Source organism: Phyllobates terribilis, unplaced genomic scaffold (genome assembly GCF_046119375.1).
Source record: "Phyllobates terribilis strain yellow unplaced genomic scaffold, ASM4611937v1 Scaffold_136__1_contigs__length_4911898, whole genome shotgun sequence".
NCBI lineage: Eukaryota > Metazoa > Chordata > Amphibia > Anura > Dendrobatidae > Phyllobates > Phyllobates terribilis.
This window is the reverse complement of record NW_027362896.1, coordinates 3,134,534-3,206,622: the sequence shown is the minus strand read 5'-3', so window position 1 is coordinate 3,206,622 and position 72,089 is coordinate 3,134,534. Positions and strand designations below refer to the sequence as shown.

The window sequence follows — 72,089 nt, the reverse complement described above, 5'->3', positions numbered from 1 at the left end:
TTGAGGACACATACACACACCCCATTAGTGCAGGGACACACAAACCATCACACAGCCACCCCTTTATTGATGGGGCCATAGAGACACAGCCCTTCATTGCTGGGGTCACAGACACACATCCCTTTGGTGCTGAGGTCACACAAACAGACACAGACACACACCTTCAGTGCTGGAGCCACACACACAGCCCTTCAGTGCTGCATTTCATGGGACATGTACACGTGTGCCAAACTCACGTGCACACACCCCTTCAGTGTTGCAGTGATGAGGAAACAAGCACACACCCAATTAGTGCAGGGACACGCAAACCATCACACAGCCTCCCCGTTATTGATGGGGCCATAGACACACACATCTTTACTGCTGGGGTCACAGACACACATCCCTTTGGTGCTGAGGTCACACAAACAGACACAGACACACACCTTCAGTGCTGGGGCCACACACACAGCCCTTCAGTGCTGCATTTCAGGGAACATGTACACTTGTGCCAAACACACGTGCACACACCCCTTCAGTGCTGCAGTGTTGAGGACACAAACACACACCCCATTAGCGCAGGGACACACAAACCATCACACAACCACCCCTTTATTGATGGGGCCATAGAGACACACCCCTTAATTGCTGGGGTCACAGACACACATCCCTTTGGTGCTGAGGTCACACAAACAGACACAGACACACACCTTCAGTGTTGGGGTCACACACACAGCCCTTCAGTGCTGCATTTCAGGGGACATGTACATGTGTGCCAAACACACGTGCACACACCCCTTCTGTGCTGCAGTGTTGCGGAAGCAAGCACACACCCCATTAGTGCAGGGACATGCAAACCATCACTCAGCCACCCCATTATTGATGGGGCCATAGAGACACAACCCCTTCATTGCTGGGGTCACAGACACACATCCCTTTGGTGCTGAGGTCACACAAACAGACACAGACACACACCTTCAGTGCTGGGGCCACACACACAGCCCTTCAGTTCTGCATTTCAGGGGACATGTACACGTGTGCCAAAAACACGTGCACACACCCCTTCAGTTCTGCAGTGTTGAGGACACAAACACACACCACATTAGTGCAGGGACACACAAACCATCACATATCCACCCCTTTATTGATGGGGTCATAGAGACACCCCTTCATTTCTGGGGTCACAGACACACATCCCTTTGGTGCTGAGGTCACACAAACAGACACAAACATACACTTTCAGTGCTGGGGCCACACACACAGCCCTTCAGTGCTGCATTTCTGGAGACATGTACATGTGTGCCAAACACACGTGCACACACCCCTTCAGTGCTGCAGTGTTGAGGACACAAACACACACCCCATTTGTGCAGGGACACACAAACCATCATTCAGCCACCCCTTTATTGATGGGACCATAGAGACACAGACCTTCATTGCTAGGGTCACAGACACACATCCCTTTGGTGCTGAGGTCACACAAACAGACACAGACACACACCTTCAGTCCTGGAGCCACACACACAGCCCTTCAATGCTGCATTTCAGGGGACATGTACACGTGTGCCAAACACACGTGCACACACCCCATCAGTGTTGCAGTGTTGAGGAAACAAGCCCACACCCCATTAGTGCAGGGACACGCAAACCATCAGACAGCTTCCCCGTTATTGATGGGGCCATAGAGACACACATCTTTATTGCTGGGGTCACAGTCACACAAACAGACACAGACACACACCTTCAGTGCTGGGGCCATACACACAGCCCTTCAGTGCTGCATTTCATGGAACATGTGCACGTGTGCCAAACACACGAGCACAAACCCCTTCAGTGCTGCAGTGTTGAAGAAACAAGCACACACCCCAATAGTGCAGGGACACGCAAACCATCATACAGCCTCCCCGTTATTGATGGGGCCATAGAGACACACATCTTTATTGCTGGGGTCACAGACACACATCCCTTTGGTGCTGAGGTCACACAAACAGACACAGACACACACCTTCAGTGCTGGGGCCATACACACAGCCCTTCAGTGCTGCATTTCATGGGACATCTACACGTGTGCCAAACACACGAGCACAAACCCCTTCAGTTCTGCAGTGTTGAAGAAACAAGCACACACCCCATTAGTGCAGGGACACGCAAACCATCACACATCCTCCCCGTTATTGATGGGGCCATAGAGACACACATCTTTATTGCTGGGGTCACAGGCACACATCCCTTTGGTGCTGAGGTCACACAAACAGACACAGACACACACCTTCAGTGCTGGAGCCACACACACAGCCCTTCAGTGGTGCAGTGTTGAGGACACAAACACGCACCCCATTAGTGCAGGGACACACAAACCATCACACATCCACCCCTTTATTGATGGGTTCACAGAGACACCCCTTCATTTCTGGGGTCACAGACACACATCCCTTTGGTGCTGAGGTCACACAAACAGACACAGACACACACTTTCAGTGATGGGGCCACACACACAGCCCTTCAGTGCTGCATTTCTGGAGACATGTACATGTGTGCCAAACACATGTGCACACACCCCTTCAGTGCTGCAGTGTTGAGGAAACAAACACACACCCCATTAGTGCAGGGACACACAAACCATCACACAGCCATCCCTTTATTGGTGGGGTCACAGACACACATCCCTTTATTGGTGGGGTCACAGACACATCCTTTTAGTGCTGGGGTCACAGACACACTTCCCTTTAGATCTGGGGTCACACAAATCTTCAATGCTGTGCCTACACACACAGTCACATGCACGCACACCTACCTTCTTGCTGAATCCCAAAAAGTCTTGTCACTTGATAATTGCCGGACGTATGATAGTTACTCCACAGATCTCAGAACAGCCTTGAGGAAGGTCAGGAAGAAAGAAAACAATGCAGCTAATAATCATCTGGAAATATCATGGGGATGAGGACACAGTCCATACAGCGCACACTGCAGATCTCTTCCTGATCCTACTCTGCTGTTTGTGCTGTGACACAATGCTGTGCAGCCAGTCCTCCTCCCTTTCCGATGTGACCCGATCCCCAGCGTTCAGTGATGAGCTACTTACCTGGACTGGTCCTCTTCAAGCTGTGACACAAGATGGCTCAGGAATAGAACTTTGTACATTCTGTAGCAGTTATGATGTCATGTGAGGTCTATGATGTCATGTTCTCGGTGCTGTCATGTGCTTTGTGATGTCATCATAACGGACACTGCTGTTTTATGTATCAAGTTTACACTTCAGGAAATAAATTACTAAACAAAAAAGTCTCAGACTGCAAATATCCCACAGCCCCATGTTATAATTCATGACAGCTATTTAAATGAACCTTTATTTTAATCCATATAACCTACTGCTATATGAAAAATCCTCGAGACCTGAACTGGAATTTAAATTGTCGTGCATGCAGCATGTAAGAGCATGTTCACACATGGCCACTAACCAGAAAAAAACTAAGACAGAAATACAATACACAAACACCCTGCAGTAAATAAATAAAACGCAATAGTGCATGAAAATAATAAAGCGTACTTAGTTAACATAATTTTGATCGAAATAATGCAAAAGCCATCCCGCCTCGTCACGGCGACCCTTATGGGACAGTCCTAACTCTAATATTTAAAACTTTACCGTTTGTGAAGTGACGTACATGTGGATAAGGGAAGAGAGACTGAACCAAAACAGTGGACACGGAGACATGGGGAGCAAGATGAATAAGCTTTCTAGCTCACAGAAAGCATCTTGCGCCCCATGTCTCTGTGTCCACTTGACAAACGGTAAGGTTTTAAATATTAGAGTTAGGACTGTCCCATAAGGGTCACCGTGACGAGGCGGGATGGCTTTCGCATTATTTTGATCATAATTCTGTTAACTAAGTCCCCTTTGTTATTTTCATGCACTATTGCGGTTTATTTCCTGCAGAGGATTTGTGTATTGTGTTTCTGTCTTTGTCTTCTACTGCTATGTGAGTTACAGGAAAACACTGGACTAAAATCCCTGACTGCGGTGGAATCCCCAATAAAATGTACATTTTATTTCCTTAAATAACATTTTCCTATACACACCTTACCTAATAATCGTGACATTTTGTGGAGCGTGCCAAATATTACCCTCCATTTAAAGTCTGCCAGCTGTGTTTTGTTGAACCTATTCACATTTGGTCGCAGACCAATACCACACTACAAGGCCAGTGCCTAAAACCGTGGTCATCAGACGTGATCCCATATCACTGCCGTAAAAATCCTGAAATTTTTGGGAGCTTTCAAATATTATACTCCATTTAACCCCTTTATAGCATGGGGCGTAATAGTACGCACTAGGCTATCACCCCCAGTTCAGTGAGGGCTCCGGCGCTGAGCCTGCACTGAACCGGGCACATGTCAGCTGATTTATACAGCTGACATGTGCCCCCAACAGCCGCAGGTGGAATCGCAATCCACCCGCGGCTGTTAACATGTTAAATGCCGCTGTCAATCTCTGACAGCGGCATTTAACAGCGCCGCGCCGGAAGCGTGTCACTTACCCCGCCCATCGGTGACCCCGTCACGTAATTGCGGGTCACTGATGGGTGGGCATGACAACCCTGGGTCTGCAGCAGATCCCAGTGATTGTCATGTACTGACGCTATGAGCGCCACCTAGTGGTCGGCGCTCATAGCACAGGAGCATTTCTGCTACATAGAGCTGATCTGCTCATCCCCTGTATGTAGCAGAGGTGATTGGACAGTTGCTGCTTCTAGCCTCCTAATGAGACTATAGAAGCAAGCGAAAAGTGTAAAAAAATAATGTTTTTAAAAATATTAAAAAAAATTAAAAATATATAAAAGTTTAAATCACCCCCCTTTCGTCCCATTCAAAATAAAATTCTAAAAATACCACCCACATACACATATTTGGTATTGCTGTGTTCAGAATCGCCCGATCTATCAATATAAAAGAATAATTAATCCGATCGGTAAACGGCGTAACGAGAAAAAAGTTCTAAATGCCAAAATTACGTTTTTTGGTCGCCGCAACATTGCAATAAAATGCAATAACGGGTGATCAAAACATCGGATCTACCCCAAAATGGTATCAATGAAAACTTCAGCTCGGCGTGCAAAAAATAAACCCGGCCCCAGATCCCGAAAAATGGAGACACTACGGGTCTTGTAAAATGGCGCCATTTTATTTTTTTAATTATGGCACTTTGCAAAGCACTTCATTAGTTTCTTTGGCGTCATATCCATAAAATGATGATATTAAAGTGGCCTCCAGACCCTGCTTTTCCCCAGTGCAGGAGTGTTGCTGGGGTCCTAAGAGATCAGGGACCCCAGCCCCAAAGTACATGTTTCCCCATATAACCTCCCCGCCACTTAAAAGAGGATTTATACATATATAATTACAGTATACCACTGTTACTAATCTAAAATACACTATACAAAGACCAATATTCCCAAAATTACTACTATACAAGGCCAAAATGATCCTGCTACACAATGTCCTCTACCATCACCACCACACAGTGAGACCATATATGAGAGAAAACCCCGCAGGGTAAAAGACCATCAAAGGAGTCCAGGGGGTATAAAATCTATCCTATTTATTCAGCAATAGAAAAATAGGATGATGGGGGAAGGGACACAACACATATGTGATTGTTAGACGTGTAAGCAAAAAAAAGCAAGGCACGCAAGGAAGGGGCCATTCCAGGTATAATGGCCGTCTATAGTATCATCATGGGTATACTAAAATATCCCAAAATAGACACCGCATATATTCCACTGGGGGCAGCAGCCATCATATGCAGGTGCATCTCACTAAATTAGAATATCATCAAAAAGTTAATTTATTTCAGTTCTTCAATACAAAAAGTGAAACTCCTATATTATATAGAGTCATTACACACAGAGTGATCTATTTTAAGTGTTTTTCTGTTAATGTTGACGATTATGGCTTACAGCCAATGAAAACACTAAAGTCATTATCTCAGTAAATTAGAATAATTAACAAAAAACACCTGCAACGGCTTCCTAAGTGTTTAAAAATGTTCCATAGTCTGTTTCAGTAGGCTCCACAATCATGGGGAAGACTGCTGACTTGACAAATGCCAAGAAGGCAGTCATTGACACCATCCACAAGGTCCCAGAGTTCCAATTTTCCTTTGGAAATCAAGGTCCCAGAGTCTGGAGGAAGAGTGGAGAGGCCACAATCCAAGCTGCTTGAGGTCTAGTGTGAAGTTTCCACCATCAGTGATGGTTTGGGGAGCCATGTCATTTGCTGGTGTAGACGTAAAATAACCTGGCACTCAATTGACATAGGAGTTATTATTTTTGAAAGAATTTTAATAATAAATTGCACTACAACAAGCAGACGTTTCGGTCACAAGGACCTTCATCGGTGTACTACAAAAGTGAAGAAAACAAAAATAAGTGTCACATGGACAAGTATAAATACAGAATACATGGTACAATATAATCAAAAAGTCATGTAAACATGATACAGAGTATACAACATGGGAAAAGGATGGGAAAGAGGACTAGGGCGACAAAAGGAAAGGATGGGATGAAATGAGAGGAGGAAACCTACCAAGTATATTATGTTGGGAGGAGTAAGGCTGTGGCCGGGTATGGCACAGAGTACTGTGGAAGAAAAGAAATGTGAGTAGAGGGACAGATGCCACAAGTGCTCATGGAGTAGAGCTAGAGGTGGAAAATACCTGTGGGATGCAGTGTCCAAGTGCAGCCGCATGGGGAGATGCACTTGGACACTGCATCCCACAGGTGGCATCTGTCCCTCTACTCACATTTCTTTTCTTCCACAGTACTCTGTGCCATACCCGGCCACAGCCTTACTCCTCCCAACATAATATACTTGGTAGGTTTCCTCCTCTCATTTCATCCCATCCTTTCCTTTTGTCGCCCTAGTCCTCTTTCCCATCCTTTTCCCATGTTGTATACTCTGTATCATGTTTACATGACTTTTTGAATATATTGTACCATGTATTCTGTATTTATACTTGTCCATGTGACACTTATTTTTGTTTTCTTCACTTTTGTAGTACACCGATGAAGGTCCTTGTGACCGAAACGTCTGCTTGTTGTAGTGCAATTTATTATTAAAATTCTTTCAAAAATAATAACTCCTATGTCAATTGAGTGCCAGGTTATTTTACGTCTACACCAGCAGATGACATGGCTCCCCAAACCATCACTGATGGTGGAAACTTCACACTAGACCTCAAGCAGCTTGGATTGTGGCCTCTCCACTCTTCCTCCAGACTCTGGGACCTTGATTTCCAAAGGAAAATTGGAACTCTGGAACCTTGTGGATGGTGTCAATGACTGCCTTCTTGGCATTTGTCAAGTCAGCAGTCTTCCCCATGATTGTGGAGCCTACTGAAACAGACTATGTGACATTTTTAAACACTTAGGAAGCCGTTGCAGGTGTTTTTTGTTAATTATTCTAATTTACTGAGATAATGACTTTAGGCTATGTGCCCACGATGCAGAAATGAAGCAGAAAATTTCTGCAGCATTTCTGCATCTCCCTGGCAGAAAAAACGCATGCAGATTGTGCATGCGTTTTTCCTGCAGAATACATGCAGAATACATGCGGATTCACATGCGTACCCACATGCGTTAACGCATGTGTTTCCGCATACGGACTGACAAGCACTTTCCAGGCGATAGCATCACTTGGAAAGTGGCTGACAACTAGGTCACACTGTATAAATCCATGCAAACGGCATGGATTTATACAGTGTGACCGTAAAAATAAAAAAAATAAAGCTATACTTACCTCCGATGCCCCGCCGCGTGTGCTGTCGCGCTCCTTCCTGGCTTGCCGGCATCTCGCGAGACAGGCTGCGGTCACATGACCGCGACGGCATCTCAGATCCTGGAAGGAGAAGCGCTGCAGGGGCCGCCGGACAGGTGAATATAAACTTTATTTTATTCTTTTTTTCACAGGTACAATGGTACCCAGGTCTGGATGAGAGTCTTCTCTCCTCCAGAACTGGGTACCATCCGCACATTGAAACGCATATAATCCGCGTGTACAAATGTACAGACACGGATTCTATGCGTCTCAATGCAAGTCAATGGCGGCGCTTCCGCAAAATTAATGAACATGCTGCGGATTTATGAGCGCTGCAGAAATGCTGCGGAAAAATCCGCAGCATGTGCATTGACATTGCGGAATGCCATTGGGGACCATGGGGTGCGGATTACCATGCGTTTCCGCTGCGGAAATTCAGCAGCGGAAACGCATGAAAAACGCATCGTGTACACGCAGCCTTAGTGTTTTCATTGGCTGTAAGCCATATGCGTCAACATTAACAGAAATAGACACTTGAAATAGATCTCTCTGTGTGTAATGACTCTATATAATATATGAGTTTCACTTTTTGTATTGAAGAACTCCAATAAATTAACTTTTTGATGATATTGTAATTTAGTGAGATGCACCTGCATATGATGACTGTTGCCCCCAGTGGAATATATGCGGTGTCTATTTTGGGATATTTTAGTATACCCATGATAATACTATAGACAGCCATTATACCTGGAATGGCCCCTTCCTTGCGTGCCTTGCTTTTTTTTGCTTACATGTCTAACAATCACATATGTGTTGTGTCCCTTCCTCCATCATCCTATTTTTCTATTGCTGAATAAATATGATAGATTTTATACTCCCTGGACTCCTTTGATGGTCTTTTACCCTGCGGGGTTTTCTTTCATATATGGACTCACTGTGTGGTGGTGATGGTAGAGGACATTGTGTAGCAGGATCATTTTGGCCTTGTATAGTAGTAATTTTGGGAATATTGGTCTTTGTATAGTGTATTTTAGATTAGTAACAGTGGTATACTGTAATTATATATGTATAAATCCTCTTTTAAGTGGCAGGGAGGTTATATGGGGAAACATGTACTTTGGGGCTGGGGTCCCTGATCTCTTAGGACCCCAGCAACGCTCCTGCACTGGGGAAAAGCAGGGTCTGGAGGCCACTTTAATATGATCATTTTATTGATATGACGCCAAAGAAACTAATGAAGTGCTTTGCAAAGTGCCATAATTTTCACAATTCTGAAAAAAAATTGTAAGTTTAGTTCCACTATAAGTGATGTTAATTCTGTTATGAGAGCTAACCTTCTGAGACAATGTATCAATGTGGTGTGTGAATTGTCACATTAAGCTTTGCTACATCTATACATAGTGAAGTTCAGGATCAAAATACTGCAGGTCCCATCCCTTCTACAGAACAATCCCATGGAAATAAAGCTGATCATTTTATCAGACGGGATCATTAGAACTTACCTGGTTGGATCCTTTGTTTCTGGTGGTTTCTTTCCCAGGTCGTCATTAAGGCCCTTTACAATAAGCTCCAAAAACTCATCGGACTTTGTGAATCTTTCAAGTGTTTTCTCCATCACAGAAAGGAGGCGCTTATCCTGGCAGAAGAGAATCACAGATATATTGTTCTACATCTTCCAGATGTTTGGATTTATCTACAGACTAATGATTAATCTCGCATGAAGAATGAGAATATTATAACAGATCACAATTTTTAGGTAAAATTATTCAATTTAAAAAAAATATATATAGCAATTACATTATTCTGACAAGACCAAGTTTTTGTTTTTTTCCTCCCCTTTTTCCCAAAAAATATAACTTTGTTTTTTCATTCACATAGACGGAGGGCTTGTGTTTTGTGAGACTATTTGTTGTTTGGAATGACAACATTCAATTTACCACATAAAGTATTGAAAAATGGGGAAAAAATCAAAGTAAGGTTATTATTTTTTTTAATGAACATTTTAAAAAAATGTGGTTTGTGAGACCATTTTCATCTTGCGAAGACCTAATTTTATAAAATGATCCCATTGATGGAGTTGTCGGCTTCTTCTTGTGGAGAGATCAGTAGTTACAAGTTTCTGATTGCATTTTTGGGAGGGAAGTAGAGAGACCCAAAAACCACAACCACAACCCTGGCGCTTTACTGTCCTTTACAGCATTGACCCGATGTGTAATAAATTTATATATAATGAAAGATTGTACTTATGTCAATGCAGCAGAAACAAATATTGTTTTACGCTTTTTCTTTTTTATAGTTGGCCAGAAAACCGCAGAACCTTAAGCAGAAAATGACATGAATGAGAACATCTGCCCGGCTTGTACCGGATCCGGGGGTGTTACGTACAAGGCGAAGTTCCCATAATAAGGATTTGCTTCATTTGGTGCAGAGTTTCTAGTAATTTCTGGTTACTACTGTTACAGGCAGATGCCGTCTGCATAATACAGCCAGCACCGCCTCAACCCCCTCCATGCATGCGGACCCTGGCACAAACACTCCGGCACATCCTATGCTAAGACATTAATAATTCTACAATTATCACACACAACTTATATACGGAAACCTCCCAACCGTCCCCGATCCAATGGGACTGTCCAGCTGTCGCTGGAGGTCGGGGCTATGTCCTGACGAGCTGTGTTCTGTCAGGACAGTCCGTGTAGTACAGGAACGTCTCATGCCGTGCTGCTGTGATCGCTCCTGGAGAGGGGCAGCATCCGCTCCGTACACGCCCGGCTCCGCTCCGTACACCTCGTACACACGCGGCTCCGCTCCGTACGCCTCGTACACGCGCGGCTCCGCTCTGTGCGCCTCGTACACGCGCGTCTCCGCTCCGTGCGCCTCGTACACGCCCGGCTCCGCTCCGCACGCCTCGTACACGCCCGGCTCCGCTCCGCACGCCTCGTATACGCCCGGCTCCGCTCCGCACGCCTCGTACACGCCCGGCTCCGCTCCGCACGCCTCGTACACGCCCGGCTCCGCTCCGCACGCCTCGTACACGCCCGGCTCCGCTCCGTATGCCTCGTACACGCCTGGCTCTGCTCCGTACGCCTCGTACACGCCCGGCTCTGTTCCGTACACCTCGTACACACGCGACTCTGCTCCGTACACCTCGTACACACGCGGCTCCGCTCCGTACGCCTCGTACACACGCGGCTCCGCTTCGTACGCCTCGTACACACGCGGCTCCGCTCCGTACGCCTCGTAAACACGCGGCTCCGCATGCCTCGTACACACAGCTCCGCTCCGTACACCTCGTACACGCGCGGCTCTGCCCCGTACGCCTCGTACACGCGCGGCTCTGCCCCGTACGCCTCGTACACGCGCGGCTCTGCCCCGTACGCCTCGTACACGCGCGGCTCTGCCCCGTACGCCTCGTACACGCGCGGCTCTGCCCCGTACGCCTCGTACACGCGCGGCTCTGCCCCGTACGCCTCGTACACGCGCGGCTCCGCTCCGTACGCCTCGTACACGCGCGGCTCCGCTCCGTACGCCTCGTACACGCGCGGCTCCGCTCCGTACGCCTCGTACACGCGCGGCTCCGCTCTGTGCGCCTCGTACACGCGCGTCTCCGCTCCGTGCGCCTCGTACACGCCCGGCTCCGCTCCGCACGCCTCGTACACGCCCGGCTCCGCTCCGCACGCCTCGTATACGCCCGGCTCCGCTCCGCACGCCTCGTACACGCCCGGCTCCGCTCCGCACGCCTCGTACACGCCCGGCTCCGCTCCGCACGCCTCGTACACGCCCGGCTCCGCTCCGTATGCCTCGTACACGCCTGGCTCTGCTCCGTACGCCTCGTACACGCCCGGCTCTGTTCCGTACACCTCGTACACACGCGACTCTGCTCCGTACACCTCGTACACACGCGGCTCCGCTCCGTACGCCTCGTACACACGCGGCTCCGCTTCGTACGCCTCGTACACACGCGGCTCCGCTCCGTACGCCTCGTAAACACGCGGCTCCGCATGCCTCGTACACACAGCTCCGCTCCGTACACCTCGTACACGCGCGGCTCTGCCCCGTACGCCTCGTACACGCGCGGCTCTGCCCCGTACGCCTCGTACACGCGCGGCTCTGCCCCGTACGCCTCGTACACGCGCGGCTCTGCCCCGTACGCCTCGTACACGCGCGGCTCTGCCCCGTACGCCTCGTACACGCGCGGCTCTGCCCCGTACGCCTCGTACACGCGCGGCTCCGCTCCGTACGCCTCGTACACGCGCGGCTCCGCTCCGTACGCCTCGTACACGCGCGGCTCCGCTCCGTACGCCTCGTACACGCGCGGCTCCGCTCCGTGCGCCTCGTACACGCGCGGCTCCGCTCCGTGCGCCTCGTACACGCGCGGCTCCGCTCCGTGCGCCTCGTACACGCGCGGCTCCGCTCCGTGCGCCTCGTACACGCGCGGCTCCGCTCCGTACGCCTCGTACACGCGCGGCTCCGCTCCGTACGCCTCGTACACGCGCGGCTCCGCTCCGTACGCCTCGTACACGCGCGGCTCCGCTCCGTACGCCTCGTACACGCGCGGCTCCGCTCCGTGCGCCTCGTACACGCGCGGCTCCGCTCCGTACGCCTCGTACACGCGCGGCTCCGCTCCGTACGCCTCGTACACGCGCGGCTCCGCTCCGTACGCCTCGTACACACGCGGCTCCGCTCCGTACGCCTCGTACACACGCGGCTCCGCTCCGTACGCCTCGTACACACACGGCTCCGCTCCGTACGCTTCGTACACACACGGCTCTGCTCCGTACACCTCGTACACACACGGCTCTGCTCCGTACACCTCGTACACACACGGCTCTGCTCCGTACACCTCGTACACACACGGCTCCGCTCGGTACACCTCGTACACACACGGCTCTGCTCCGTACACATGCGGCTCTGCTCCGTACACTTCGTACACACACGGCTCTGCGCCGTACACCTCGTACACACACGGCTCCACTCCGTACACCTCGTACACACACGACTCTGCTCCGTACACCTCGTACACACGCGGCTCTTCGCCGTACACCTCGTACACACACGGCTCCGCTCCGTACACCTCGTACACACACGGCTCTGCTCCGTACGCCTCGTACACTCGCGGCTCTGCTCCGTACGCCTCGTACACTCGCGGCTCTGCTCCGTACGCCTCGTACACTCGCGGCTCTGCTCCGTACGCCTCGTACACTCGCGGCTCTGCTCCGTACGCCTCGTACACTCGCGGCTCTGCTCCGTACGCCTCGTACACACGCGGCTTCGCTCCGTACACCTCGTACACACGCGGCTCCTCTCCGTACACCTCGTACACACACGGCTTCGCTCCGTACACCTCGTACACACGCGGCTCCGCTCCGTACACCTCGTACACACGCGGCTCCGCTCCGTACACCTCGTACACGCGACTCCGCTCCGTACACCTCGTACAAACACGACTCCGCTCCGTACACCTCGTACACACGCGGCTGTGCTCCGTACACCTCATACACACACGGCTCCGCTCCTTACACCTCGTACACACGCGGCTCTGCTCCGTACACCTCGTACACACGCGGCTCTGCTCCGTACACCTCGTACACACGCGGCTGTGCTCCGTACACCTCATACACACACGGCTCCGCTCCTTACACCTCGTACACGCGCGGCTCTGCTCCGTACACCTCGTACACACGCGGCTCTGCTCCGTACACCTCGTACACACGCGGCTCTGCTCCGTACACCTCGTACACACGCGGCTCTGCTCCGTACACCTCGTACACACGCGGCTCAGCTCCGTACACCTCGTACACACGCGGCTCTGCTCCGTACACCTCGTACACACGCGGCTCTGCTCCGTACACCTCGTACACGCGGCTCTGCTCCGTACACCTCGTACACACGCGGCTCTGCTACATCCACACTGTAAATCCCTCCTGATCCCTCACATAAACTTCAGCTCATCCAGCACCATGACAACCAGCACAGCAGAGTCCTGCATCCACTGAGGCCCTTGATCATGTGACCCCTGACTCCTCCCCTCCTGTGACCTCATCACAGCTCCTGTGCGCACAGAGCAGCCATATATGTGGTGGCGGCTCTGCAGGTGGAGGTATGTGGAGACCCCATTACTGGGCGCAGGGGGCATTAACCCCTTCAGCACGGAGACTCTTTTGGGGTCTTGTGTTGCCCCTTTATAAGAATCATAAGGTTTTTGTTCTGTTTCCTATAATAGATACATACGACCCAACTATGGAGACAGGAAGGGAGGAAACGTATTGTTCTCATAGTACAGGACCCCTTTACTGCCCCACAGTGTAATGCCCCCATTATGCCCCTTATGCAGGATGTATGATGCCCCCCACAGTGTAATGCCCCCATTATGCCCCTTATGCAGTATGTATGATGCCCCACACAGTGTAATGCCCCCATTATGCCCCTTATGCAGGATGTATGATGCCCCCCACAGTGTAATGCCCCCATTATGCCCCTTATGCAGTATGTATGATGCCCCACACAGTGTAATGCCCCCATTATGCCCCTTATGCAGGATGTATGATGCCCCCCCACACAGTGTAATGCCCCCATTATGCCCCTTATGCAGGATGTATGATGCCCCCACAGTGTAATGCCTCCATTATGCCCCTTATGCAGGATGTATGATGCCCCCACACAGTGTAATGCCCCCATTATGCCCCTTATGCAGTATGTATGATGCCCCCACACAGTGTAATGCCCCCATTATGCCCCTTATGCAGGATGTGTAATGCCCCCATTATACCCCTTATGCAGGATGTTTGATGCCCCCACACAGTGTAATGCCCCCATTATACCCCTTATGCAGGATGTATGATGCCCCCACACAGTGTAATGCCCCCATTATGCCCCTTATGCAGGATGTATGATGCCCCCACACAGTGTAATGCCCCCATTATGCCTCTTATGCAGGATGTATGATGCCCCCACACAGTGTAATGCCCCCATTATGCCCCTTATGCAGGATGTATGATGCCCCCACAGTGTAGTGCCCCCATTATGCTCCTTATACAGGATGTATGATGCCTCCACACAGTGTAATGCCCCCATTATGCCCCTTATGCAGGATGTATGATGCCCCCACACAGTGTAATGCCCCCATTATGCCCCTTATGCAGGATGTATGATGCCCCCACACAGTGTAATACCCCCATTATGCCCCTTATGCAGGATGTATGATGCCCCCACACAGTGTAATACCCCCATTATGCCCCTTATGCAGGATGTATGATGCCCCCACACAGTGTAATGCCCCCATTATGCCCCTTATGCAGGATGTTTGATGCCCCCACAGTGTAATGCCCCCATTATGCCCCTTATGTAGTATGTATGATGCCCCCACACAGTGTAATGCCCCCATTATGCACCTTATGCAGTATGTATGATGCCGCCACACAGTGTAATGCCCCCATTATGCCCCTTATGCAGGATGTATGATGCCCCCACACAGTGTAATACCCCCATTATGCCCCTTATGCAGGATGTATGATGCCCCCACACAGTGTAATGCCCCCATTATGCCCCTTATGTAGTATGTATGATGCCCCCACACAGTGTAATGCCCCTATTATGCCCCTGATGCAGGATGTATGATGCCCACACAGTGTAATGCCCCTATTATGCCCCTTATGCAGTATGTATGATGCCCCCACACAGTGTAATGCCCCCATTATGCCCCATATGCAGGATGTATGATGCCCCCATTATGGCTCTTATGTAGTATGTATGATGCCCCCACACAGTGTAATGCCCCTTATGCAGTATGTATGATGCCCCCACAGTGTAATACCTCCATTATGCCCCTTATGCAGGATGTATGATGCCCCCACACAGTGTAATGCCCCCATTATGCCCCTTATGCAGTATGTATGATGCCCTCACACAGTGTAATGCCCCCATTAAGGCTCTTATGCAGTATGCATGATGCCCCCACACAGTGTAATGCCATTATGCCGTATGTATGATGCCCCCACACAGTGTAATGCCCCCATTATGCCCCTTATGCAGGATGTATGATGCCCCCACACAGTGTAATGTCCCCATTATGCCCCTTATGCATTATGTATGATGCCCCCACACAGTGTAATGCCCCAATTATGCCCCTGTAATCAGGTGACAGGATACAACACACAGGTAAACACAAACCCTTTAATCGTATATTACTTTACTGACAGGAATTATGGTCCGGACACATATAGGCCATTATGCTCTGCGGCGTGGAACACATAACTACGGTCATGCGCGGTCACAGGTACGAGTGGTGCGGCAGCAATCACTTTATCTGGTGTTTCAGTGTAAAGTGCGTCACTTCCGGACATGCACACTAGGGGATGGACATTATTGTAGACAGACTCTATTCTGTATATCCTGTGACAATTCACCTCTAGGAATGGGAATGGGTCTCCTAGTCTGGGGTTTTGGATGAAGTGGGATATTTATACATGGACACCTGGCTATTCGGCACACTATGCTGAACATCATGAATTATCATCCCTGTATCAAGCCTCCTGATGAACCTGTTGGGGAAACGCATCGAGGCTGATTATTGAACCGTTCTCTGATGACTATCATACCCTTTCCTTTATATATACCTGGAGACATATCTGATACTATTTAATTTATCAGTGTATTTTTTGATATATATCAGCATTAGCTAGAGCTTCTGAGGTACAGCCACCAGTGAGCGGGGGCACCATTGTTGATCGTGCTAACCTCCGCAGCTAGGCAGTATCCGCTTTGTTTAGGTACAGGATAGGGTACAGTAGTGACTGTATCAATTATTCAGCAGCATCATTGCTTACATCTGTTTATATACATCCACACCAAGTCATTGAGCTTGTAATTTTGCTAGCTTTAAGTATATATATATTGTTAGTCCAGTTTTCAATGCATCTATCTATATAATTGTCTTATCCCGTCTGTCTGTCTGTCCTGGAAATCCCGGGTCGCTGATTGGTCCGGCCCCGGCCAATCAGCGACGCGGCATTTCAGAAAAACATGGCGGCCATTAGCGGCTCATGTGAGGCACGGAGGTCAGCGGCGATGCAGCCGGCTGCTCGCAGCATAAGTCCCCCAACCGAATGCGCCGCTGACCTACATGCGGCTATCGTCGGAAGATTAGCGGCTACAGCCGCTTATCTCCCAAGGACAAGTGTGACGCCCCTCCCCTCCTTTCCTTTCCCCTCCTCTCTCCTCCCCTCTCCTCTCCTCCCGTCCCTCCCCCCGCTCGATCAGGACCCCGGCACCCGGCGTCATACGTACCCCTCCCCGTGCCTGTGCAGCAGCTCCCGTGTCTTCCACTGATGCCCTGTGACGTCTCAGGTCAGAGGGCGCGGTGACGTCTTTACACCGCGCTCTCTCCTGACCGATCACAGCGCACAGCGTGAAGATGCGGCCTACGCTGGAGTCCAGAGAAGCAGTGAGGTGAGTATTGGATTTTTTTTTTTTTTGTATGGGGCCATAGGGGCATTATATGGGGGATAGGTGACATCCTCCATGGGGCATTATATGGGGGGAGATGTAACATCCTACATGGGGCATTATATGGGGGAGAGGTAACATCCTACATGGGGCATTATATGGGGGAGAGGTGACATCCTACATGGGGCATTATATGGGGGGGAGAGGTGACATCCTACATGGGGCATTATATGGGGGAGAGGTGACATCCTGCATGGGGCATTATATGGGGGGAGAGGTAACATCCTGCATGGGGCATTATATGGAGGGAGAGGTAACATCCTACATGGGGCATTATATGGGGGAGAGTTGACATCCTGCATGGGCTATTATATGGGGGAGAGGTGACATCCTACATGGGACATTATATGGGGGGAGAGGTAGCATCCTACATGGGGCATTATATGGGGGAGAGGTAACATCCTACATGGGGCATTATATGGGGGAGAGGTAACATCCTACATGGGGCATTATATGGGGGAGAGGTGACATCCTACATGGGGCATTATATGGGGGAGAGGTGACATCCTACATGGGGCATTATATGGGGGAGAGGTGACATCCTACATGGGGCATTTTATGGGGGGAGAGGTAACATCCTACATGGGGCATTATATGGGGGGGAGGTGTCATCCTTCATGGGCCATTATATGGGGGGAGAGGTGACATCCTACATGGGCCAATATATGGGGGAGAGGTGACATCCTGCATGGGGCATTATATGGGGGAGAGGTGACATCCTGCATGGGGCATTATATGGGGGATAGGTGACATCCTGCGTGGGGCATTATATGGGGTATAGGTGACATCCTACATGGGGCATTATATGGGGGGAGAGGTGACATCCTACATGGGGCATTATATGGAGGGAGAGGTAACATCCTACATGGGGCATTATATGGGGGAGAGGTGACATCCTGCATGGGCCATTATATGGGGGAGAGGTGACATCCTGCATGGGCCATTATATGGGGAAGAGGTGACATCCTACATGGGGCATTATATGGGGGGAGAGGTAACATCCTACATGGGGCATTATATGGGGGAGAGGTGACATCCTGCATGGGGCATTATATGGGGGGAGAGGTGACATCCTACATGGGGCATTATATGGGGGGAGAGGTGACATCCTACATGGGGCATTATATGGGGGGAGAGGTGACATCCTACATGGGGCATTATATGGGGGAGAGGTGACAGCCTACATGGGGCATTATATGGGGGAGAGGTGACATCCTGCATGGGCCATTATATGGGGGGAGAGGCGACATCCTACATGAGGCATTATATGGGGGGAGAGGTGACATCCTAAATGGGGCATTATATGGGGAGAGGTGACATCCTAAATGGGGCATTATATGGGGGGAGAGGTAACATCCTACATGGGGCATTATATGGGGGGAGAGGTGACATCCTGCATGGGTTATTATAAAGGGGGGATGTGACAGCCTGCATGGGGCATTATATGGGGGGAGAGGTGACATCCTGCATGGGCCATTATATGGGGGGAGAGGTGACATCCTACATGGGGCATTATATGGAGGAGAGGTGACATCCTGCATGGGGCATTATATAGGGGGGATGTGACATCCTGCATGGGGTATTATATACGGGGAATGTGACATCCTGCATGGGGTATTATATGCATGGGGTATTATATATGGGTTATGTGACTTCCTGCATGGGGCATTATAAAGGAGGGTCGGGAGACTTATGCTAGAATACCCGATGCTTTAGAATCGGGCCACCATCTAGTATATTTAAAAAGGGTTTAATATTTTATTTTAGGGGGGGTTCCGACAGTATTGCCCCTTACACACACAACATGGTACCATCCACCCCACCGACTACCCCACAGCTAATGAATGAATATTCACTTAGCCCCATTCTTGGTGCAGATAATAATGAACCCAGGACCTATGAGATATTTACCACACAATAGGTAGCAGGGCCTTATCATTCATAACGGAAGCCCATGCGGCCGCTATGGTGCCCATGACTCAGCACCGAGCACACTCTCCTTACCCATCATCACAATTTCAGTGATATCCACGTTCCTATGACTGTGATACCAGTGAATAGAATAGTGAATCTGAGTCGAAAGCTCACTGATCCCCCATTCAGCCTTCACCTGTGAGTCTGAGGCTCCGTGCACTGCAGGCGCAATGGCATCACTACATCACGGCTGTAGTATGGAGCCTCAGTACTTACACTGCACAGACCGGAGCAGCGCATCTCAGGAACGGAGTTGGTTGAGTAATGTGTGTGGTTTTTTTTATATCAGTAATTGTGGGGGAAATCATACTGTCTGGGAGCCCTCATTCTGAGCTATATGGGCACACAGGAGAACAATTTCCTGGTGATGAGTCAGAGAGGGATAAGTAAGTGAGAAATACAGACATTCAGTCCATCTGGTTGTAGACTTGAATTGATATGGTGTTGTGTGTAGGAGGGAGACATCAAATAGTACATTCTGAAGGAAAGCAAAGATATAATGGCAGTGAGAATCTTGATTTCAGGCAGGAAGCATAGTGGAGACAAAGAGCAGGGCGAGGTCCTTAGCTCAGGCCAGGAGGCTTGCTTAGATGGTACAGAACTTTGCCCTGAGTGGCCAGTAGATCTAATTAAAGGAGATTAACACCATTACCTTCAATGACAGGGATAGCCCATCATGGCCGGGTGCTAGTTCTCGCACCAGGATGGGTTATCCCCTCACAGCATGGTCTCAGAAGTATTCTACAAAGGTATAATGTACTGCAATGCTAGTGCATTGCAATACATTATACCTGTGAAAAAAGTGAAAGTACCATATCAGGACTAAGTAAAAAAAATTGTAAAAAAATGTTAAATAATAGTAAAATATATTACATTAATAAACACACATTTTTATGTTAAAAAAAGTAAACATATTTGGTATTGCCGTGTCCAGAATGACCCGTGTCACACTAGTTAACCCCTTCAGTGAATGATGTAAAAGCCTTTTCATCCTACAGCTGGAAAAAAGTGGAATAAAACGCAATCAAAAAGACAGATGTAAATAAAAATGGTATTGCTGAAAACGTCATCTTGTCCCGTAAAAATCAAGCTGCCATACAGCTCCATCAGCCGAAAAATTAAAAAGTTACAGCTCTCAGCATACAGCGGTGTCAAGATAAAAACTTTTATAGAAAAAATAATTATGTAAAAGCGCAAAAACATAAAAAAAATTAAATAAATGAGGTATCGCTATAATTGCACTGACCCGAAGAATAAAGCTGCCTTATCAATTTTACCACACAAGTAACGACAAAAAAAAACAATTCCTGAATTGCTGGTTTTAGTTCATTCTGCCTCCCAAAAAATCAGAATAGAAAGCAATCAAAAAATGTAATTTGCCCGAAAATTGTACCAATAAAAACGTCAACTTGTCCCTCAAAAAACAAGCCCCTACATGACTCTGTCGGCTGAAATATGGAAAAATTATAGCTCTCAAAATATGGCAATGCAAAGACTAGTTTTTGCAAAAAAAATCATTTTTCTAGTGTGTGACAGCAGCCAATCATAAAACCCAATATAAGTCTGGTATCACTGTAATCGCACCGACCAAAGAATAAAGTCGCCTACTTACAGTGCACAAGGAACAGCGTAAAAAATAAATAAAACCAATTATTCACCTGCTGTTGATTTGTTCATTCTGCCTCCCAAAGATCGCAGTAAGGCGCTTACACCGGGGTTTCCGTGTAAATCTCTGAAATAAATGATTAAGACTAGTGTTGAGCGAGTATGTTCTATTAACCCTTTCTCCGAGTATGCTCGGGCCGAGCTCCGAGTATTTACAGCTGCTCGGTGATATGGTTGAATCGCTCCCGTGTGCATGATTTGCAACTGTTTGACAGTTTTAGTACATGTAAGGAATGTCTATTTCTTACACATTCCTCACATGTAATAAAACTGTCAAACAGTTGCAAATCAGGCACACGGGAGCGATTTAACCTTATCACAGAGCAGCTGTAAATACTCGGAGCTCGGCCCGAGCATACTCGGACCAGAACATACTCGCTCAACACTAAGACAGAACCCCCAGTGGAAGATTCCCTGTAATGAGGCAGATGGCGGCACTGTGGACGGCATCTGACCTATGATTCGGTGGTGTCCTTCTTTTTAGCCGTAGATAAAAGCACGGTCAGCCACAGTTTTGTGCACCTCTGACAATGCTGAATAGAAAAAAAATACAGTAATTCCCCAGACGGAGTCCAGAGTAACTCTGCTGCCTCATCTCATTATAGTGAATGGATCTCTCAGGGATTTCATCTGAATCACATCATTCTGATATTTAGATGGAAACCCCAAAGTAAGTGCTCAGCGTAGAGCGCTGGATAAATGTGATCCAAAATGTTATGTAAAATATTCCCAATTAAAGCTTCACATAAAAAGCCCCCACTCAGGTCCGTCATGTGTTAATGGAATTATAGGAAGCTTCCACGTTACTGGTAGTACAAGGGCTCTGGAGAAGCGAAATTGCTTCTCGCCCCTCTCCCCTCACCAAAAGAAATTCAGCAAATTCTGCGCTCCCAAATCCCACCTCCCTTCTGAGCACCACAGTGTGTCTTAACCTCATTTAGCGTCCACAGGGGTATAATTTCCAAAATGGGGTCACTTGAGAGGGGATTCTGCCCTTCTAGCACTTAGGGGCTCTGTATATGGAGTCCGCAAACTATTTTAGGACAATCTGCCCTCCAGCAGGCAAATAGCTCTCTGTCCCTCCCGAGTCTCACTGTGTGGCTAAGCAGTACTGTACAGCCACATATGAGGTATTGCCACGTTCAGCAGAAATTGTGTGACACATTTTGGTGCCATTTTTTTTTACCAATTTCCCCATGCGAAAATGTAAAATCTGGGGCTAAAACAAAATATTTGTGGTAAAAATGTAATTATTTTTTCCTTCACTGCCCAATGGTATAAAATTCTGTGATATACCTGTGGTGTCAATATGATAACTGCACCCTTAGATGAATTAATTGAGAGGTGTAGTTTGTAAAATGGGGTCACTTATGGGGGATTCTGCTGTTTTGGCACCTCAGGGGCTCTGCCAATGTGACATGGCATACTCAAACCATTCCAGCAAAATTTGAACTCCAAAATGGCGCTTCTTCCCTTCTGAGTTTTGCACTGTGCCTCAAAGGTAGTTTTCGACCACGCATTGTATATTGGTGAACTCAGGAGAAATTGCACAACAACTTTTGAAGTCCATTTTTTCATGTTACCCTTGTGATACTAAAAAATTTGGGACTAAAAGATAATTTTTGTAGAAAAAAATAGACATTTCATTTTCACAGCTCTACGTTATAAACTTCTGTGAAGCACCTGGGGGTTCAAGGTGTTCACCACACATCTAAATATTCCTTGAGCGGTCTTGTTTCCAAGATGGTGTCACTTGTGGTATGTTTCCACTGTTTAGGCACCTCTTTTAGAACTTTTGTTTTAACCCCTTAATGAACGCCAATACGCATTAAAACGGCTGTCGTTAAGGGACTTTATCCCCTCATTGCCGTTTTAAAACTGCAATTGGGAATAAAGGAATATTGCCACCCAGCGGTGGCAATTCGCGTGGGTGTCAGCTGTATGTGACAGCTGGCACCCTGCAGTATCGGCCCCGGACGGTTTTGCAACCGATCAGGGCCGATTAAACCCTTAAATACAGCTGTCAATTGCGACAGCAGTATTTAAGTTGTTACAAGGGGGTCACAAGACCCCCTTTGTAACCATGAGACCCCCGTGATGAAAATTGCCGATCACGATGGTTACAATGGTACCCTGAGGTCATGTGATGACCCCAGGGTACGGTGGCCTTTGAGATCCAGCTATAAGCTGACTACACTACATGAGTACTGCAGTATATGAGACCAGTGATAAAAATAAATATCATACATGTCCCAGAGTGAAAAAAGAAAAAAACGCACACGTCACAAAAAGCTGTTTCGCCATTCAAAACACAGCATTTGTGATAAAACAAAAATAAACAAAAAAGTACACATAAAATTGGTATCGCCGCGTCCGGAACGGCCCGCTCTATAAAACTGGCACATTATTTATTCCGTTTGGCAAACACCATAAAAAAAAGCCAAAAACGTTGCTTTTTCATCATACTGACTCACAAAAAAGTGAATTAAAAGCAATCAAAAAGTTATGTAAAAAAAATGGTAAAAGTGAAAGCGCCAAACTGCAAAAAACTAGCCCTAAAATAACTAATTCGGCAAAAAAGTAAAATTTACAGCTCTCAGAATATAGCTGTAACATCCCTGGCGGCATGCTTGCATGGTACACCACCTCCCACCATGCAAGACCGCAATCTTACCCTTCAGTCCAGCCTGCAAACCGTGTTCCAGATCATGCTGTGTGCTTTCCTCTTGACTGTCTGCTTAGGGCAGCGGCCCCCCGGTTACTTCCTGATTCTTATAGCTGCTGTGGGCACACCCCTAATGGGTCTCCAGCCTATTGCTGTCAGTCACTGGATATTTAAACCCCCTCTACCCAGAAGGAGGTGCCTGAGCAACACCTTCACTCAATTTGTCTTTGCATACTGTATTGCCAGGTCCTGTCCCGTCCCCTCTGTTTTCGCTACTCTGGGAGCTGTACTCCCAGACTCGCTCCTGTATCTCTTACAGTAGCAGTTCCTGTCTGAACTGTACTCTAGCCTGTTTGTCCGCCATTCTGGGGGCCGTATACCCAGACTCGCTCCTGTATCTCTTGCAGTAGCAGTTCCTGTCTGAACTGTACCCTAGCCTGTTTGTCCGCCATTCTGGGGGCCGTATACCCAGACTCGCTCCTGTATCTCTTGCAGTAGCAGTTCATGTCTGAACTGTACCTTAGCCTGTTATCTGTTTTTCTCTATGTCCGTACCTTCCCTTTTCCTGCATTGTCTGACCCTGCACCTAACTCCTACTCGTTGTCTCTGTACTTCTGTTTGTGAGTTTTGTGTCCACTCGCTACTTCCTAGCAAGTACCTTGTGTGTATCTGGTTCTGCTTGTCCCTTTTCCCTTCCTCCGTATCTTCCTGTATTTTCCAGTCTGTTCAATGTGAACAGAGCCCTGTCCTCTCTGCCTTGTCCACCGCACTTGCGGTTTCGTGCTGCTCTGACTTGCCCACCACTCCGGCGGTTTTCCTCTGCTCTGACTTGCCCACCGCTCCGGCGGTTTCTCTCTGCTCTGACTTGCCCACCGCTCCGGCGGTTTCTCTCTGCTCTGACTTGCCCACCGCTCTGGCGGTTTCTCTCTGCTCTGACTTGCCCACCGCTCTGGCGGTTTCTCTCTGCTCTGACTTGCCCACCGCTCCGGCGGTTTCTCTCTGCTCTGACTTGCCCACCGCTCCGGCGGTTTCTCTCTGCTCTGACTTGCCCACCGCTCCGGCGGTTTCTCTCTGCTCTGACTTGCCCACCGCTCCGGCGGTTTCTCTCTGCTCTGACTTGCCCACCGCTCCGGCGGTTTCTCTCTGCTCTGACTTGCCCACCGCTCCGGCTGTTTCTCTCTGCTCTGACTTGCCCACCGCTCTGGTGGCTTCTCTCTGCTCTGACTTGCCCACCGCTCTGGTGGCTTCTCTATGCTCTGACTTGCCCACCGCTCTGGCGGCTTCTCTCTGCTCTGACTTGCCCGCCGCTCCGGCGGCTTCTCTCTGCTCTGACCCACCGCTCCGGCGGTCCCTCTCTGCTCTGCCTTGTTCACCGCACCTGCTGTTTCGCTCTGCTCTGCCTAGCTCACCGCTCCGGCGGTTCCTCTCCGCTCTGCCTAGCCCACCGCTTCGGCAGTTCCTCTCTGCTCTACCTGTCTACCGCAACTGCGGCTCTGCTCCAGTCTCCCAGTCTGTACTGGCCTCTATCCAGCCTGGGCTCCAACCTGCTAGTGCCCCCCTGTCTGCACTCAAGCCGTGCTCGCCAGTACCCCCCTGTCTGCATACCAGCTGTGCTTGCCAGTATCTTCCCGTCAGCCCTCCAGCCGTGCCTGCCAGTGCCCACCTGTCTGCATGCCAGCCTAACCTGCCCATTCCTGCATTCCCCGGTGTGGGTCAACAGCTGTGATCGGGGTCTGACCTAGAGTCGCACCTGGTCCCTCTGCTCGGTTCCTCCTTGGTTCACGGAGTCGTTAGTCGCCGTGCGACCTTGGTCGGATCGGGTTGATACTTAATTACGGCTCTCCAGGCACTCCTCGGTTCATGGTACAGTGGGATCACGCATAACATAGCGACAAAAAAAACTAGTATTTTATAAAAAAAAAAAAACATTTTTACTGTGTGATGGCAGCAAAAGCTTAAACAATATACAGTATATATACAGTATATATAAATCTGGTATCGCTGTAATCGCACCGACCCGAAGAATAATCTGGCTTATCACTTTTACCACACGGAAAACGGCGAAAAAATAAAAATAAGGACTATTCTTGTACTGCTGTCTATTTGTTCATTTTGCCTTACAAAAATCGGAATAAAGCTTAACTCACATTTATCCTGCGCTCTCCACTGAGAGCTTACATCTAGGTTTCCGTGTTAATTCCCCAATACCTTATTTCAGACAAAACCCCCGATGGACCCACTTACTTATGAGGCTGATGGAGTCACTTTGGACTGGTCTCTGATCCAAGGTGTCCCATTATTTAGGACGTCTTTTTAGCGCACAAGTGTGGGCAACCCCAGGTCTTTGCACGCCTAAAAAGATGGAGACCACCGGAGCAGATGCCAAACGGAGCCCAAAGTGTCTCCATCTGCGTCGTTATGGTGGGTGGGTCTATTGGGGGTTTCGCCTGTATCGCATTTTTGTGGAATTTACACGGAAACCCTGCGGTAAGTGCTCAGCGTTGAACACAAGAATGTGATCCCAGCCTTATTCTGGAAGCGATCAAAAGATATTATGCGTCCCAAAATGTTACCAATAAAACCCCCTAATTTATCCCCAACAAAACCAGACTCAGGTCCGTCATCTGTCACTGAAACTATATGAGGTTCCCACGTTACTGGTAGAACAAACTGAAAAGCGACATGTCTCTCTTCCCCCTCGAATTAAATCCAGTGAATTCTGCTCTCCCAAATCCAAATGTCCCTCCTTCTGAACCCCACTGTGCCTAAACCACTATAAGCAGCCATATGTTTGGCATTGTTTTAGTGGGAAGAGAGCACTTGACAGTTTACGGGCTGCGTATCGCCAGAAGCACAAGCTGGGAACAATGTATGGGGGCGCTACAATATATGGGGGCACTACACTGTATGTGGGCACAATGTGTGGGCACTAATCTGGCAGTTTTGCAATTCTCCAGAAAAAAAGCCTGGCATGGATGTTACAAAATAGTCACTGCAGCCGTAGATGAATTCATTGAGAGGTGCAATTTCTACAGTGGGGTTACTTTTGGGGTTTTTCTGCTGTTCTAACACCTTCAGAGCTCCAAAAATGTCGCCCATAAACTATTCTAGCAAAATCTGTGCTCCAAAAGCCAAATAGCGCTCCTTCCTTCTCAGCCCTGGCGTGTGGCCTAAAAGTAATTTCTGACGACATATAGGGCATCACCGCGTTCGGAAGAAAGTGTGCAATAAATTATGGGGTTCAGTTTCACCTATTTAACCCTTGTGTACCTGAAAATTTGCAGCAAATACAATAATTATACTTTTACCACTAAAACGTCATATTTCCATGTTTCAGTGTTATAAAATTCTGTGAGGCACCTATGAGTTCAAAATACTCACTACTCCCCTAGATGAATTCCTTAGGCAGTGAAGCTTCAAATATGGGGTCACCTGGGGGGGGTGTTTCTGCTGTTTTCGCATGTCAGGTGCTTTCCAAATGCCACATTCACAATTTATTCCAGACAAATAGTTCTCTTTCCTTTCCTAACCCTGTCATGTGCCCAGACAGAAATTTTTGACCACATATGCAGTATCATCGCGTTCGGGAGAAATTGCCTAACAAATTATGGTGTCCATTTTACCTATTATCCATTGTGAAAATTACAAATTTGGGGCTAAAACAATATTTCCGTGAAAAAAAAATTAAAATTTTCCATATGACGACCTAATGTTCCTTCCCTTCCAAGCCCTGCCGTGTGCCTAGACAGTGGTTTTCCCCCACATATGGGATATCTGCATCCTCAGAAGAAATTGCACCACAAATTTTGTGGTCCATTTTCTATTATTACCCTTGTGAAAATAAAAAAATTTGGGTCTGAAGTTTAATTTATGTGAAAAAAGTTAAATGTTTATTTTTTCCTTCCATGTTGCTTCAGTTCCTGTGAAGCATGTGACATAACTCTGATTTAAGGGCATAAGAATTCAAAGTTTGAAAATTGCTAAATTTTCGCCAAATTTCCATTTTTTTTCGCAAATAAATTTAAGTCATATTGAATAAATTTTACCACTATCGTGAAGTACAATATGTCACTAAAAACAATCTTCGAATTAGTAAGATCCGTTGAAGCGTTCCAGAGATATTGCCTCATAAAGTGACACTGGTCAGAATTGTAAAATTTGGCTTGGTCATTAAGATCAAAATTGGCTCCATCACTAAGGGGTTAAACAACTCTCCTTTGTGCGATCATACAACATACAAGCCTCTGATTGCTCAGATAATGCACTGTACTTCTGTAGTGCCGTGTATTATCACTGCTTGTCATGTAATACTAACGGCCCCATACACATGAGATAAATGTTGGCTGAACGGTCATTTGGCAGACGGTTATCTTTCCCGACTCCCCCATACACACAAATATTCCAGCTTTCCTGTGGTCTGTATGAGAGAGTCACCTCCAGACTACTCTAGCGGAGGAATATCTACAGGAAGAACAAATTGATTTAGCCTCTGAAATTCAGGATGCCAAATCCTTTTCTGCCCTGACTTCATCTGCCAAGAGGCTCCCAAATACTTTATATAGTCAACCAAACCCCCGAAATCAGTGCTTGCATGCAACTTTAGTCTAATGTGCTTATATTTGACCACATACCGGTACATTAAATGGGTACTGCAAATTACAGACATCCAAAAAGACAGAGATGATATAAATCCAATAGAGTAAAACGTAAATGTTTATGAATCGAACTTTACAAAGACAAAAATATATTAAAATTCAAGAGGAGATACAAGAGAGAGTCACTCCTCACCCAGTATAAATTAGAAATGGTACCCCTGAGTATGTCACAATTACAAAAATTAATGTGATATAAAAATAATAAATAATTATAGTGTAGCCACCAAGTGGATAGTATATAACATGTGGTTCTCTTACAACATATTCCTAGTGCAATTAAATAGCTAAAAATTAATCAGACCAACAATGGTACCAGTTCAATAGATCATGCACTACTAGAGTAGTTTAACAAAAAAACAGAATTAAATGTATAAGGAATATGTATATATTAATAAGTAAATGCTTATAATACAGCATATTATTATTATTTATTATTATAGCGCCATTTATTCCATGGCGCTTTACATGTGATAGGGATATTCATAGCAAAAACATTTACATAATCTTAACAAAACGAGTCAGCGACTGGTACAGGAGGAGCGAGGACCCTGCCCGCGAGGGCTCACAGTCTACAAGGGATGGGTGAGGATACAGTAGGTGGGGGTAGAGGAGGTCATGCAGTAATGTGGTGGAGCGGTGGTTACTGCAGTTTGTAGGCTTGTCGGAAGAGATAGGCATATAAATAAATACATAAAGTGCCTTGCGTGCAATAGACTTACCAGCTAAAAAGTTGAAGGGGTTAAAAAAACTACCATATAAATCTATAAGAGCATAGATATATGTATAGGAATAGTACCTAGGATAGTCGCAGCCACTGGGTAGGCGGAAGCCCCGACGCGCGTTTCGCACCTGCTTCTTCCTGGCAGCGTGTGTTTTAGTCCAATGTGTATGGAGGCGTTAAAAAGTAACTTATTGGACGTTGCTTAATAGACTTTCGTACATTCCAGGCCCAGACACCATTATTAGGCATTTAAATATTGTAGTAACTAGGCAGCCCCATACTATTGAGCACTTGGGGAGGAGGGGCATTGAGCCGAACTCTGTCAAACATTCTTAGATGCCATGTTTGCATTTGACAGCAGCAAGTAGTTAAACTGCCTGGGTTCGTGTAGCAGCCGTACCTGTGCCATCCCTGCGGTCTACATCTGTTCTGGTGCTCAAAACAGTTACTTTTTAACATGTTAAACATTTGTTTTAACCACTTTACCCCCGAGGGTGGTTTGCACGTTAATGACCGGCCCAATTTTTACAATTCTGACCACTGTCACTTTATGAGGTAATTACTCTGCAACGCTTCAATGGATCCCCCTGATTCTGAGGTTTTTTTTTCGTGACATATTGTACTTCATGATTGAGTTAAAATTTCTTCGATATCACTTGCGTTTATTTGTGAAAAAAATGGAAATTTGGCGAAAATTTTGCAATTTTCAAAATTTTAATTTTTACGCCCTTAAATCAGAGAGATATGTCACACAAAATTGTTAATAAATAACATTTCCCACATGTCTACTTTACATCAGCACAATTTTGGAACCAAAATTTTTTTTTCATTAGGGAGCTATAGGGGTTAAAAGTTGACCAGCGATTTCTCATTTTTCCAGCAAAATTTACAAAACCATTTTTTTAGGGACCACATCACATTTGAAGTCACTTTGAGAGGCCTTTATAACAGAAAATACCCAAAAGTGACACCATTCTAAAAACTGCACCCCTCAAGGTGCTCAAAACATCATTCAAGAACTTTATTAACCCTTCAGGTGCTTCACAGGAATTTTTGGAATGTGGAAGAAAAAAAATGAACATTTAACTTTTTTCACAAAAATGTTACTTTAGACCCAATTTTTTTTATTTTTGCAGGGGTAATAGGAAAAAATGGACCCCAAAATTTGTCACGCAGATACCCCATACGTGGGGAAAAAACACTGTTTGGGCGCACGGCAGGGTTCGAAAGGGAAGGAGCGCCATTTGACTTTTTGATTGTAAAATTTGCTTGAATAATTAGCGGACGCCATGTTGCGTTTAGAGAGCACCTGATGCGCCTAAACTGTGGAAACCCCCCACAAGTGACACCATTTTGAAAACTAGACCCCTCAGGGAACTTATCTAGATGTGTGGTGAGCACCTTGAACCCCCAGGTGCTTCACAGAAGTTTAGAACATTGAGCCGTAAAAATAAAATTTTCACATTTTTGCAGCAAAAATGTTTTTCAGCCTCCAATTTTGCATTTTCAAGACGGTAACAGAAGAAATTGCAGCATGCAATTTGTTGAGCAATTCTTCCTGAGCACGCCGATACCCCATATGTGGGGGAAAACCACTGTTTGGGCGCACGGCAGGGCTCGGAAGAGAAGGAGCGCCATTTGACTTTTTGAATGTAAAATTTGCTTGAATAATTAGCGGACGCCATGTTGCGTTTGGAGAGCCCCTGATGTGCCTAAACAGTGGAAACCCCCCACAAGTGACACCATTTTGGAAACTAGACCCCTCAGGGAACTTATCTAGATGTGTGGTGAGCACCCTGAACCCCCAATTGCTTTACAGAAGTTTATAACATGGAGCCGTGAAAAAAAAAAAATCACATTTTTTCCACAAAAATGATGTTTTCGCCCCAATTTTTTTATTTTCACCAGTGTAAGAGGAGAAAATGGACCCCAAAAGTTGTTGTGCAATTTCTCCTGAGTACGCCAATACCCCATATGTGGGGAAAATGCAGTGTTTGGGCGCACGGCAGAGTTCAGAAGGGAAGGAGCACTGTGTGACTTTTTGAATGCAAAATTGGCTGGAATTGAGAGTGGACGCCATATCGTGTTTGGAGAGCCCTTGATGTGCCTAAATAGTGGAAAACCCCCACAACTGACCCCATTTTGGAAACTAAACCCCTCAAGGCTTTTATCAAGGGGTATAGTGAACATTTTGAACCCAGAGGTACGACACAGAATTTGATGACATTAGGTCATCAAATTGAATAAGTTGTCATTAGTCTTGAGTGCAAGTGCTCGCTACTTGAGTTTGCATCGAGTACTCAGGTATTCACCATGTATCACGGGTGCTCGAGTGACATGCTCGAGTCCCCTCGCGCATGTTTCCACGGTTATTAGGCACCCCAAAAAAATATGCAGGGATTGCTCGTGCATGGCAGGCAATCCCCGCAAGGTTTTTTTGGCCACGAAACATATGGGGCGGAGACTCGAGCATGTCACTCGAGCACCCGCGATACTCAGTGCATACCCGAGCACCCGATGCAAACTCAAGTAGCAAGCACTTGCGCTCAACACTAGTCGACATATCGTCATCTTCTTTTTTTTTTACTTTTGAAGAAAATCCCAAGCCCAACCATAACCCTAGCCTAACCCCAACCTTAATCACAACCCTAACCCTAGAGTTTATTTTTTACGCCGTTTCTCGTGCGGTATAGGTGATTAGACGACTTTATTCTTCGGGTCGGTGCGATTACAGCGATACCAGAATCATATCGGGTTTTTATTATTGACAGCTGTCACACACTAAAAGACGCATTTTTTTGTAAAATCTAGTTTTTGCATCACCATATTTTGAGAGCTATCATTTTTCCATATTTTGGCCCGACAGAGTCATGTGATGGCTTGTTTTTTGCGGCACAAGTTGACGTTTTTATTGGTGCCATTTTCAGGCACTTGACATTTTTTGATCGCTTTCTATTCCGATTCTTGGGAGGCAGAATAAACAAAAACCAGCAATTCCGGAATTATTTTTATGGGTTTTTTTTTATGCTGTTCCGCATGTGGTAAAATTGATAAGGTAGCTTTATTCTTCGGGTCAGTACGGTTACAGCGATATCACATTTATATAGTTTTTTAATGTTTTGGCGCTTTTGCACAATGAAAGCTATTTTAAAAGAAAAAAACTTTTTTGCATCGCTTTATTCTGAGAGCTAGAACTTTTTTATTTTTCAGGTGATGGAGCTGTATGGCGGCTTGTTTTTTGCGGGACAAGATGACCTTTTCAGCGGTACCATTTTTATTTATATTCGTCTTTTTGATCACGTGTTATTCCATTTTTTGTTTGGCGGTATGATGATAAAGCATTGTTTTTTGCTTTATTTTTTTTATTTTTATTTTTTACCGTGTTCACTAAAGGGGTTAACTAGTGGGACAGTTTTATAGGTCAGGTCGTTCCGGACGCGGCGATACCAAATATGTGTACTTTTATTGATTTTTTTTTTTTATTATCCATAATATTTATTGATGGGTACATTATATTTTTGCATTTTCTTATTGAGGGAGTTAATGTGCCGGGAGCGGTGTGGGACCTTTGGGGTGTGGTGCATGTGACGGGGTATGCGGCAGAGCAAGAAGAGACCACCGGACTAAGAACGATCCAATGGGATTTATTAAGGCAGGCAGCATACCAAATCAAAAATCCATGTTATTCCTAAGGTTCATAATAAGTCCACAATCACCGACGGGCATGAGGTCTTGCCACAGCTAAGAGCCCCCACACTTCTTCCTCCAGAGATCTCCCAACACAACACTGGTCACGCATAAGTCCATTGTCTTGGGCTACCGGGAACAGCCCAAGGGTAGGGGAGCAGAGGTTTCCCCCCTCCTAGTCGATGGTTTAGTCCATGGCATGGCTCCGATGTGTCTATAAAGATGTGTACTGAGAGTTCTCCCCCTGCTTAAGAGACAATGGGGAGTCCTCTAGCGGTGTTGACACAAGCCCAAGTTAAATTATGGTTGAGGAACAAATATCTGGGAAAGAGCATGGGTATTTACATCACATCATGACATTTTATACAGAAATGCAGGACAGGGAAAACGATGTACCATGACAATTCCTTCCCCTGCAATTTTGTTTACGTACGAGGGACCTCTACAGGTCACTTGTTAAGTACACACAGGCAGGGCTGACCGGACTCAGGGCTCCTCCTGCCTGGACAGTCCATCTGCATTTTGGTGTTGGCTGCCTCTTCTATACTGTACTGTAAAGTTATAGGGTTGCAGAGCCAGGCTCCATCGTAGTAAGTGTCCATTGTCCCCAGAGGCTCTGTTCAGCCAAGTGAGGGGATTGTGATCAGTAACCACAGTGAATTCTCGTTCATACAGATACGGCTTTAGTTTCCGGAGGGCCCACACTATAGCCAGACATTCTTTTTCTACAGTTGCATAGGCCACTTCTCGGTCCAGCAGTTTCCTGCTGAGGTAGGCGACGGGGTGCTCGTCCCCCGCTGCATTCACCTGGCTGACTACAGCTCCCAATCCATAAGCAGAGGCGTCCGTCTGCACAATGAATCGGCTCTTGTAGTCCGGAGCAGCCAGAACAGGGTCACAGACCAGGGCGTCCTTCAGCCTGTTAAAAGCCTCCTCACAGGCTGGAGTCCAGATTACCAGCCTGGGCATCATTTTCTTGGTCAGGTCTGTAAGAGGCTTGGCCACAGTGCTAAAATGAGAAACAAATTTTCTGTGGTAGCTAGCAGTGCCCAAAAAAGCCAAAACTTGTTTCTTAGTTTGGGGTACAGGCCAGTCTCTAATAGCCTGGATTTTTGCAGGTTCTGGACGGAGCTTCCCTCCCCCTACTCTATGCCCTAGGTACTGGACTTCACCCATCCCCAATTGACATTTATCAGGTCGAATGGTTAGGCCAACTGCAAGAATCAGGTCAAGAATAACGGCTACTTGATTCAGATATTCCTCCCACGTCTGGCTGAAGACGGCGATATCATCTAAGTAGGCACAAGCAAAGTTCCCACATCCCCGGAGGATCTGATCTACCATTCTCTGGAAGGTTGCCAGGGCATTTTTCATTCCATAAGGCATGCTTAGAAATTCATACAAACCAAAGGGGGTTATAAAAGCGGACCGTCCTCTCCCTTCCTCCGTCAGAGGAATTTGCCAGTATCCCTTACTGAGATCTAAGGTAGTGACATATCGGGATCCAGCCATTCGGTCTAGAAGTTCGTCAATACGGGGCATTGGGTAAGGATCACTGACAGTATGGTCATTAAGTCGTCTGTAGTCCACACAAAATCGAGTACTCCCATCCTTCTTTGGTACTAACACCACAGGAGAGGCCCAAGGGCTATGAGAGGCCTGGATTACTCCCAGCTGTAACATCTCCTCTAGTTCGTGCTGCATGGTGTTTCGAACTGATTCAGGTACCCGGTAAGGAGCCTGTTGTATGGGACGGATACCCTGAGTGTCTACATGATGTTGGGTGATGGTGGTTCGACCTGGTTGAGATGAGAAAGCAGCCTGTCTCTGTTGAAGCACTCCCAGCATCTGGTCTTTCTGTAAGGGGTCCAGGTGATCTCCCAGAGGAACCTGTTCCACAATGGACGGGGCTCTCATGGCTTCCACGAGATCTGGTAGGGAGTCCTCTTCCTCGGGACCGTCTTCTGAAGCTAGCCGACAGCTTGCGATCATTGGAAGGTTCTGGTCGTGGTATTCCTTAATCATATTCACATGGACAGTCTTTTGTCTTAGTCCCTGATCATCTAGAGCAAGAAGGTAATTGGTGTCATTTAGTTTCTTGAGAACCCGGAAGGGACCCTCCCACATGGTCTGCAGTTTATTTTGTGGATGGGGAATAATCATTAAGACCGGTTGTCCTTCTACAAACTCCCAATAGCGTGCTTTACGGTCATACCAGGTCTTCTGTCGGGTTTGAGCCATATGCACATGACTCTGTGCGAAACTAGCAAGTTGAGCCAGGGTTTCTCGCAGCTTTAGGACATAAGGGACAACAGGGGCTCCTGTATCTTCAACTTGCCCCGCCCAGTATTCATTGAGCAGAGTTAAGGGTCCTCGGACCTTTCTTCCATAGAGGAGTTCAAAGGAGGAAAACCCGGTGGACTCCTGAGGAACTTCCCGATAGGCAAACAAGAGATGGGGTAGGTACTTCTCCCAGTCTGAATCTCTGTCCGTGAAGGCCCTCAGCATATTCTTCAGAGTGCCGTTAAATCGTTCGCAAAGTCCATTTGTTTGTGGATGATACGGTGTCGTTCGAATCGCTCGTACTCCACAGGTGCGCCACAGACACTGGACTAGTTCTGACATGAACTGGGAGCCTTGGTCCGACAAGATCTCACTGGGAAATCCTACTCTGGTGAAAATGGTAACCAGGGCCTCGGCCACCTTGGCTGCAGAAATACTGGACAAGGCCACAGCTTCCGGATATCGGGTGGCGTAGTCCACAACAGTGAGAATGTACTGATTTCCTGATCTACTTGGCTTAGCTAGAGGCCCAATGATATCGACAGCTACTCTTTGAAATGGCTCTTCTATGATAGGGAGTGGTTGCAGAGGGGCCTTTGGGTGATCTCCGGGTCGCCCTCTACCCTGACAGATATCGCAAGTTCGGCAGAAATGCGCCACTGCCTGAGAAATCCCTGGCCAATGGAAGGTTTGAGTCAATCGTCTCTCGGTGCGGGTTTTGCCTTGATGGCCAGCAGTAGGGATATCATGAGCAAGGTGTAGTAGGGGAATCCTGTATTTGTGAGGAACAATCATCTGTTTGTTACAAGTCCAGGGCTTATCTGGGGAGGCAGCATTGGTAACCTATACAAAAGTCCATTTTCTCGGATAATCCTTTCCCTGTTCTCCCCTAACTGCCCTGTCTCAGCTCGTGCTCTAAAATTAGCTAGGGTGGGGTCAGTATCGACCTCTTGTCGAAACTGAACTCTATCCCAGGTATCACTCACATTGTCCCCACAAGAAGAATCACTCACCGGCGGTTCTGGTGGCCTCTTTTCCATGGATGAGTTGTATGCGTCCCCATCTGCTGCTCTCTTGGCTTGACTTCTGGTTACTGCACCGACGAAGTGGCAATGCAGATGTCCCACATCATTTCCTAAAAGAACGTCTGCGGGGAGGCCGCTCATCACTCCGACCACGCATTGTTTGGCCCCAAAGCCATAATCCAGGGTCACCCTCGCTCTTGGAATCTATCTCTGGGTGCCTCCAGCCAATTCAATGGCAATTCTTGGTCCCTTTTGAATTGCTTCTGGCTGAAGTACGCTGGGATCGGCTATGGTGAGAAAAGCCCCAGTGTCACGGAAACCGACAACCTTTTGGCCATCCAGCACGACCTCCTGTAGATGTTTGTGCTGACGGTCAGAAGAACAGGTGGCTGGGGCTCGCACCCCATAGACTCCTGGTATGGGAGCCAGGGTATCGGAGTCACTTGGCAAGTCGTCAGGGACTGAATCCAGCTCTTCTCCTGGTGAGGGTGTCTGTAGATAATGAACCAGCAAAGGCGGTCTGTAGCTGTCCTGCCTCCGAACACCTGGACATTGGAATTGCAGATGCCCAGGCTGCCCACATCTATAACATCTGCGCTCTGGGACTCTTCCTCCACGTCGTAGTCCCGAAGGCGGAGCAGGAGTAATGCGAGGCACAGTCACACGAAGGTCACCATGAGTGGATGGTCTATTGGGATGGTGAGTATGGGAGGCCGAAGGACCAGGGGCCGTCATCGTCAGGGTGCTGGTAGTTCTTTTCTCACTGAGTAGTAATTTTTTCCATTGAGGCTTGATGGTGAGAGCCTCATCCGCTAGAGCTGCAGCTTCCTCCACCGTGGCTGGTCTCCTTTCACGCACCCATTCTCGGAACTCAGCGGGACACTTGAAGTAAAACTGCTCTTTCAAGATGACCTGGAGGAAGGCTCCCCAAGTTAAGGCCTCCTCTCCCTCCAGCCAGCGATGACATATTTGTTTGAGTCTGTGGGCATACATCTTGAAGGACACCTCCTCATCACAGGCCAAAGTATGAAACTGGGTCCTATAAGTGTCTGGGGTCACAGCGTAGTGTTCCAGAATAGTCCGTTTAATGTCTGCATACTCACAGTCCCCCTGAGGGTCCATAGCTCTATAGGCTGCGGCAGCTCCACCCTCTAAGAGCCCCACCAGATGTCAGATTCGCTCCCTTTCTGGGACTTCCATTAATCGACACTGAAGCTCAAAGTCCTGGAAGAAGCCCTCAATGTCACCTGCAGCCTCCTGGAACGGCTTAAAATCTTTGCGGGACACTCTGGGGAGTTCCCTCATGGTGGGTGCTGGGGTTACAGTCTGTCTGGCGCTTCTAGCTGCTTCCAAAGCTATCTGCCTCTCCAGCAATGCCATCTCCTTAGCTCCTCGCATGACCTCCATCTTATAGTCTATGGAGACCTCCTCTCCCATCATTGCCATCTCCTCCTCGTACCACACAGCCCACTGACTTTTTTGGGTATTTACCTCTGCCTGTCGCCTTTCCTCCATTGGCCGTGGAGGTGCTTCCTCAGCGTCCTCTTGCAGGCGAACTCCTTCCAAAGCCTCAGTTAGCTGCTCCTTTGAGAGTCCCTTGTAGCTGACCCCCAGTTCACGGGCCTTTGTTTGTAAGCTCACCACAGTTCAGTTCTTGTACTCTGAGGCTCTGGTTCCAGCAGTTGATGGGCCGTTGTCCTCCATTCCTTCTGCTCTGATCCCACCGCTGCCAACCAGTTTGTGACGGGGTATGCGGCAGAGCAAGAAGAGACCACCGGACTAAGAACGATCCAACGGGATTTATTAAGGCAGGCAGCATACCAAATCAAAAATCCATGTTATTCCTAAGGTTCATAATAAGTCCACAATCACCGACGGGCGTGAGGTCTTGCCGCAGCTAAGAGCCCCCACACTTCTTCCTCCAGAGATCACCCAACACAACACTGGTCACGCATAAGTCCATTGTCTTGGGCTACCGGGAACAGCCCAAGGGTAGGGGAGGAGAGGTTTCCCCCCTCCTAGTCAATGGTTTAGTCCATGGCATGGCTCCGATGTGTCTATAAAGATGTGTACTGAGAGTTCTCCCCCTGCTTAAGAGACAATGGGGAGTCCTCTAGCGGTGTTGACACAAGCCCAAGTTAAATTATGGTTGAGGAACAAATATCTGGGAAAGAGCATGGGTATTTACATCACATCATGACATTTTATACAGAAATGCAGGACAGGGAAAACGATGTACCATGACAGTGCAGTCTCAGTCTCGCTCGTATCCAGCCAGGGCAGCCTGGTTCATGAATCGGAAAATAGGAGGAACGATCCATCGTATCAGGGTTTGAACTTGAATAAAACATAGCTTTTATTGAGCCATTAAAAAATGCTGCTACCACCATAATAAGTCTTAGTGCACGCAAGGATCACAGCTGTCTCAACCTGCGCTTTTCGACGTGCAGTCTTAATCATGGTCTGTCTGAACTGTGGACTAGTGAGCATATAAAGGTAGGTTGTAATTAAAGATAATAGTTATCATGTGCTCACTAGTCTCTTTGGTCAGTATAATTAGCATAGACAAAAGTAAAATAAAAACGTTAGTGACACATATTATTACCCTCTAAAATTAATATCATTGACATGTAGAAAAAATAAAAATATTTGTGAAACAAATATAGAATAAATATAAAAACTAGCGATATACCATGTCCAAGGTGTAAAGAAAACTGTCATTAATATTGTAGCATTAGATCCTGCCTGAGATTTAAAAATCTCAAGAATTAAAAATCTGCTGGGATTTTACAGCTCTGGAAATGTATGTGAAAAAGGAGATGATACCAAGGGGATTAAGGCTAAAAAAAAGTGGCCACAGCCCTGTATGATGAGACATTTCAAACAGAGTGGAACTGCATCCTTAGCGATTGTTCATTGAAGTTGATGGGATTACCGCATTTTTCGGACCATAAGACGCACCGGACCATAAGACGCACCTAGGTTTTAGAGGAGGAAAATAATAATAAAAAAATTAAGCTAAAAATGTGTTCATGATGCACTTTTAAGGGGGAGGGGGTCTTCTGCTGACACTGGTATAGGGGTAATGTCCCCCAATTCTAACAATATCCCCCATCCTGGTATATATGCCCCCCCCCTTCCTTTTATATGTGGTCCCCATACCCATCCTTGTATGCCTGGCGTCCCTCCATCCTGGTATGCCTGGCATCCCTCCATCCTGGTATGCCTGGCGTCCCTCCATCCTGGTATGCCTGGCGTCCCTCCATCCTGGTATGCCTGGCGTCCCTCCATCCTGGTATGCCTGGCGTCCCTCCATCCTGGTATGCCTGGCGTCCCTCCATCCTGGTATGCCTGGCGTCCCTCCATCCTGGTATGCCTGGCGTCCCTCCATCCTGGTATGCCTGGCGTCCCTCCATCCTGGTATGCCTGGCGTCCCTCCATCCTGGTATGCCTGGCGTCCCTCCATCCTTATCCTTGTATGCCTGGCGTCCCTCCATCCTTATCCTGGTATGCATGGCACCCCTCATCCCTGTCCTGGTATGCATGGCACCCCTCATCCCTGTCCTCGTATGCATGGCACCCCTCATCCCTGTCCTCGTATGCATGGCACCCCTCATCCCTGTCCTCGTATGCATGGCACCCCTCATCCTTATCCTGGTATGCATGGCACCCCTCATCCTTATCCTGGTATGCATGGCACCCCTCATCCTTATCCTGGTATGCATGGCACCCCTAATCCCTATCCTGGTATGCATGGCACCCCTAATCCCTATCCTGGTATGCATGGCACCCGTAATCCCCGTCCTGGCATGCATGGCACCCCTAATCCCCATCCTGGTATGTATGGCACCCCTAATCCTTATCCTGGTATGTATGGCACCCCTAATCCTTATCCTGGATTGCTTGGCCCCCTCATCCTTATCCTAGTATGCATGTTCCCCCTAATCCGCATCATGCTGCACATAAAAAAATAAATAAACACTCCTACTCACCTCTCTTCTTACCTCCAGCGCTGCGTCCTGTCTGCCCGCACTGATCTCTCCATGTGATCCATGTGAGCCGTGCATGGCGTCAATACCATGCGCGGCTCACAAGGAGAGATCAGCTGACGGAAGTCACTGCTCCCCGTGCGGGGAGCAGTGACTTCACTCTCCTTCATAGCCGGCACACAGCATAGCAGCGCTGCGGCTCCTGCTGCTGCTGGGCTATCGCGTGTGCCCGCTTATTAAAGGGCATGAATATTCACCCACGCCCATGGGCGTGGAGAGAGGTTGAATATTCATGCCCTTTAACAGCGGGCACAGGCGATTCCGGCAGGAGCCGCAGTGCGGCTATGCTGTGTACCGCTATTAAGAAGCATGAACATTCAGTGCTCTCCACCGCTGCATATCAAGCGCAATATTCCATATGGGGAGTTAATTAGGACGAAACAAAATTGTATAGATAATACTGCGTTTGATATGGAAGCCAGTGAAGTTTGTGACAGATTGGCAAAAAGAGGTTATCCTGATTGGAATCTTATAAAATCATACAAAATGGTATCGAGCCTAGAACGTAAGGATCTTCTCAAAAATAAGGGGCGAAAAAAAGATTTGGGATGTGAAACTTCCAGTGTAACATTCTCTACAACTTATAGTCCGCAGTATAACAAAGTGGTGTCCATTATAAAGAAATACATACAATGTTACACCAGGATCCAGGACTTAATAATATTCTTACCAAGGATATTCGGTTTGTGGCTGTGGTACCATCCTGTCCCCCAGTCTTTTCCTGAGTGAAGAGCATAGGAATTCTGAATCTACTACCTGGTTGAACCTTAGTGTTTTTCTCAAATGCGGAGCGAGCCGCTGTAAAGCGTGTTCACACACAGTGAAAAAGGATACGTTTACTGCATAATAATCGTATACACAAAATACATGACTTTATTAATTGCAGCACACCCTGGCTTATATACCTTGTTGAATGCATTACATGTAAGATCCAATACATTGGTTGTACTACCGGCCCTTTAATACTACGGATTAGAGGACACATATCTGATGCGGTTAATCCTTTGGCCACAAATATTTCAGCAGCGTCAACACATTTCCGAACGTTCCATAAATGGGACATTTCAGCACTGAAATTTCAAGGCATAGAAAGAGTGTATAGACCTATCCGGGGGGGGAGACCATGGACGCAAACTGCTAAATAGGGAACCATATTGGATTTTTATGTTAGAAAACCCGAGTACCCTTTGGATTGAATCTCAGGCAGGATCTAATGCTACAATATTAGTGACAGTTTTGTTTACACCTTGGACATGGTATAGCGCTAGTTTTTATATTTATTCTATATTTGAATCACAAATATTTTTATTTTTTCTACATGTCAATGATATTAATTTTAGAGGGTAATAATAATGTGTCACTAACGTTTTTATTTCACTTTTGTCTATGCTAATCATACTGACCTCAGAGACTAGTGAGCACATAACTATTATCTTTAATTACAACCCACCTTTATATGCTCACTAGTCCACAGTTCAGACAGACCATGATTAAGACTGCAAGTCGAAACGCATAGGTCGAGACAGCTGTGATCCTTGTGTGCACTAAGACTTATTATGGTGGTAGCAGCATTTTTTAATGGCTCAATAAAAGATATGTTTTATTCAAGTTTATATCCTGATACGCTGGGTCATTCCTCCTATTTTCTGATTTTAATATCTGCTTTTTATGGAGTTTTTCTTGTATTATAGGAAAGCCTAAAGCCAGAAATAAACCCCATAAAACACTGTACCCCCATAAAACACTGTACATGGAAACTTTGCTATCAAATAACTCCTGTCTTTGTGTTCTTACAAACAAGCTTTTATTAATGCCTCAAACTTCTGGGTGTGAATCAGACCTGAGATCTAACATGATAGAAGAGGACAGTCCGGTGAAGACGGAAAACATATAGACGGCCGGTGGTGATGTAGTCAGTGACGGACTCTGGCCAAATACGTTTCTAGAGCCGTAGTAGAAGATGAAGATTTCGTCTTCATCATGAAGTAGTTATTTCTCATGTCACATGTAATCAATATCTCCTGCAGTATTGCTAATGCCGATTCCAGTGTTGGTAAATGAGATGAGAATTAGCAATAAGGAAGATGAGTCTATGAGAAAGGTATTCACTTGCAAATTCTGAGGAAGAAACTGCTTGTTGTGTGTGGCCTAAAATATCTAGGTTTTATTAGTAGATGTAAAGAAGAAAACTAGATACTGTAAAATAATAAATCTCTTCATATGTTTCCCTTATTATCTCCAGTAATTGTATTATTACACAGGATTTTTATGATGTTACATCAGCTCATCATCTTCTCATTCAGATCTCTACAATATCGGATCCTCTCAGAGAATATCTTCTATATAAGAGAATTTTCCTGATTTACCCATGAAAGATGGATATGGACAGAGACAAGATGGCGGAGAGGATATTACACCACACCCTAGAGATCCTCTTCCGGCTTACTGGAGAGGTGAGCGATTCTGATAACGTCACGTTACATCATTCTTATCTATGGGAATAACAGATGGACAGAACTGGAGAGCTGAGGACTCTGGAAATGTCTGTAGTGAGATTTATTAATGTGTCTCTCCATAACCAGGATTACACAGTAGTGAAGAAGACCTCTAGTGAGCGCTGTCAGGACCCTGTGTCTGAGGGATGGGGAAGACCCCTGAGTCCAATCACAGGACCTCCACCTCACCCCCTGATATATGAGGACATCAATGACCAGAAGATCCTAGATCTCACCTACAAGATGATTGAGCTGCTGACTGGAGAGGTGACACTGCTGGGAATGCTGGGACATTATACAGTAACGCTATGAAGGGATCAGGGGGATGACTGTATCATTGTATGTGTCAGGTTCCTATAAGGTGTCAGGATGTCGCTGTCTATTTCTCCATGGAGGAGTGGGAGTATTTAGAAGGACACAAAGATTTGTACAAGGACGTCATGATGGAGGTTCCCCAGCCCCTCACATCTCCAGGTAATAGACTGGACTAAATACACACCACCTATAATTATCTATATGTAAAGAATAAATTCAGTCCCTGTATGCGTTTCCTCCAGATCTATCCAGTAAGAGGACAACACCAGAGAGATGTCCCCGTCCTCTTCTTCCACAGGACTGTAAACAAGAAGATCCCAATATTCCTCAGGATCATCAGGTAGATGGAGAGAAGGTGTCATGAGATCTCCCCTATGATGTGTAGACGGCTGTGAAGGTCTTGTGTACAGTCTTGTTTTATCAACCAGAATTATATGGTTTATACTTGTATAACGAGAATGGTGAAGATGGCTGGATTAGAGCTGATCGTTGGTGATGAGCGAGTGTATTCGTTACTATTCGCTATACGCATAGATAGTACGGTATTCGGGTTGCTAGTCATATTGCGAGTATTTGTGTACTCTCTTCTCTATATTCGGATGTCCCACCCTGCAGTTTTGGCGCCTCCTTTGCAGCCACTAAACATGCTGGGCTTCATAACTAATCGTAATGCCGCAGACATCTTGGTTGTGGCATTACTGTGATTGGCTGGGCGCCCAGAGTCATAGGATCTATTTAAGCCCTGCTGCTGCCATTTTGTGCACATTGCGTCTGGAGCCTGCATTCTATCAGCATAGGGAGAGATCGCTGAGCTGCTAGGGAGTGTCTAGGCCTCTTGACAAAACAAAAGCCCTTGTAAGGGCTACCTGCAATGTATACTAGTTCTGTGTTTAAAGGAGCCGCTCACTAGCTCCATAATACCATCAAAAAATAGCTCTTTTCAGACCTGAAGACACATAACAAAGTCAGAGTACAAGGAGGGAGAGATTGTGTATTAGGTAGGGAGTGTATTAGGTAGTGTTCTTCCAGTGTCCATATTAAAACAGCTCTTGTCAGAGGCACAGCAATATTTTGCCAGCACACACAGAAGTAGCATTTTGTGCTGCCTTTTTTTTTTTTAGCACCGGTCTATTTTCCCTGCTGTTTTAGGGGTCAGAGCCTACCTTCTGTCCATATTAGTCCACTTAAACTAGTGTTTTGTGCCCTAGACAAAGCAGTAGTCCAAACATTTCCTACTGCCTGCTACAAAGCACGCACCAGGCCATTTTAACCACTATTTTGGCTGTGGCAGCTAGCTTGGCTTGTGCCATCATCATCTGAAAATCTGTCAACTAAACCCAAAATGCCAAAAAAGCCTGTTATGGGACGTGGACGTGGTGTTTTCAGTTCTGCGCGAGAAGGCACTCTGTCTGTGTCAGGTTAGAAGAAGCTTGATGCATCCACTATGTTCCTGGAAAAATTTCCCAGTCTGGAACGTAAACGTGTGTGGAAGCCAGAAGAGCGAGAGCAGATTCTGTCGTGGATAGCAGACAAGGCCTCTACGCATTTGTCAAGCAGTAACAAATCTTCCACGACCACATAGTCTACTGTAGATACACAGAAGACTGGCCCAACCAATCCTGAAGCTGGTTCTCCTTCCTCCAGCCATTATCAGTCACAGGAGACATATGACCCCAAGCTTGGCCACTCCGAGGATCTATTTGGTATGTATCCTTTAGTTGGCTCTGGACTATCACCGTGCAGCATTGAAGAGGGACAAGAGAAGGTGGCGTGCGTTGATGCTCAATATTTGGGGACCTACGGCCAGAAGAAAGCCACATTTTTTGTCTCCAGAGGTGGAGGCTAATGATGAGACACAGTTGCTATCAAGTCAGCCTACAATGTCAACTGGGAAGGAGGATTAGATGGAAGACGAGGTAGTCAATGATGAGTCCACTGATCCGACCTGGACCGTTGGCATGCATAGCCGTGACAGCAACACAGAGGAAGATGCATATGTAGCACCAACACAGTCACCAAGGGGTCGTGATTTGCCCAGAGTGAGAACTGGGTCAACTGTTCCCAAGAGCACCCTCGCTGTGCGCCAAGTCATGGCAAGGGGGCATTCAGCTGCTGTGTGGAATTATTTTTTCTGAAAGTCCTTCAGAGAAAAACATTGCAGTCTGTAGCATCTGCCATACCAAGTTGAGCAGAGGCCAGGGCAAAGGCAACCTACATACTCACCATCCAAGGCTCAAGTTCGATGCTTGAAAACCACCTATTCAGGAGACATAAATACAAAACAAAAATCTAGGGTGAGAAGACATCAGCCCACCACCAGGATATAGCAGTACTACCGGACTAAGGCACCCTGAAGGAAAAGTTCCTCCAGGGATGGGCCGCCCTCCAGGCACCCAGTCTTTCATACTTCAGAAAACGTACCTTCACCAGGTCACCTAAGATGTTCTTCCAAACTTCATCTACACTGAGGATTTTACTCTGCATCAAAACTAAAACTTGTGCGATCCACGTGAAATACCTGACCACTACACTTACTATGAATGAAATGGTTCGGTCTCTTCTCCCAAGGTCTCCGAACGCTCCATAGGCCCTTGCGGCATAGGACAGAGTAGCCAGCCAACCAATGGAAACTCCCACCCTGTTGTGCACCTCTCTGTATTAAAGGGACAATGAAGTATGAAGTGCTTCATGCTTTCCAGCATGTTAGCACAAGCCTCACGGGGGCAGCGCCAAGTCAAGTCCCAGTACTTCTTGAGGATCCTGCTAGAATTTAACAAACTCACCCCAACCTCCAGATCCCGACTTGGGCAGTCCTTGAGGACCAATGGACTCTGAAAATGAGAAAGCAAGACCCTCCTATCGAGGAGTTTCCTTGGGAGGGACCTCACCTACATTCCCAGACTCCACTGGTGGATTATTTTCAGAACAATGGTAACCTAAGCAGGGAGATGCCCATGCGGTGTGCGAAGATCCATCAATCTTCCCCCTGTCTCCCATTCCTGGAAGAAAGACTGAAACCATCCCTTGCAGGATAATACCCGCGGAAGAGCCCTCTCCTTCCAGAGGTTTGCCACGTTAACTTTCAAGAAGGTGTTCACTAGGAACACCACAGAGCTCACCATATCCAACCACCTTAGTCTCTTTGTGCGGTAAGTGACCTCCCGCTTGACTAGGTTCAGTCTATTCCCCCATAACATCTGGAAGAACAGACTGTAGACCCGTGTCCAAAGAGGCTCTGGCAAGACACAGATGCTGCCCAGGTAGATTAGCAAGGGGAGCAGGAAAGCTTTGCACAGGCCAACCCTTTCCCTCAGGCTCAAAGACCAACCCTTCCATTGGTCCACTCTTTGGGCGACACCTTTTGATTCTGCCTTCCCAGTTTTTCATGGGGTAATCACCCTGACCGAATTCGGTGCCCAGAACTTTGGCGTGTCCTTGTTGTTCGGGGAGGGTGTCCGGAAGATCAAACTCCGGATCTTCGCCTCCCAGCCAGAGACTTTCACACTTATCCTGGTTGACCTTGGACCCGGATGCCTCCGAGTAGTGCTCCACTTCTGACTTCACCACTATTGCCTCCTCTTGTGAAGAAACAATGACGGTGACATCGTCCGCGTAGGCCACTGCCCTCAGCATAGCCTCCGGTGCCGCCCTGCCCATCCACACCCCTGCCAATGATCCACAATTGAACCTTCTGAGAAAGGGATCAACTGCGAAGGCGTAAAGCAAAGGGCTAAGAGGACAGCCCTGACGGACACCAGATCCTACCCTTTAAGGTTGTCCAGTCCACCCATTTACCAGAGGGAAAGTCTCAGCCCCTGCATACAAGATCTTAAGCCAGTCCACAAACCCTCCAGGCAGACCATACCTCAAGAGTGGACCAGAGGTACTCATGGTTAACCCTATCAAAGGCTTTTGCCTGATCCAGGGTCAGCAAAAACTCCTTCCAAAGGCCTGACCTGCTTTGCTCCATGGCCTCTTGGACAACAAGAACAGCAGTAAAAGTGCTACGGCCAGGAACGCAACAGTGCTGAGCCTTCGTAAGGAGCCGGGGTGCAAACTTCACCAGCCTGTTGAAAAGTATCTTAGCCAAAATCTTCCTGTTCACATTGAGAAGTGCTATGGGACGCCAATTATCAATGCATGACGGATCCTTAGCCTTCGACAAAATGATCAAAGCTGACCTCCTTAATGATCTCGGCAGAGTGCCCGAAGAGAGACACTCATTAAACACCGGAGTCAAGAGAGGGACTAATTAGTCCCTAAAGGTCCTAAAGAATTCGGGTGTTAAGCCATCCAGACCTGGTGACTTTTTGGGTCTAAGCCCATCGATCGCCAGTCTTGCTTCCTCTTCAACTTTGAGTACTGCACACACCTCGTGAGCAGTGAGCAGGCTATTATCAGCATAACCATCCCGCAGCTGTGTCTCTTGAAACAATCGCTGCTTAATCTCAAAGAGGAAGCTTTGAGTGCCCAGCATGTTGGTATGGAGCCAGATTTCCCATTGGGTGTTACTACCCAGCCAATTCAATATTCTGAGGCAACAATGGGTGATGAGGGGGAAGATGAGGAGGGAGAAGACTTGTTTTTCTGTGCTACCGAGGGGACTTGTAATGCTACAGAGGGGACACCCAACCCAAGCTTCGTATCTGTCCAGGCTGGATGGGCTGGAGAGAACGAGGAGGTGGAGGAGGAGACGAGTCAGCGTGAGGAGAGGATGGGTACTTTTGGGGACACAGAACATTTGCCTTTTTGCAGCTTGACCCACATGGCACAGTTCATGTGTAAGTGTCTGTGGCAAGATCCTCGCGTGATACACATTTTATCCAACAACCTATACTGCTTGGCCACCTTTCTCAATCCACGGTGCAAGGAGAAATTTCCTTCTCTCCTTTTGGAGTCACCAAAGAGTTTTACAATGGAATCGTTCAAGAGGGCCGTTGTAGATCAGTTGCTGAAAATGTCACCCTCACACAATGCTGGTGGCAGAGGTACCAGCTCTTTTCTACACCAAGGGATAATGGGGAGACACATGAACATCAGCTCCAATGGAGGTGGATCAAAATGTGCACAAATTGGGCTATTTTCAGTAAACCAGCACAATAGCAAGGTCTATCTGTGCCTGTAACAATGCCAAGGAGGGATAAGTTGCTGAAGATGGTCAAGGTTTACTTAAGTGACCATACGTGCGTCGTTTCTGACACTTCAGTTCCCTTTAATTATTGGGTGTCTAAACTGAACACTTGGCCCGACCTCTCCTTATATGCCTTGGAGCTGCTGGCCTGCCTGGCTCCTAGTGTGGTGTCTGAGCGTGTTTTCAGTTCCGCTGGGGCAATCATCACTGATAGGCGCATACTCCTCTCCATGGAAAATGCAGAGTGGATTTACTTTTGCCTAGGACGACCTCTCCGAGCGGTCCTAGACACTGAAGTTTCCCGGCTTCACCGGACAGGAACAGATCAGATCCTCCTTGCTACCACAGTAAAAGCAGCTCCCCTCGGCTCGGCGTGATTCTTGGCGAGACTTGACCATCTTGGTCTGATCGATCTGCATGGGTTCGGGCGAGCGTGCCCAGGGAGTTGGTGGTTGGGAGGCAGGTTTCTGGAAAACAGGAGTGAGACGAGGAAATCTTCTCTCCCGGGTAGTCTACTTAGCTCGTTCCAGGAAACTGATGTCAATCCGGGTAGCTTGTGACACCAGGTCATCCAGGGTGGTAGAAATGTCCCGGCCGGCTAGCTCGTCCTTGCTCCGTCCGGAAAGACCCTCCCAAAAGGTGGACACCAGGGCCTTGTTGTTCCAGGCAAGCTCAGATGCGAGAGTACGGAACTGTATGGCATACTGGCCCACGGTGAGACTCCCTTGGCGGAGACGGAGCAATGAGGAGGCAGTAGAAGTCCTTCGTCCAGGCTCATCGAAGACCTTCCGGAAGGCAGTGAGGAAAGCCGGAAGATCGGACACCAGGGGATCCCCTCTCTCCCATAAAGGGTTTAGCCATGCCAATGCTTCCCCGGTGAGGTGAGATATGATGAACGCCATCTTGGCCCGGTCGGAGGGAAACTGATGTGCCAGGAGTTCAAAGTGCAGCGTGCACTGGTTCAGAAAACCCCGACATAAGACGGGGTCACCCCCATAACGAGGAGGTGCAGAGAGCCGGGGTCCAGAGCTGGATGCCATGGCAACAGTAGGCTGAGGCGCCGCCAGAGCGGGTGCCGCTCGGCTTGAGGCGGATGCAGGTGGGACGGACAGCATCTCCAGGCGGGAGTTGACAGACCGCAGGTAGGTCAGGATGGTTTCCTGTTGGGATCTCTGACAAGAAACCTCCTGGTACAGGTCAGCAAGCGAAGGAGCCTGGGGGCCACCGGGTTCCATGGCCCGTGCAAACTGTTACAGATCCGGGTGGTGAAACATCTGTGCTGCTGTGCAAGGAGGGGCATGACTAAGTATCAACTCGGTCCGACCAAGGTCGCACGGCGGCTCAGTCGACTCCGTGAACCAGGAAGGAAGTGAGCAGAGGGACCAGGTGCCACTCTGGGACCGACCTTGTATGAGAGCAGGTGACTCCCACGGGTCAGAAGGCAGGAACTGACCAGTACAGCGGATGAGCTTCGGCTGGCATGCTGACAGGTGGTCCGGGTAGACAAGCAGGCTGATTAGGCAGATAGTCAGGAGAGTGTTCTGGGTAGGCAAGATGGCGGCACAACAGGTAGCTGGCTGGTGCTTCCAGGTAAGCGGGCAGGCAGGCACGGCAGGTAACATGCAGGTGCTTCCAGGTAAGCAGGCTGGCAGGCACGGCAGGTAACAGGCAGGTTCTTCCAGGTAAGCGGGCTGGCAGGCATGGCAGGTAACAGGCAGGTGCTTCCAGGTAAGCGATAAAAATCACTGCACACGTAGAGAGGTATGGTATGCTTTAGGTGAAACTTTATTTAAAGGGTGATGCTTGAGGCGACTAGTGGACGTTTCGGCCCACACTGTGGCCTTGATCACAATGTCGCTGTAAGAAAATATGTACAAAAATATACAATAAGTACAACAAATAGGAAACAACATATATACCTACATATGTACAAAACAATGAATGAAAACATGTCCGTGTTATAATGCTGTTCACAGGGTACAGACAAAGTTCAACCATAATAAATCGCTTGTGGTGGAAAAAGATGGTATATCAACATACATGCTGCATTTTGAGAGCAGGTCATAATAACCACATGACAATGATCAGGGTCAAGAGTAAGAATTTTTTTAGAAGAAAAAGTGCAACTTACCAAGTGGATAGATACATCCGGGTAAAAAAGGAGAAGAATTACCAGTCAAGAAGAAGTGAGGGGCAATTCTTAGATAAGGAAACCTATAAAATATGAATGGGTTATCATTGACATGTTGATGGTGGATGGCAAAACATGGGGGGGGGGGGCCTTACCAATCCGGTAGGAGGTGTCTGGGTATAGACAAGGATGAAGTATGCCCGTCAGTTAGAAAAGTGCTGGATTCATGGTGTCCTGGAGACAAGGGCCACATCTGCTGGGAAATTATAAGTGGCGGACAGAAAAATATGGTCTGGTGCCATGCTGCAGTTGGCTCGGTCCTGTGTGCCACGTGTTTGGGATATATTTTGTGAGATATATCGCAATACACGTGGCACACAGGACCTCCTTCCCTTCCGAACCCTGCCATGCGCCTAAACAGTGTTTTTCCCCCACATATGGGATATCGGCATGCTCAGCAGAAATTGCACAACACATTTTGTGGTCCATTTTCTATTATTACTTTTGTGAAAATAAATTTTACTTCAGACTCAATTTTTTTTTATGTGAAAAAGTTAAATGTTTCTTTTTTCCTTCCACGTTGCTTCAGTTCCTGTGAAGCATGTGACATAACTCTGATTTAAGGGCATAAGAATTCAAAGTTTGAAAATAGCAAAATTTTCACCAAATTTCAATTTTTTTTACAAATAAATGTAAGTCATATCGAATAAATTTTGCCACTCTCGTGAAGTACAATATGTCACTAAAAACAATCTTTGAATTAGTAAGATCCGTTGAAGCGTTCCAAAGATATTGCCTCATAAAGTGACACTGGTCAGAATTGTAAAATTTGGCTTGGTTATTATTGTCAAAATTGGCTCTAAGGGGTTAAACAACTCTCTTTAGTGCGATCATACAACATACAAGCCTCTGCTTGCTCAGATGATGCACTGTACTACTGTAGTGCTGTGTACTATCACTGCTTGTCATGTAATACTAACGGCCCCATACACATGAGATAAGTGTTGGCTGAACCGTCATTTGGCAGACGGCTATCTCTCCAGACTCCCCCATACACACAAATATTCCAGCTTTCCTGTGGTCTGTATGAGAGTCGCCTCCAGACTCCTCTAGCGGAGGATTATCTACAGGAAGAACAAACGGATTAGCCTCTGAAATTTAAAATGCCAGATCCTACTCTGCCCTGACATTATCTCTCGGGAAGCCCCCAAATACATTATATAGTCAACCAAACCTCCGAAATCAGTGCTTTCATTCAACCTCAGTCTAATGTGCTTATATTTGACCACATACAGTCATGGCCAAAAGTATTGAGAATGACACCAAAATTATATTTTCACATGATCTGCTGGCCTCTGGTTTTTATTAGTGTTTGTCTGATGTTTATATCACATACAGAAATATAATTGCAATCATATTATGAGTACCAATAGGTTATATTGACAGTTAGAATGAGTTAATGCAGCAAGTCAATATTTGCAGTGTTGCCCCTTCTTCTTCAAGACCTCTGTAATTCTCCCTGGCATGCTCTCAATCGACTTTTGGACCAAATCCTGACTGATAGCAGTCCATTCTTGGATAATCAATGCTTGCATTTTGCCAGAATTTGTTGGTTTTTGTTTGTCCACCCGTCTCTTGATTGACCACAAGTTCTCAATGGGATTAAGATCTGGGGAGTTTCCAGGCCATGGACCCAAAATCTCTATGTTTTGTTCCATGAGCCATTTAGTTATCACCTTTGCTTTATGACAAGGTGCTCAATCATGCTGGAAAAGGCATTGTTGGGCGCCAAACTGCTCTTGGACGGTTGGGAGAAGTTGCTCTTGGAGGACATTCTGGTACCATTCTTTATTCATGGCTGTGTTTTTAGGCAAGACTGTGAGTGAGCCGATTCCCTTGGCTGAGAAGCAACCCCACACATGAATGGTTTCAGGATGCTTTACAGTTGGCATGAGACAAGACTGGTGGTAGCGCTCACCTCTTCTTCTCCGAATAAGCTGTTTTCCAGATGTCCCAAACAATCGAAAAGGGGATTCATCAGAGAAAATGACTTTGCCCCAGTCCTCAGCAGTCCACTCCCTGTACCTTTTGCAGAATATCCGTCGGTCCCTGATGTTTTTTCTGGAGAGAAGTGGCTTCTTTGCTGCCCTCCTTGAAACCAGCCCTTGCTCAAAGAGTCTGCGCCTCACAGTGAGTGCAGAAGCACTCACACCAGCCTGCTGCCATTCCTGAGCAAGCTTGACAATGCTGGTAGTCCGATCCCGCAGCTGAAACAGTATAAGATACGGTCCTGGCGCTTGCTGGTCTTTCTTGGGCACCCTGGAGCCTTTTTGACAACAATGGAAGCTCTCTCCTTGAAGTTCTTGATGATGCGATAGATTGTTGACTGAGGTGCAATCTTTGTAGCTGCGATACTCTTCTCTGTTAGGCCATTTTTGTGCAGTGCAATGATGGCTGCACGTGTTTCTTTAGAGATAACCATGGTTAACTGAAGAGAAACAATGATACCAAGAACCAGCCTCCTTTTAAAGTGTCCAGTGATGTCATTCTTACTTAATCATGACTGATTGATCGCCAGCCCTGTCCTCATCAACACCCACACCTGTGTTAATGGATCAAACACTAAAACGATGTTAGCTGCTGCTTTTAAGGCAGGACTGCAATGATGTTGAAATGTGTTTTGGGGGTTAAAGTTCATTTTCTGGGCAAATATTGACTTTGCAAGTACAGTAATTGCTGTTAAGCTGATCACTCTTTGACATTCAGGAGTATATGCAAATTGCCATTACAAAAAATGAAGCAGTAAACTTTGGAAAAATTACTATTTGTCTCATTCTCAATACTTTTGGCCATGACTGTAGTGCAAGAAATTCCCAGCTACATTAGGGACTCTAAATTTGTGGTTACTGTATTTGAAATTTTTTTTATAGCAAGAAAATTGGCTTTCATTCGATGTTGTTAAACACACGTGGTCAAAATTGTTGGTACCCCTCTTTTAATGAAAGAAAAACCCACAATGGCCACAGAAACAACTTGAATTTGACAAAAGTAATAATAAATTGAAAATCTATGAAAATGAAGCCTGGATGCCTGGACAGAAATGATGGTACCCCTGAAAATAATGTGACAAAAGAGACATGTTAAATTAAGTTGTGTCCACTAATTAGCATCACTGGTGTCTACAATCTTGTAATTAGTCAGTGTGCCTGTATATAGGGCTACAGATACTCACTGTGCTGTTTGGTGACATGGTGTGCACCACACTCAACATGGACTAGAGGAAGCAAAGGAAAGAGTTGACAAGCAAAGGAAAATTGATGACAAATCAAAGAGACGGATTATACAAATGGTAACTAAAGAGCCCAGGATAACTTTTAAAAAGAGATTAAAGGTGAACTTCAAGCTCAAAGAACATCAGTGTCAGATCGGACCATCCGTCGTTGTTTTATCCAAAGTGGACTTCATGGGAGACGACCAAGGAGAACACCATTGTTGAAAAAAAATCATAAAAAAGCCAGACTGGAATTTGCCAAACTACATGTTGACAAGTCACTAAGCTTCTGGGAGAATGTCCTATGGACAGATGAGACAAAAATGGAAGTTTTTGGCAAGGCACATCAGCTCTATGTTCACAGATGGAAAAATGAAGCATATCAAGAAAAGAACACTGTCTCTACTGTGAAACATGGAGGAGGCTCTGTTATGTTCTGGGGCTGCTTTGCTGCATCTGGCACAGGGTGCCTTGAATCTGTGCAGGGTACAATGAAATCTCAAGACTATGAAAAATATTTAGATTTGAGAGTCCTCAGTGGTTGATACCATCTTTTCAGTTAGCCATTAAAAGGTAACAAATTGCAAGCTTTCGAGACTACTCAGGTCTCTTCATCAGGCATAGTATACCACAAAATCTGAAAAGTCACATATTTATGCACAATAAGACATACAAAAAATGCAATAGGTAAGACAGGTGATGAAAAGCAGAGTTATTATGGAAGAGATAAACAGTTCTGGCTATAAATATTTTAGCAGTTAATAGATAGAGTGTGAAGGTTTTATTGTCCTGTGACTAGGTCCAGTGTTGTGATGGCCTCACTTTCAGATCAGCAATGAATGTGTCGCATGGATTTATGTCATTCTACATCAACTAAGGAATTTGCTCCTCAGACTTGTGAGGTCATCACTACACTGGACCTAGTCACAGGACAATAAAACCTTCACACTCCTTATCTATTAACTGCTAAAATATTTATAGCCTGAACTGTTTATCTCTTCCATAATAACTCTGCTTTTCATCACCTGCCTTACCTATTGCATTTTTTGTATGTCTTATTGTGTATAAATATGTGACTTTTCAGATTTTGTGGTATACTGTGCCTGATGAAGAGACCGGAGTAGTCTCAAAAGCTTGCAATTTGTTACCATCTTTTCAGTTAGCCATTAAAAGGTATCAACCATTGAGGACTCTCAAATCTAAATATTTTGCTATCTACTGGCTAACATGGTACAAGAATATATATTTTCCCTATATCAAGACTATGAAGGGATTCTAGAGAGAAATGTGCTGCCCAGTGTCAGAAAGCTTGTTCTCAGTCGCAGGTCATGGATCTTGCAACAGGATAATGACCCAAAACACACAGCTAACAACACCCAAGAATGGCTAAGAAGAAAACATTGGACTATTCTGAAGTGGCCTTCTATGAGCCCTGACCTAAATCCTATTGAGCATCTTTGGAAAGAGCTGAAACATGCCGTCTGGAAAAGGCAACCTTCACACACGAGACAACTGGAGCAGTTTGCACATGAGGAGTGGCCAAAATACCTGTCGAGAGGTGCAGGAGTCTCAATGACAGGTACAGGAATCATTTGATTGCAGTGATTGCCTCAAAAGGTTGTTCAACAAAATATTAAGTTAAGAAGAACCATCATTTCTGTCAAGGCCTATTTCATGAGTTTAATTTTTTTTTTAATTCTGTGGAAGCAGGGTTGAAAAGAAAATCCTGACTTTAATTTGTTCATTTTCAGAGAGTTTTAATTTATTACTTTTGTCAGATTCAAGGTATTTCTGTGACCATTGTGGGTTTTTCTTTCATTAACCCCTTCATGACCAGTCAATATGGTCATGTGAGTGCTTATTTTTTGGGGGACGAGTTGTACTTTTAAACGTCATTACTAGTTTGACCCTATCGTGTACTGGAAAACGGGGAAAAAAATTCCAAGTGCGGTGAAATTGCAAAAAAATGCAATTCCACTGTTTTGTTTTTTTTTTTTTTTTTTTCTTTCCACGTTCATTGAGTGCTAAAACTGACCTGCCATTATTATTCCCCAGGTCATTATGTGTTCTTAGACACCAAATATGTACAGGTTCTTTTTTATTTAAGTGGTGAAAAAAAATTCCAGAAAAAAATGGCACAATTTTCCTAGACCCTCAGCGTCTCCATTTTTTTGGGATCTGGGGCCGGGCGAGGGCTCATTTTTTGCCTGACGTTTTTATTGATACCATTTTGGGGTAGAACCGATGTTTTGATCACCCGTTATTGCATTTTATTGCAATGTTGCGGCGACCAAAACAACGTAATTCTGGCGTTTGGAATTTTTTTCTTGTTACGCCATTTACCGATCGGATTAATTATTTTTTCGGTAAATTCTGAATGGGCGATACCAAATATGTGTGTGGGGGGGTTTATTTTTTATTATTTTATTTTGAATGAGGTGAAAAGGGGGGTGATTTAAACTTTTATATTTTTAAAAAAATGTAATATTTTTAAAAACATTTTTTTACACTTTTTGCTTGCTTCTATAGTCTCCATAGGAGACTAGAAGCAGCAACTGTCTGATTGTCTCTGCTACATAGAGGCGATGAGCAGATCACCTCTGTGTAGCAGAAATGCTCCTGTGCTATTAGCGCCGACCACTAGGTGGCGCTCATAGCAATCTTTTCATGACAACCACTGGGGTCTGTTGCAGACCCCGGGTTGCCATGCCCACCCATCAGTGACCCGCGATCACATGACGGGGTCACTGATGGGCGGGGTAAGTGACACACTTCTGGTGCGGCCCTGTTAAATGCCGCTGTCAGAGATTGACAGAGGCATTTAACTGGTTAACAGCCGCGGGTGGATTGCGATTCCACCCGAGGCTGTTGCAGGCACATGTCAGCTGTAAGAATCAGCTGACATGTGCCCGGTTCAGTGCGAGCTCAGCGCCGAAGCCTGTGCTGAACCGGGGGTGATGGCCTGGGGCATACTAATATGCCCCAGGCCAGTAAGGGGTTAAACAAGGGGTATTAACAATTTTGACCACGTGTAGCTCTATATTCATCCATACCACACAGTGTAGCATTAACTAGCCTGAGCTATCACTTGGATACCTATAGCACGTATACAGGAGAAATAAAAGATTTCATTATCATGTCAGTTAAATTTCTTCTGGATCATAATTATTTCTGCTTTGACAATCAATTTTTTTTTTTTTTTTACAAAGGAGGGGAGTAAGTATGGGCAGCAAATTTTCACGTCCAATGGGAGGAGCAACACATTTACCATGAGAGCAATATTTCTAGCCCAAAAAATCATCTGGTACGGTCGATTTATCGACGACCTCCTCCTGATGTGGGGAGGCACACAGGAGGAGGCATTGAAATTTGCACAAAATCTCAACAACAATGACTTCAATTTGAGATTCACACTTTGTTTTGAAACCCCATAAAACACTGTACATGGAAATTTTGGTATCAAATAACTCCTGTCTTTGTGGTCTTACAAACAAGCTTTTATAAATGCCTCAAACTTCTAAGTATGAATCAGACCTGAGATCTAACGTGATAGAAGAGGACAGTCCGGTGAAGACGGGAAACATATAGACGGCCGGTGGTGATGAAGTCGGTGACGGACTCTGGCCAAATACGTTTATAGAGCCGTAGTAGAAGATGAAGATTTCGTCTTCATCATAAAGTAGTTATTTCTCGTGTCACGTGTAATCAGTATCTCCTGCAGTATTGCTAATGCCGATTCCAGTGTTGGTAAATGAGATGAGAATTAGCAATAAGGAAGATGAGTCTATGAGAAAGGTATTCACTTACAGATTGTGAGGAAGAAACTGCTTGTTGTCTGTGGCCTAAAATATATAGGCTTTATTAGTAGATGTAAAGAAGAAAACTAGATACTGTAAAACCTAAATCTCCTCAAATGTTTCCCTTATTTTCTCCAGTAATTGTATTATTACACAGGGTTTTTATGACGTTACATCTGCTCAACTTCTCATTCAGGTCTCTACAATATCGGATCCTCTCAGTGAATATCTTCTATATAAGAGAATTTTCCTGAACTACGCATCAAAGATGAATATGGACACAGACAAGATGGCTGAGAAAATATTACACCTCACCCTAGAGATCCTCTTCCGGGTTACTGGAGAGGTGAGAGATTCTGATGACGTCACATTACATCATTCTTATGTATGGAAATAACAGATGGACAGAACTGGAGAGGTGAGGACTCTGGAAATATCCGTAGTGAGATTTATGAATGTGTCTCTCCATAATCAGGATTACACAGTAGTGAAGAAGACCTCTAGTGAGCGCTGTCAGGACCCTTTGTTTGAGGGATGGGAAAGAACCCTGAGCCCAATCACGGAGCTTCCACCTCACCACCTGATACATGAGGACATCAATGACCAGAAGATCCTAGATCTCACCTACAAGATAATTGAGCTGCTGACTGGAGAGGTGACACTGCTAGGAATGAGGAATGCTGGGACATTTTATAGTAAAGCTATGAAGGGATTGGAGGGATAACTCTATCAATGTATGTGTCAGGTTCCTATAAGATGTCAGGATGTCGCTGTCTATTTCTCCATGGAGGAGTGGGAGTGTTTAGGACAAAAAGATGTGTACAAGGACGTCATGATGGAGGTTCCCCAGCCCCTCACATCACCAGGTAATAGACAGGACTGAATACACACAGCCTTTAATTGTCTATATGTAAAGAATGAATTCAGTCCCTATATGTGCTTCCTCTAGATCTATCCAGTAAGAGGACAACACCAGAGAGATGTCCACATCCTCTTCTTTCACAGGACTGTAAACAAGAAGATCCCAATATTCCTCAGGATCATCAGGTAGATGGAGAGAAGGTGTCATGAGATCTCTCCTGTGATGTGTATACGGCTGTGAAGGTCTTGTGTTCGGTCTTGTTTTATCCACCAGAATTATATGGTTTATACTTGTATAATGAGAATGGTGAAGATGGCTGGATTAGAGCTGATCGTTGGTGATGAGCGAGTGTATTCGTTACTATTCGCTATACGCATAGATAGTACGGTATTCGGGTTGCTAGTTATATTGCGAGTATTTGTGTACTCGACTCGATATATTCGAATGTCCCGCCCTGCAGTTTTGGCGCCTCCTTTGCCGCCACTAAACATTCTGGGCTTCATAACCAATCACAGTAATGCTTCAGACATCTTGGTTGTGGCATTACTGTGATTGGCTGACCACCCAGCTTCATAGGGTCTATTTAAGCCCTGTCGTCATTTTGTGCACATTGCATCTGGAGCCTGCATTCTATAAGCATAGGGAGAGATTGCTGAGCTGCTAGGTAGAGTGTTTAGGCCTATTGATAAAACAAAAGCCCTTTTAAGGGCTACCTGCAATGTATACAAGTTCTGTGTTTAAAGGAGCCGCTCACTAGCTCCATAATACCATAAAAGAATAGCACCGGTCTATTTTCCCTGCTGTTTTAGGGGTCAGAGCCTACCTTCTGTCCATATTAGTCCACTTAAAAAAGTGTTTTGTGCCCTACTCAAAGCAGTAGTCCAAACATTTCCTACTGCCTGCAACAAAGCACACACCAGGCCATTTTAACCACTATTTTGGCTGTGACTGCTAGCTTGCCTTGTGCCATCAACATCTGAAAATCTGTCAACAAAACCTAAAATGCCAAAAGACTGTTGTTAAGGGATGTGTCAGTGGTGCGCGAGAAGGCACTCAGTCTGTGTCAGGTCCGAAGCAGCTTGATGCATCCACTATGTTCATGGAAAAATTTCCCGGTCTGGAACGTAAACGTGTGTGGAAGCCACAAGAGCGAGAACAGATTCTGTCTTGGATAGCAGACAAGGCCTCTACGCATTTGTCAAGCAACAACAAATCTTCCACGACCACGCAGTCTACTGTGGATTCACAGAAGGCTGGCCCATCCAATCCTGAAGCTGGTTCTCCTTCCTCCAACCATTATCAGTCACAGGAGACATATGACCCCAAGCTTGGCCACTCCGAGGATCTGTTTGGTACGTATCCTTTGGTTGGCTCTGGTCTATCACTGTGCAGCATTGAAGAGGGACAAGAGGAGGTGGCGTGCATTGATGCTTATGTATTTGAGGACCTATGGCCAGAAGAAAGACACTTGGCGGAACATTATTTTTTGTCTCCAGAGGTGGAGGCTGATGATGATGAGACATAGTTGCTATCAGGTCAGCCTACAATGTCAACTGGGAAGGAGGATGAGATGGAAGATGAGGTAGTCTATGATGAGTCCACTGATCCGACCTGGACCATTGGCATGCATAGCCATGACAGCAACACAGAGGAAGATGGATATGTAGCACCAACAACGGCACCAAGGGGTCATGGTTTTCCCAGAGTGAGAACTGGGTCAACTGTTCCCAAGAGCACCCCCGCTGTCTGCCAAGTCAGGGCAAGGGGGCGTTCAGCTGCTGTGTGGAATTTTTTTTCTGAAAGTCCTTCAGAGAAAAACATTGTAGGCTGTAGCATCTGCCATACCAAGTTGAGCAGAGGCCAGGACAAAGGCAACCTACATGCTCACCATCCAAGGCTCAAGTTCGATGCTTGCAAATCTATTCAGGAGACATAAATACAAAACAAAAGACATCAGCCTACCACCTGGATATAGGAGTACTACCGGACTAAGGCACCCTGAAGGAAAAGCTCCTTCAGAGACGGGCCGCCCTCCGGGAAGCCAGTCTTTCATACTCCAGAGAACGTACCATCACCAGGTCACCTAGGATGTTCCTACAAACTTCATCTGCACTTAGGATTTTACTCTGCGTCGAAACTAAAACTCGTGCATTCCACGTGAAATACCTGACCACACTTATTATGAATAAAGTTGTTTGGTCCCTTCTCCCATGGTCTCCGAACGATCCATAGGCCCACCCAGCATAGGACAGAGTAGCCAGCCGTGGCCCACCAATAGAAGCTCCCACCCTGTTGTACACCTCTGTATTAAAGGGACAATGAAGCAGGAAGTGCTCCATGCTTTCCAGCATGTTAGCACAAGCCTCATGGGGGGGCAATTCCTGTCCTCGGAGCTCCTTTACTTCAAATTGCCCCTTACACACAGCTTACCTTGGAAGCAGCGCCAAGTCAAGTCGCAGTACTTCTTGGGGATCCTGCTAGAATTTAACAAACTCAACCCAACCTCCAGATCCCGACTTGGGCAGTTCTTGAGGACCAATGGACTCTGAAAATGAGAAAGCCAGACCCTCCTATCAAGGAGTTTCCTCAGGAGGGACCTCACTCCCCATATTCCCAGACCCCACCGATGGATCATTTTCAGAACCGGGATAACATAAGCCGGGAGATGCCCATGCAGTGTGCGAGGATCTTTCAATCTTCCCCCTGAAGATTGATGGCTGAAACCATCCCTTGCAGGATAATACCCATGAAGGAGCCCTCTACTTCCAGAGGTTTGCCACGTTAACTTTCAAGAAGGTGTTCACTAGGAACACCACGGGGTTCACCATATACAAGCACCCTAGTCTCCTCGTGCGGTAAGTGACCTCCCGCTTGACTAGGTTGTCTATTCCCTCATAACATCTGGAAGAACAGACTGTAGACCCGTGTCCAGAGAGGCTTTTGCAAGACACAGACGCTGCCCAGGTAGGATTAGCAAGGGGAGCAGGAAAGCTTTGCACAGGCCAACCCTTTCCCTCATTCTCAAAGACCAACCCTTCCATTGGTCCACTCTTTGGGCGACATCTTTGATTCTGCCTTCCCAGTTTTTCATGGGGTAAGAACCCTGGCTGAATTCAGTGCCCAGGACTTTGGCGTGTTCTTGGGGTTCGGGGAGGGTGTCCGGAAGATCAAACCCGGGATCTCCGCCTCCCAGCCAGAGACTTTCACACTTATCCTGGTTGACCTTGGACCCGGATGCCTCAGAGTAGCGCTCCACTTCTGACATCACCACAATTGCCTCCTCTTGTGAAGAAACAGAGGGTGACATCGTCCGCATAGGCCACTTCCCTCAAGATAGCCTCCCGTGCTGCCCTGCCCATCCACACCCCTGCCAACGATCCACAATCGATCCTTCTGAAAAAGGGATCAATTGCAAAGGTGTGAAGCAAATGGCTAAGAGGACAGCACTGACGGACACCAGATCCTACCCTGAAAGGTTGTCCAATCCACCCATTTGTTTCAATTGACATTTCTCGTGTTGGAGCTATGATTCATGTCAGTCCACTTGGTGCAACAGCTCTCCAAGGTGTGATCACTTCTTTTTAGATACAGACTAACGAGCTGATCTAATTTGATGCATGTGTTAGTTTTGGAAATGAAAATTTACAGGGTGATTCCATAATTTTTTCCTCAGGATTCAGTGATTCCATAACATAATTTTTTCCCTCAGCTTGGTCTGAAAAATATTACCCTTACTGAGTATCACATTTTTAATCTTGATTTCTTTTAGTGTTTCTTAAAGACCTAAAGTTGCCATTTGAAATGAATTTAGTTTTGTGCCATGTCTATGATCTGCTTTTTTTTCAACATTAAGCAACTGAATGAGCATCCTCCGAGCACAGTGATTCCATAATTTTTGCCAGGGGTTGTACAATGGAATCGTTTAAGAGGGCCTTTGTAGATCAGTTGTTGAAAACATCACCCTCAGATAATGCTGGTGGCAGAGGTACCAGCTCTTTTCAACACCAAGGGATAATGGGGAGATACACGAACCCCAGCTCCAACGGAGGTGGGGGGAAAATGTGCCCAAATTGGCCAATTTTCAATAAACCAGCAAAACAGCAAGGGCTATCTGTGCCTATAAAAATCCCAAGGAGGAATAAGTTGCAGAACATGGTCAAGGGTTACTTTAAGTGACCATACGTGTGTCCTTTCTGACGCTTCAGTTCCCTTTAATTATTGAGTGTCTAAGCTGAACACTTGGCCTGACCTCTCCTTATATGCCTTGGAGGTGCTGGCCTGCCCGGCTGCTAGTGTGGTGTCTGAGCGTGTTTTCAGTTCCGCTGGGGAAATCATCACTGATAGGCGCACACGCCTCTCCACGGAAAATGCAGACAGACTTTGATTAAATTCAACAAGGACTGGATATCTCCACAGTTTGTAATCCTTCCATATGACAGCAAGCCAACCTAAATTCACCAAAAATGCAGATTCATGCTACTGCTGTTAACCTCGCCCCCTTCTCATAAAAACCAGATTCCTTCCTTTGTCAACCGTGACTCAGCCCATAGGGCTAATTTTTACAAACTATGCACATTGTGCAGTGGACAAACCAGGACAGTATTCCTACTCCAGCCTAACTACTATTTGTGATTGGAGGCCTTTGGCATGGTGGCTTCCTGCATCAACCGTGACGCAGCCCATAGGGCTAATTTTTACAAACCCCATTCACATTGTGCAGTGGACAAATCTGGAATGTACAGTAGTCCTACCAAACTAATATTTGTCATTGGAGGTTGATGGAGGGACCGCCCAAATGTCCACAGCTGTCCCTCCAAGTCGCATGTTACAGAGCCACCTGAGGCCTCTCAGGTAAAAGATCTACATACATACAAGTACGTTCTAGCTGAGCTTGTAAAGTGCTGGGGAATAGCAAACTGAAAATGAATTATGACAGAGGGACCTACAAAATGAATAAGTCAGGGCCCTCCCAATTGTAAAAGGTGAAAAAAAGCCACAACATTATGTGTGAACAAAGGCTAAAAGGATATTTTTTAGCTTTCTCTAGTTTATTTAGCCTTGTATACAAGTGATTGTGCAGGAAAAACTGTTTCTTAATCTTTTTGGCCTGTTAAATGCAATTTAGGTTAGGTTTGGTAGTTGTTCTTATGTGTCTGTAAAGTGGCGTAATACTGCGACAAACTTATTCCCAGAAACCATATGTGAGTCAGAAATGCATGCAGGCACATTCTCCAGGCTCTACCTATTCTGTTTCATCACTTCCCCATCCATTTCAGCCTTTTCCTCAGGCGCCCAGGCCCCTTTGTAGGGTCAAGCAGAAAACTGCTCGCATTTCCCATTGAGTTGCATTGTACTCGCTATTTGGAATGAATACGCGATTATTACAAAGTACTCGTTACGAGTATAGCGATTACGAATATTACGGTACTCTCTCATCACTACTGATCATATATGTGACTTCTCCATCTGTCTGTGACTTGTACAATATTTGTTTCAGGGTGAAGATCTGACCCTTATTAATACTACAGAGACATATGTGAGGGGTGATGAGTGGTGTAAAGAGGAGATTCCTACATATGACTACCCAGGTGAGTAGTAACCACTAAATGCAGAGAAGTCACAGATTCTTCTCAGTCACCGGCTGTGGCTGCTTTATCGGTGGTGTAGTCCGGCCGTATCACAATCGTGTGATCACCATTTTGCCTCTAGACCAAAACATTGTCCTCCACCAAAAACAGTTCAAATGACTTTGGGCATTGAAATCCCTTTTCTGTAGAACTTACAACCTGGAAGATCCACCTACCAACTGAAATTAGAAGATCCTGACTGTTACCTGCCCAGATCTGTAAACTACCAATCCAAAGGACAGCATATGTAGGAAGTGCTGATATCTTATTGGATGAATCTACCTTCTCTCCCTTCTGTGCTGCTGAATGTGCTCATATGGTCCCTAAAAGACCAGATCCAGTCTTTATGACCAAACCTCGCTTTTATGATAGGCAACATTAAACGTGCAGTGAGGGCCAAGTGTGAATTTCTGTATAATAACAACGGAGTTTCCCTTTACCCTGGCTTTTTAATTTCTTTTTAAACCAAATAACTTCAAATAGGTAAAGTATACAAAAAACATTACACCTGTGCTATGATATATCTCTAAGCTGTGAGTGGCTGATGGCTGTAAAAAATGTATTCATGCCTGCAGGAGATATGTTGGCATGACTTGATCCCTGGTTTCATGGATTCACTCCACGTCATAAATTATATTATCGATCCTAAAGAATTTAGATACAATTTATCCTGAAATGGGGAGCAGTACTACTTTCTCTACTCTTCTGGTCAGGACTCATAGTAGCTCCAATGGTCCACCATAAATAAGTGCAACTCTGATTTAGTGTTGGAATTGTCCCCCCCCCCCCCTCCCAAACATACATTCTTGTTGGGGATGTAACGTGTTTTTTTATTCTGTCTTCTTTTTTTTTTACAGGTTAATTCTGTATGATAGTTTGATTGTGGTGGGATCGGCCTGTCTCACTTAACTCTGTAATTCCCTGGTACTCTTTCAAAAAAGGTCTCCATTGTCTCTTCCAAATGCCCGAGTTCTACATTTAAGACACCTCAGCTCTGCAGTATTGTAAAAAGTTCGCATTAAATGTATATTTCTTCTTGATACTCATCTGACAGAAAATATTGGCCCTTACTATAGTTTAAATTGCCAGGAGCTACCAAGATGCATACTCTAATTATCCCAGAGAGGTTTCACCACTAGTTGCTTTTTTTTCTTTTTTTTTTTTTTTTTTATCTTTCCATTAGACGTGTTATTGTCTATAGTCAAAGTTTTGCCCATCACCCTTTAACCCCTCTACATTGATCTGTACTTACACAAAGACCCCTAGGATTGGATTTAGTGTTGCCTGCTGTTCTGTGGTGTGAGATGACAAGAAGAATAGTCAGGTAGCCGGGTCAGAACCAGGAGGGCAGAGAAAATACAAAATCAGAAGACATAATAGTAGTCAGTAAACGGGCTGGGATCACAAGAAGAAACTAAGAAGAAAATACACAACACGGGAGCTGAACACAGAAGACTTAACCAGCGGAGAGCAAGGCTGTATCAGGCAGCTTCCGGCATTATGCATGAGCTTTAGTAGGGTGTGGTGCTTTCCATTTGAGTTAAGTAGGGATCATATTTGACTTTGGAAGAGCGGATTTTGCTGTATTGGTTTATGGAAGCCATGTTTCTTTTCAAGAGTTTTTGAGTCACTAATGATGTGGAAACCTCTGTTTTTCCATTGACAGATGATGGACCTGAGTGGAGGCTTGTTTTTTGTGAGATGAGTAGGGCTAATTTTTACAAACTATGCACATTGTGCAGTGGACAAACCAGGACAGTATTCCTACTCCAGCCTAACTACTATTTGTGATTGGAGGCCTTTGGCATGGTGGCTTCCTGCATCAACCATGACGCAGCCCATAGGGCTAATTTTTACAAACCCTATGCACATTGTGCAGTGGACAAATCTGGAATGTACAGTGGTCCTATTATTGGTATTATTTTCGCATATTTCATATATGGGAGGCAGAATGGACAAACAGTTGAACACCAAGCTCTACTGGTTCATGCTATGAGGTTTTCTATCAGACTGTCTTGGTGAATAATTCAATATTTTTACATAACTTGCCATTTGTACCAACCGTTTAAGTAGAACTGTTCAAACATATAAATTTCAAGAATATTTTATTCAAATATAATACTTTTTTTTACTTAGCAGATGACTGTACTAGGAGATCAGCGGGACAGCTGACATCTTCAATTTTCAAATCAGATGAGCTGGAGATCTCACAGGATACAATTGAAGTGAATGCTGTTACTCCAAATTTACCATCATCCCTTCACAGCAAAGATCTGTCATCTTATCCTTTCAAACAGGTCCTATCTTCTGATTCATTACCGACTACTAAGGAAAATCAAAGTCACACAATAAGCATTAAAAAACTAACTGCTCCTAAAGCTAAGAAGCCATTTTCACGGTCAGTTTATGGAAATAGTTTTCCTCTCAAAAATTTTTTTCTTAAACTTCAAAAAATTCACGCAGCAAAGAATAGATTTCCTTGTTTCAAGTGTATGAAATGTTTTAATAAGAAAGCAAGTCTTCTTAGTCACCAAAGAACTCACACAGGGGAGAAGCCTTTTTCATGTTCAGAATGTGAGAAATGTTTTACAGGGAAATCAAGTCTTATCAAACATCAGATAATTCACACAGGGGAGAAGCCTTTTTCATGTTCAGAATGTGGGAAATGTTTTAACCGGAAAGCGCATCTTGATAGACATCAGAGAACTCACACAGGGGAAAAGCCTTTTTCCTGTTCAGAGTGTGGGAAATGTTTTTTCCGGAAAGCACATCTTGATATACATCAGAGAACTCACACAGGAAAGATGCCTTTTTCATGTTCAGAATGTGGGAAATATTTTACAGAGAAATCAGATCTTGTTACACATCAGAGAACTCACACAGGAGAGAAGCCTTTTTCATGTTTAGAATGTGGGAAATATTTTACAGAGAAATCAAGTCTTACCAAACATCAGATAATTCACACAGGGAAGAAGCCTTTTTCATGTTCAGAATGTGGAAAATGTTTTAACCGTAAAGCGCATCTTGATAGACATCAGAGAACTCACACAGGAAAGATGCCTTTTTCATGTTCAGAATGTGGAAAATGTTTTAACCAGAAATCAGATCTTGTTACACATCAGAGAACTCACACAGGGGAGAAGCCTTTTTTATGTTCAGAATGTGGAAAATGTTTTAACAACAAATCAGCTCTTGTTAGACATCAGAGAACTCACACAGGGGAAAAGCCTTTTTCCTGTTCAGAATGTGGGAAATGTTTTACAGGGAAATCAAATCTTGTTAAGCACTCGAGAACTCACACAGGAGAGAACCCTTTTTCATGTTCAGAATGTGGGAAATATTTTACAGAGAAATCAAGTCTTCTCAATCATCAGAGAATTCACACAGGGGAGAAGCCTTTTTCATGTTCAGAATGTGGGAAATGTTTTAACCGGAAAACGCATCTTGATAGACACCAGATAACTCACACAGGAAAGATGCCTTTTTCATGTTCAGAATGTGGGAAATGTTTTGCCGAGAAATCAGATCTTGTTACACATCAGAGAACTCACACAGGGGAGAAGCCTTTTTCATGTACAGAATGTGGGAAATGTTTTAGCCAGAAATCAAATCTTCTTAGTCACCAGAGAACTCACACAGGGGAAAAGCCTTTTTCCTGTTCAGAATGTGGGAAATGTTTTAACCGGAAAGCGCATCTTGTTAGACATCAGAGAAGTCACAGAGGGGAGAAGCCTTTTTTATATCCTTAATGTAGAAAATGTTTTACTTGAAAAGACACACTTTTAGCAAGAAAAAATCTTGCTAATAAATGAGTGCGTCCTATAGACTGGAGGTAGCTTCCTGTGACCGAGAACAATGAGAGACAGTGTCCTTCCTGATCAGTGAGAGAACTGCTCTCTCCTCCAGCCCCACACTTATCTGATTGGTGCAGAGGAGATGAAGGTACCAGGACCTGTACAGAGGCTGCACATCCTGACTGAGCAGCTAAAGAACCTAGCTCAATGACCTTTCAGATTATGTAACACTGTTTTACATATTTTTAAAAGTTGTCAGGTTCCGCTATGAACTGAGCCATTTCTTAATGAGTTTGACCTCCTGAATTCAAATTGGACAATTGAGTTTTCCTTTTACTGCTACATATAATTAATGATAAAAGTTTCAGTACTTTGAAACATTATTATTCTTGTAAATATACAGATGCAGAATATTTTGTTATGCCACTTTTTTGATATTTATTTAGAGAAAACTTAGAAAAATTCAAATAACTAAAACCTGTCTACCTTATTGCGAATTTTAAACAGTTACAGAAATTGCACTACAAAATTAGTCCTCATTCAGTGACAACTGTTTTTTGCTTGTTTCTTGTACTCCTGTATCGGATCATCTATTAAAATTATGTAATCTGCAAGCATTGATGGATTTCCTTTTTCCTTGATATCTCTTCTCCATAGCTGCAATATCTTGGTTACATCTCTCACCACCCTCGTCTCTCACTACTCCACAGTTTGGTGTAAGAAAATTCTAGAATGTAAGAAATTAATCATTAAGGACATGTTACAGCCAAGATCCTTATATGTTTTGAGGAGAAATAACACCAACTCTTCATAGTTTCTGTATCTGCCCTTGAGTTTCCCAAAACGTTAGTTACCACAAATGCAAATCTAGACCATACAGCCTTTTCCTTGCCCTGCAACAACTGAAGAAACTCCTCATCTTGAAAAAGCTTACAAATCTGAAGTCCAATAAAGACTCAGTCTTTTATATTTGCTTCCAGTGGCGTACCGCCAATGGCGGCAGACCACGCCACTGCTATGGGGCCCGTGGCTGGAGGGGGCCCGTGAGGGCCCCAAGCAGCGTGGAAACGAAGAGGATAGGTGAGTAGGACGTTGCGGCTGCAGAAGAGCGGGTTGCGCAGTGGAGGAGCGGGGCACACACTGTAGCCGGCTGCTGCGGCTACCACGTGTCCCCGCTGCTAAAGGGACATGAATATTATCTCTTCTCCACTCCCATGGGCGTGGAGAAGACGAAATATTCATTCTCTTTAGTATCGGGCACGGAGGAGCGCTGAGCCCCGGCTCCTGCTGTCAGTGCAGAGGAGTGAATGTGCCGGCAGCCGCTCACCTCGGCATCTGAGAGCGCGCACAGCTCAGATGCCGACATGAGCTGCAGCAGACAGGACTCAGCGCTGGAGCAGAGGTGAAGAAGGAAGGGGAGTATAAGTGTTTATTGTTTTGTGTGCAGTGATTGGGTGGTTGAGGAGGCCACACATACCAGGATACTTGGATTGAGGAGGCCACACATACCAGGAATGGGGGATTGAGGAGGCCACACATACCAGGATCTGGGGATTGAGGAGGCCACACATACCAGGATTTGGGGATTGAGGAGGCCACACTTACCAGGATTGTGGGATTGAGGGGGCCACACATACCAGGATTTGGGGATTGAGGAGGCTACACATACCAGGAATGGGGGATTGAGGAGGCCACACATACCAGGAATGGGGGATTCAGGAGGCCACACATACTAGGATTGGGGAATTGAGGAGGCCACACATACCAGAATTGGGGGATTGAGGAGGCCACACATACCAGGATTTGGGGATTGTGGGGGCCACACATACCAGGGATTGTGGGGGCAATACATACCAGGGATTGTGGGGGCCACACGTACCAGGAATTGTGGGGGCCACACATACCAGGAATTGTGGGGGCCACACATACCAGGGATTGTGGGATTGAGGGGGCCACACATACGAGGATGGGTAAATTTACCAGTAGCTGCTGCATTTCCCACTCTAGGCATATACTCAAGTCAATAGGTTTTCCCATTTTTATGTGGTAAAATTAGGGGCCTCGGCTTATTTAAAATATACGGTATTTTAAAATCAGTGAGTACGTGGTGCCCATAATACTGCAGGACTGTGGCGTGCATTATACTATATGGGGGCTGCATTTTACCCTATGGGGTGTGTAATATACTGTATGGAGGACTATGGGGAGTGCATTATATTCTATGGAGGACCATGGGAAGTTCATTATACTATATGGAGGATTATGGGGGGCGCATTATACTATATGGGGGGAGCATTATACTATATGGGGGGAGCATTATACTATATGGAGGATTATGGGGGCGCATTATACTATATGGAAGATTATTGGTGGTGCATTATACTATATGGAAGGCTATGTGGGGCCATTACAATATTTTGAGGGCTATGTGGGGGGCCATTATACTGTATGAAAGCAATTATACAGTGTGAATGTTTGTGTGGGGTCATTATACTGTTTGGAGGGCTGTGTGGGGGCCATGAGAGTGTATGGAGGGCTCTGTGGGGTTCACAGTTGGGGGATTATACTGTGTTAGGGTCACCATACTTTGCTGTGGGAGTTGAAGTGGGGTACAATAGGGTCATTATACGGTGCATGTGGAGGAATGCACCATAGGGGTATCATACTGTTTGGGGGGCACTTTTGTTGGCATCATACTTTATGGGGGCAATGAAGGCGGAATCTACGACTTCAGAAGGAGGTAAATTACTATGTAAAGACTGGAAAGTTATGAGATCTGCTCTTCTGTGACACAGACAAATATTTATTTTTTTGTAGGGGGGGGCCCAATTAGAGCTTCTGCTATGGGGCCACATGACTTCTATGTACGCCCCTGTTTGCTTCACTTAACCTTGGAAAGTTATCAATCAGATGCATGAATGCTTTTACATTTTTATCCATAGCCTTTTCAAAGTTCTTCATTAGGCCCACCTTAATAAGATTTTGTTACCACCATTGCCTAGGTGGGTCCTCAATTTCTGGATGCAGGACAGTTTACTCCCTTTCTGAAGTGAATGTCAGAGAGGCCAGTCCCTTTTTTTGTAGCAATATTCCCTTGCATGACTATCCCACTTACACAGAAAGCAGCAGTACTTTCATGCAACAACCCTGACGACATATGTGAACAAGCAGATGTAGGAGCTTGTAAAGATCTGAGTTTGTGGGTTGTAAATAATCACCTAGGCAGGTTAATGATGCAACAATATTTTATTGATCACAGCCACGGTAACAAAGCAATTCCAAGTAAATGGCCAAAATACCATTCTCTCAGTCCTCAAATTACCAATCTGGGTTCAGTAGTTCCACTGCCTTTGTATAAGGCCATATTCACTGTCTCCCAACTTTTGGCTGGCCCACAGATTTCTTATCTCCAGCCACTATAGTCTGTAGCCACAGTCTATGATCCTCTAGACAGCAGATAAAACAATGAAAGCACATGTATCCCGTAGCAGCAGTCCTTGTAAGAAAGTGTAAATCCAAACAACATAATCCATAATGGTAACATGTTTATCCATTCATCCTTCCAATTCCACGGTCTCCATCCTCTTCCTTTCAATTCTTCCACACAACTCTCCCTAAAACATGTCTGTCCTTTCTTCCACTGGGCTCAGTCCCCTCCCAGGTCAGAAGTGATCACACCCTCCCCCTTAAACATTCACTGTTAGCTAAAAACAATGAAGAATAGTCTAGAAGCCTTCATCTGAGACTGCATGTAAGACCCCCTGTGATGACTGCTCCACTGTGTCTCCATCTACACTCACCTAATGAGATTATTGGCTGTTGAGACAATGGACTCCTGAGATAAAGATGAGATTAGTGGAATGCTGGACATTTTACAAGTGAATCTAGTGCACATACTGACAAGTTAGCAGAACTATATAAAACATAACAAGTAAATCATTAATACACAATAATAATATTAACAAAAATGGTGGTCCGTTGCTGGAAAAGTAGCATAGTCTTTAGAAAGTGGGCAGCTCCTCACATACCTCCCCCACTTTTTCAGCAGGGACACAAATGTAAGAGGTCTCGCCTTTATGAGAACGAAACTTTGTATCATCCAGCTTCCTCAAAGCATATTCCATGTCGTCCTTGCGAATATACTCCACAGTCCCCATTCCACCCTTTTATACGTCAGTGTAATAGACATCTCCAGCTTCTCTCATATGGTCTTTCAGATCCTGCCAACTTCCCGATGGGGGAAGCCCTGAGACGAGGACTCTGTATTTGGTTTGCTGGATCAGGGGTCTGTCCCTTCCGCGGAGTCCTCCATATCCCCCCCCCCGATCCCTGGTTTGTCCTGGGAAACTCCCCACGTGCCCAATGAGAACCAAACTTGTATCCATTGCAACCACCCCCTGAGTGATGACACCCAGTTAGGGCGATTGTCACTTGGCGGCCTGGTAAAGGGAGCTCTGGAGGGACATTATCTGGGCTGGTAGATCCAGTGTCCTCCACCATCTGGATGACAGCATTGGGCTGTTGTCCCTCATCCATGTCTGAACTGACCTCCTCATGAAGTTGTTCCTGGTCCCAATAGTCCAAGCGCTGCATTAGGGTCGCCCGATTGTCCTCCGGCAACCACTCTAGTTCTCTCTCAGAGCAAAG

The 72,089-nt window shown here is 46.0% G+C and overlaps 1 protein-coding gene across 1 annotated transcript; it reads left to right on the top strand.

Moving 5' to 3' along the window:
- The first annotated feature begins 13,832 nt into the window (after positions 1 to 13,832).
- Positions 13,833 to 68,035, top strand: LOC141204962 (uncharacterized). Its single transcript, XM_073663998.1, has 11 exons — positions 13,833 to 13,891; positions 42,323 to 42,472; positions 42,602 to 42,781; positions 42,865 to 42,988; positions 43,072 to 43,169; positions 57,356 to 57,505; positions 57,635 to 57,814; positions 57,905 to 58,025; positions 58,109 to 58,206; positions 63,519 to 63,609; positions 65,785 to 68,035. The coding sequence occupies exons 2-11, from the start codon at positions 42,395 to 42,397 to the stop codon at positions 67,395 to 67,397; spliced, it is 2,733 nt and encodes a 910-aa protein (XP_073520099.1). The 5' UTR covers positions 13,833 to 13,891; positions 42,323 to 42,394; the 3' UTR covers positions 67,398 to 68,035.
- The last annotated feature ends 4,054 nt before the right edge of the window (positions 68,036 to 72,089 follow it).

Bases quoted from the DNA above. Each gene is read 5' to 3' on its own strand.
- LOC141204962 (XM_073663998.1), top strand. From the start codon at position 42,395: ATGGATATGGACAGAGACAAGATGGCGGAGAGGATATTACACCACACC. The intron at 42,989-43,071 runs GTAATAGACTGG...CGTTTCCTCCAG, and splicing joins CCAGCCCCTCACATCTCCAG to ATCTATCCAGTAAGAGGACA. The intron at 43,170-57,355 runs GTAGATGGAGAG...CTTCTCATTCAG, and splicing joins ATATTCCTCAGGATCATCAG to GTCTCTACAATATCGGATCC.